Raw genomic sequence first — 70,204 nt, 5'->3', positions numbered from 1 at the left:
CCAAAGGCTGCGTCCAGTAACAAGAGGACCAGGACCACAGGACCCGTCCAGAGTCCAGAGTGTGAGGCAGCTGTGCGGGAGGGGCACACCCAGCCTTGCCAGCATCCAGGAAGAGACACTGCTGCCCAGGGTGGGGACAGCAGGTGCGTGAGAGCTGGGTGGCCAGGGACGGAGGCCAAGAGCAGGTGGGGGTCAGGGGTCTCATGTGGCGGTTGGCACTGCACATTGCGGGACTGGGCATCTCGGGGTCCATAGATCCCCTCAGGTCCAGGGCAGCATTTAAAAAACTGGGTTCCTAGGCTGCCGGAGCAGGATTCTGACGCAGAGGGGCAGGGTGGGGCCCGGGAAGTGTGTGCTTTCCCAGCGGCCCAGGACAACAGGAAGGAGGCCCGCTGTTAAAGGAGGCTGCCTGAGGCCAGGAAGCCGGGAGGCAGCTGCCTTGGGGGGTGCAAGGGCAGGCCCCCTGCTGGGATCCCATGGGGAAAGGGCAGGTCTGGGTGATCAAGGGGCCCAAATGGGCAGCCCTGATGGCTCTGGGGTCCTAGGGTTTGAATGCAGTCCCAGCCCTGCCACTTCCTGGTTATGAACCCCCAACTCCAGGTTCCTCCCAACTGTCCAGGGATGATAACAACAGGATCCATGCCCAGGAAGTTATGGAGCGTCACTGGGTTAGAGCACACAAAGTGCCTGGCCCTTGCCCTGCACGTACTAAGGACTCAACAAACAGCAGCAAGTCTTTATGTCTTGGAGGTGGGGATGGAGAGAACCACCTAGAAAGCTGCCCATCAAGACTCTGCCAGCCAGAAGCCCAGAGCCCACCAGCGCCACCCTCCCTTGCTCAGACCCTGCACTGTTCCTTCTGGAAAGTTCAGTTTGCCTGGACAGGGCAGCAAGAGGACAGGCCCTGAGGAGCCCCGCAGGTCTCTGCCAGATCCAGCCTTCCGTCCTGGCCCCCTCCCCCGTGGGGAGCCCACTTCAGTGGCAAGTTTTGAGCCCAATAAGCCCTGAGTCCATAAAACAAGAGAGTAATTAGGTGAGTGAGCGATTTCTATTGTTCCAATTTTACTTTTATAGAAAAGATGAAAATAAGTGAGCCGAGGAGGAATTTCCACTTTAGGCAGCACAGGGAGGTCCTGGAGGATCATGGTAGCTTCCTGGGCTACAGGAGAGGCGTGGCCCCTGGCCAGCCCCGTTCCAGACCACAGGAGAGGGTCCCAGGCCTTCCACCAGAAATGCTCCCTGTCCCCTACTGGGAGGTTGGGGCAGGAATCCCTGCCAGCCAGCTCCCTGGGGCCATCCCTCTCCAGTGCAAAGCTGCCCTCTGAAGGGTCAGTCCACCCACCAGGGAGGAGCAGGGGTGTAAGGCCTGGACAGCAGGGCCTGGGCCAAGAATCGCTCATTCACCCACGGATTCATTCATTCATTCACCTGGTACATCCGTCACTGTCACTCCATCAGGGGAACAATAAGCCTGTCAGAGAAATGGGCATGTGCTCTGGGTGTCTTCAGCAAGGGGACCTGACTCACAAGGGGTCCCTGAGCCAGCCATGCCCAAGCTGCCTTGTAAAGGGTGGGTGAGTGCCAACGAGAAGCTGTGCCTCAGTGTCCCCTCTGCAGAGGGCCCAATAAACGACAGTTACTAATACTTCGTGGGCAGGCATGTGCGTATCTAAGGGGTTGTGTGGCTGGTGGCAACAGCAGTGGGGAGAGGGTCTGTCTGATCCTGGGGTGGAGGCTAACAGCTCACAGGAGGCATATGAATAAACTTCTGAGGGGTGACAGAGTTTTAAGGGACAGAGAAGAGCGAGGAGTGGAACAGATATTCAAGTGGAGAAAACAGCATAAGCAAGGATAGGAGCTGGTGTGGGTCTGTTCGGATCTCATCTCAGAGCTCTGTTAAGCTAAAGCATGGGGTCCAGCTGGGTCATTCTGTACAAAACCCAAGGCCAAGGTCAAGGTTAAGGCAGGTTAAAAGGTTTGGAAGGTCTCAGAAAAGGAAGACTCACAAACTGTGTGCCTGCCCCATCCCACGGCAGGCTGTTGGGGGTGGCCACTCGTCCCCAGCTCTCGGGCCCATCCACGCCTCCCTTGCAAGCCCCTCACCTACAGTATCTCCTGGTAGCTCCCCTGAGTCTTTCTGGCCAATGGTACCTGGTGTCTTCTCTCCATGTTTAACCATCATTATTAAGCACCTACTGAATGTCTAGGTGCTGAAGCTGGATGTACCACCTCCCATTAGGAAACTCTTGTTAAGCCACACAGGGAAGATGTACAGCATGGGAATCAGTCAGCACTAACTGGGGGGATTTTATCTTCTCAGAGAACATACCATTGCCTGCTGCTGGGGCAACAATTCAGAAAAGGCCACAGGGCCACAGTCAGAAGGGAAGGGAACAGGGACATGAACAGGCCTCTGCCAAGGGCAAAGCAGGAGGCTCACTCTGAAGGTGGAGAAGCACATGCCAGCGGAAAACACAGTACCCTGTTCAACTGGCAATAGAGTGCACCATCCCCATTTTACAGACAAGGAAACTGAGGAACAGAGATGCAGAGTCACACAGTAAGAAGTGGTGTGAGCAGGATTTGAACCAGGACATTGGATCTGGAATCTACTCTTGGCAACTCCCCCTGACCCAGGCAGCCAGCACCACCCTGGGCAGACAGAGGGTGCCTGGAGGATCTACCACCAACTGGACGCCAATGTCCTGAGAATGGCCTGTTGTCTTCTCCACCCAGCACAGGACTCCCTGCCTGAAGGCACTGTGCTTCTTAGCCCAAATGTCAGAAGAAACTTCTAGAAGGGAGCGCTAGTCCTTGTGGAAATCGGGGTACATCATGCAGGATGTGGAACAAAGAGGCATTGGCCTTGAGAAACAGAGCGGTATACTCCAAACATCCGGCTGTGAGACCGCAGAGGTGTAGCTCTGCAGACCACCCTGCCGCTGCCCCCCATCTCCTCCCAGGGTTACCTGAGGGCTGGACACTGAGCTCCCCGCTCTCAGCTGCCTCCCATTCCCATCCAGCCCACCTGCCTGCGCTAGAGTGGCTCTGGCCTGGCCTGACAGCTGACCTCAGATGTCCTCATTGGACAGGTAATAACACCAATGTGGTGGCCAGCAATTTCCCAAACTTCTCAGGTGCCAGGCGTCTCACGCCCATCATCTTACTCAACTCTCCAAAATCCTGTGAAATCCCATTTGACAGAGGTGGAAACGAAGACTCAGAAAGCCGACTCCCTTGAGGTGGACCAGCAACTACAGAAGAGATGGCCAGTGTCCACCAGCAGCCCTGCCCACATCAGCACCTCAGGGCCGCTGAGCCAGTCTGTTCCCGGTCAGCGTCATCTCAGCTCCTTGCTGTCCTCAGGAACCCGTGCCAAATGAAGCAAGGCCTGCCACCTTGACTCCACCTGGTCCTCCTGCCCTTCTGCCCTCCCCCTGCCTCACCTGCCTTCTCATCACTTCTGTGGTAGCAAAGGGACCTGTCATGCCCCACCTCCACAGTGCAGCCCAGGCACTCAGGCCTCTGAGCCTCCTCCATGTCACTGCCTCTGCCCAGATGCCTCCTGCCCTTCTCCCTCCACAAGCCCTTTCACATTCCTATCCTCTCCTGGAAGTTCTTACCTCCTTGGGCTGGGAGCCCCTCTTTCAAACTTTCCCAGGACCTGAGCCTATCTCCTTAGCTCAGGGTAGCCTTAACAGCCCCACATTCCTGCCGGGTGGGAAGGCATTGCCTTGCTGTCCCCGTCATCCTCGTGTGTGACCCACTGTCTGGACCTTTAACTGCACCCCTTCCAGGTGACACACCAGGACTCCCCCATCAAGTCATAGCTGTACTGGTGTCTGTCTCAGGAATAAAGGGGGGACCACAGAGGAATCCCCTGGGGAGGCAGCGCTCTTGGGGTACTCTTTCTGGGGTGCCTTTCAGGGTTGGAGTCATCTGACCTCAGGCCACCAAGGATGGCTGAGCTACCCATCTCTCCTTGTTGCACCCCAGCTCAGGCACCCCTCCCGACAAACACAACCAGGCTCGCTCCCCTCCCCACCCCCGGTTCCAGAACTCACTATTTGCAGATATTTATAGCGCCCTCCCCCAGCCACGATCCCTCCTCCGCCCTGGGCAGTGCAGTGCAAAGAGCGGGAGCACCCCTCCCCCTCTGGAAAGGATGGGGCTGTTTGCCCCTTGCCTCTGCCTGGTCCCCACTGGCCGCTATGGCCCCAGCCCCCGCACCCGCCCAGCACCCTGCGCGCGCCTGGGCCTCGGCCGCCGCAGCCCCGGGTCGGGGGGTAGAGAAGGCAGGCGCCGAGGCCTCCCACCCAGAGCCCCGCGCCGCGCCGGAGTGGGGGGGCCGCGGCGCACAAAGCAGGGCTCAAGCTCGGCGCCTCGGGACGCCCCCCGCCCAGCCGGGGAGGGGGTGGCCGCGACGTAGCCCTGCCCTGCGGCCCCGGAGAGCTCCGCGGAGCAGCCGCGTTGGGGGAGGGGGCGCGGGCGAGGAGCTTCGGTGCATCCCGCCCCCACCTCGGCCGCGGCCCCCGGCTCCCGCGCTCCGGCCCCCGCCCCGAAGGCCGCGCTCCCGGAGGGGCGGCGGGAGCGGAGCCGGGGCGCCGCGCGGCGCGGGAGGCGAGGGCCGGGGGCGCAGGGCTGCGGGGCTTCGGCGAGGGTCCCCGGACTCCAGGGTCAACTCACCCATCGCCCGCTGGGTCTCAGCAGCGGCGGCAGCAGCGGCGGCGGCGGCTCCGCGGCCCCCGGGGCCCCCGGCGGGGAGATGCTGGCGTCCGCCGCAGCCTCTCGCCCCATCCCGGGCTCCGGCGGCGGCGGCTGCGGCGGGCGCCCGGCATCGCAGGCGGCGCGGCCCCGGCCGGGCCCCGATCCCCGCCCCCCACCCCACCTCCACCCCGTCCCGCGGGCCCGGCGCAGCCGCTCGCTGCACCCCGGGGCGGCGGCGGGGGCGCAGCGGGCGGACCGGCGCGGGGGGCGCGGCGCGAGGCCGAGCGCTGCGCACGGAGGTGCCTCTCCCGCTGGCCCGGGCGGCCCCGGCCCCCGCCCCGCCCCGCGCAGCCCCCTCCCCGCCCGGCCGCCCGCGCTCCCGCCGGGCTCCCTCCGGGCTCTGCTCGCCGCGCCGGGCCGGGCCGCGCCGGGGGCGCCTGGGACCGCAGATCGTGCCGCGCTCCGCGCCTCCCGCGTGTGCTCGGATCAAGTGTGTGAGTGTGCGCGCGCCCTGCCTGTGACCGTGCGTGCGCCGGCCCACGGCCCGGGCGTCCTGTGCGGTTGTGTGTGTGCGGTGGGAGGCGGGGCCGGGCAGAGTGCGTGTGAGGGTGCGCTTGGGGCTGCGCGGCGGGTTCCGAGTGTGCGTGGACGTGTGTGTCTGCGTTCTGCGGTGCACTCGGGTCTGAGTCACGGCGTGTGCTCGTCCGGTTCTTGTGTGTGTGTGTGTGTGGATGTGCAGACCCGCGTACCGTTCTTTCCTGGACCGTGATTTCGCGCACATGCGGTGAGGGGAGGACTCTGGGGCCGGGGCTGAGGATTGTGCAGGGCCCTAAGGACTGTGATTAAGCGCACACGCACCTGTAACTCTGTGCAGAGGCTGGGCCTGTGGTGTGTGTGTCGTGTGGGGCCTGCCATCTCCTTGTCTACTCAGCTCTGTCTGGTTGGGTGTGGTAGCCGTGTACCAGGGCCCCTGTCCCTCAACCCTCTACACCCACCAGTATGCCCAAAGCCGGCCTTTGCTGCTCTCACTTGTGTGACTTCTTGGAGAGACCTTCCTGCAGGGGCACTGGGCCTGTCAGGCCTTGCTCCCCTATGCGGCCTCTGTTCTTGCTCCTTGTGGTTTCTGGACGCCCAGGCTTTTGCACCCTGACTCCACACACCTCTCTCAGCTCCTAGAAGGGACCTCTGTGTGATTCCTGCCCTTCCAGTGGTTTATGTTTGGTTCAGGGTTCTGCAGGGCATCCACTTACACTCTTGCACTGCCTGATGGGTACCTACCAGGCGCCTTCAGCACAGGTGTGTTGCAAAGGATGGGGGGACGCCTTTGAGGATGTGTCACAGCAGAAGTCCTGGAGAACCTTGGTGCTCTCTCAGGACAGGCTTCCTGCTCCAGGTGCTCCCTTGTCCATTTTCCTTTGTCTTTGCCAAGCAGCCAGTGACCCTTCTCCAGCATTCTTCTGAGCAAGTCACTCTTCTCCCTGACCCTTCCATGGCTCCCACTTACCCTCAGTTTAAGTTCAGTGCCTAGTGAGGCACAAGGAGGTCCTGGTGCCATGGTCCTGCCACTTTCTCTCATCTCACCCCTCTCCCCCCACACAGACACTGCTGTCCTCTCCTGCAGGTTCCCTCTGAGCCAAGGGTGGGCAAACTTTTCTGGAAGGGCCAGATTGTAAATATCTTGGGCTTTGCTGGCCATACGATCTCTGTCGCAACTGTTCCACTCGGCCATTGGACATAAAATCAACCATAGACCATGTGAGAAGGAAGGAGCAGGGCTGTCTTCCAATAAGACTTTATTTATGGACATTAAGACGAATTTCGCATCATGTTCGTGGGTCTAGAAGCATTATTCTTTTCGTTTGTCCCCCCAACCAGTTGGGGATATAAAAGGCATTCCTGGTCCCCACTGCTTCTCTGAGTGCTTCTCTGAGCCCATGATAACGTCCCCACTTCCCTGCCTGGGGTATCCGTCACTTCACGCAGATCCAGTCTGTTTCCCCTGCCCCTGTGTCAGCCTTCTGTCCCCTACCTGTGTCTGCAGGGGACTCTGTGTGTCCCTCCACCACCCATCCAACCCTCACTACTGCTCACAGGTGCTCACGGGCAGCCTCTGCCCCAGATCCCTGCTCCTTGCCCGGATCTCTGCCCCTCCCACACTGGCGTCCCCTGGGAAAGGGGCACTGTTGCTAATCTGACATTTCCATGGGCCACGTTCTGGTCATCAAAGAAGCCTGGAGGCTGGTCCCCCAAGACCCACCTGGGCACAGAAGCACTGAAACTGGGGCTCACCCCCAGACAGGGGGGTCTCATTCTTTACTCCCTTTGTCAGTGTGCTCGGGGTGGGTGTCCCTAGTGCTCATCTGTCACTTAGCACGTACTCTTTCTTCCCAGGACAAACTCTGCTCTCCCAGGACTCTGTGCCCTGAGGGCTGGAGCAAAACTTGAGCTAAAAAAATGTGCCTTTTTGTCCTTTATTATATTTGTTGTTTGTTGTGGTGCTGGGGATGGAACCCAGTGTCTCCTGCTTGCTGGGCAACCATTCTACCACTGAGCTACCTCTGCAGCCCCTCCCTGCCCTTTAATTAAAAAAAAAAAAAAATGAGTTCAGGTGAATAGATTATAGCTACACACAAAATTATGAAAATTACCATAAGGGGATATAGCTCAGTTGGAAGACTGCTTGCCTTGCATACACAAGGCCCTGGGTTCAATCCCCAGCACCACTACCACCAAAAAGAGAAAAAAACAAAAAACTTGGGCTGGGGTGATGGCTCAGCCATAGAGCACTTGCCTAGCATGTGCGAGGTACTGGGTTCGCTGCTCAGCACCACATAAAACGTGAATAAATAAAATAAAGGTATTGTGTCCAACTACAACTAAAAACAAATATTAAAAAATATTACCAAAGCATCCAGCGGAAAAAAGGAAGGCCACGCCCCTGTCCCTACCGCTCCCCTATTGACCTGTGTAAGTATCTAACCCTCAAGACATTGTCCCCCTTCCCCACTATGGGGGCTTGAGCCCAGGGGCTCTCTAGCATTAAGCCTGAGCTGCAGCCCCTGTCCTTTTATTTTTTTATTTTGAGACAGTGTCTCTCTAAGTTACCTAGGCTGGCCTCAAACTTATGATCCTCCTTCCTCAGCCTTCCAAGTTGCTGGGATGACAGCAGTGTGTCTTTATGTCTGGCAAGACATTGTTCTTGGTGCAAACAAGGACGCTCAAGAACCAATCCACCACACTTACAGCTGACTCCCTTTTAGGTTTTCAATTAAATTAATTCATTAATCAATTAATTAATTTGGTTATTTGCAGGCTAGAATGGAGCCCAGGGCCTCGTGCATGCAAAGCAAGTGCTCTGGATAACTGAGCTAAGTCTGTTTTGGTTTTTAAACAAGATGCAAAACAGACAATACCAGCATGTCCCTGACCTCTAGCCTCTGCTCATAAAATGCAGAGAGGCACCGCCACCCACTAGCAGTTGTGTGGCTGGCTGAGTGTGGAACTGCCCTGCCCTGCCCAGAGCTGGCCCCTTCAGGAGGGTTCTGGGGCCTGCTGCCTACTCTCCATCCCCCCTCCCCCACTGGGGTCTTTGTTTTCCCGACCTTTCCAGATTCCCAAGCTTCTTGGGAGGCCTCAGGGAGGAAGTGGGAGCCAGCCCTGTGTAGCCATACCAAAGTCCACCTCCACAGTCCGCCGTCTCCCGTCTCCCCAGTGCAGTTCTGCCAGCCCTTCAGAGATGACAAGAGACTGGCTCAGTCACACACAGCCAGCCCCTGGCAGAGCCTGGCACACCAGGCTCCACCCTCCCCCCTCCCAGCTCCTGCCCTGAGGCTCCCCTCGGGAGAGCTGGCCACAGGGGAAAATGAATCCTAGTTCCTTCCTCCCCCCCCCGCCCCCCCCCTCAGCCTCTGCCCTCCAGCGTTTATAGAGGCTGCACATAGTAGGTGCAGCAGCTGAGTGAAGGGTGTGGAGACCTGGTTCTGACCCAGCTCCACTGGGTGCTGCAGCCTCCATTTCTTCTGGAGGATGGGAAGATCGCTGGCTGCAATCAGTGACACAGTCCTCTCCGGTCCCTAGTGAGGACAGGAAGGCAGGGCTGGGCAGATGGTCCTCCCGCCACGCACCCCTGGGGACTGGCTGGCTGACAGAGTCCGTGGGAGCCAGAGAGGCAGAGTACAAGATTAGCCAGCCCCAGGGTGTCACCTTACAGCCCTGCTGTCCCCTTTCACCTGGGGCTGGTTGGGCTCTGGGAACAATTGCGAGGTCTGTTATCCCTTCAGCAGCAGCTGCCTGGCCTGGGGACCTGCATTCCCTGGTCCTCCCTGGTCATCACACTCTCCGTGGGGGTCTACTGACCCATGCCTTGCCCACCAGCAGCAGGAGCCCTCTGGGGGCAGGGAGCATGTGGTGGGTGGGCAGCAGCTGGCTCCAATGGAGTCCACCCTCCCTGCCCGCCTTGGTTGCGTTGTCTGCCCCCATGGGCATGGAGGGGGCTGCCCCATGGCATCTGGGGCCCGAGGCACAGAGAACAGGGGGCGGGGCAGCACTGGGCAGCACCTCAGGCATCCAGTACATACTGGGTCCCTCTCTTCCCTGTTAACTGTCGGGTGAAGTCATCCAGCTTCCTCCCCTCCCCCAACCTCCAACCCTAACCCCCACCCCCCTTGTCACACAGCCACAGCCCTCGGGAGTGACCGCTTCTGCAGCTAGTTTTTCTCTTCTCTGCACCTGACATATGTAAGTCCCACCCAGAAGGCTTTTCTGAAAAATGTCCTTCAGACGGCCCCCTCTCTGGAGGGCCCTGAGGGACTTCTGGCTTCCAGAGGCCTCGCTCCCATCATCTCACGGCCTTTGCCACTTTTGGGCAAAAGTGTCCCTCCAGCCCTGTCCCTGTTCTCTCCACCCAGCCCAGGCCCCGAGCCAGCCTGCCGGCCCAGTTCAAAGGCCACCTCCCAGGCTCCTTCAGAATTTCATCTTGGCCCACCACAGGCCGCCTGGGACCTTCTTGGGACCCGAGCACCTTCTGTCTGGAATCCTGGCCTCTTGCCTGGCTTGCTGTTGGCTCCCAGGACACGAGGATGAGAAGGGCTCCTGCTGGCTCCTAGTTGAAGCTGGGGGTCAGAGGACACTCAGGCAGGGACCCCTGGTGCTCCAAATTGGGTGTCTGGCCAAGTCCTGCTGACCAGTCCCTCTCCACCTGTGTGACGGTGGGCGAGTCCCTTCCTCTCAAAAGCCTCAGTTTCACCATCAAGCAGGAGCCGGGGACTGGACACGATCCGCTAGCTGGGGTCCAAGGTGTCCCGCAGGCATCTCTTAAAATCCCCAGGAGCGTGGCACAAGTATCTGTGAGCATGTGTGACTGTGTGTGATCCCGGGCTGGGTTTATGTGTGTGCGCGTGTAAGGGTGTGCGTGCGCATGTGGACATGGGTGAGCTTGTGAACACTGGTGTGTTGCACGCCCATCCGTGTGTGTGGACACAGGCCTGCCCAGCGCATGCTCCCTGGGGAGGCTCCATGCTGTTTTCTGATTTTCCAAGGGATCAGGACCAAGGCGAGGAATCCTGGGCTCCTCCCAGAGCCTCTCTCCCCACCTCCACACCCTCAGTGGCCCCCGGGCAGCAGGGTGATCCTGGATCCAGCTCCTTGCCTTCCCTCCTTCAAACCTGCCACAGCTCCCACCCTGCCCAGAATGAGGCCAGCGTCCTTCTGCTCAGGGCCTCCTGCTCTGGATGGTGCCGCCCTGGGCCCCTAAGGCTCGGCCACAGCAGCTGGCTTCCTGGGTCCCCTGTAGCTGCTTCCTCGGACGGCTCTCCCCAGGTGCCCACAGCTCCTCGCTGCAGCCTCCCTCACATCCTGGCCTCTCCACCCCCACCGAACGCAGCCTCCCTGGTCCCTTTTCCCACTTTCCTTCTCTTCCAGGCAGGTCTCACTTTCCAACTGCCAGGCAGCTCACTGTAGTTCCCCGTCGGCCTGCCCCCTTCTAGAACATCCCATAGGAGGGCAGGGACCTTTGCTGCTGACCCCTCACCGAGCTCAGCCTGGCACCCAGTAGGCGCTTGGTAGATACTGCTGCACAGTAAGGTGCGTCAGAACCCCCCTCCCTGGCTCTGGTGTGATTTGGGGTGCACACCCCTCAGCTGGAAGTGTCTAGTACCGGGGCACAGGCTGGTAGGAGCCCAGAGAGAGGAGCGCCAGCCCTCCAGGCAAGGGGACACCTTTGCATTGGAAAGTCCCCAGAGTGTGGCCAGGGTGGCTGCGCGTCACCTGAGTGTGACCTGGGATGCTGTAGCCTTTTGTATACAGGACACACCCAGGTGCTGTCCTCTTAGCTGGGTCCTGGCAACAGCTCCCGGAAGACTCAGGCACCTGCTGTGTCTCCGACACCCCACTGTGACCACAGCCCTGGCTCTCTGTCTTTCCCATGGTGCCCAAATGTTCCACTTGTGGGGCCACCAGGGGAGGGAGCTAGGACTGGGACCTGGGTCTGGGACTCCAGAGTGATTTTCTCTCTTCTTCCAGTTCCACCCACCTGCGGGGTCAGCGGTCTCTCTGGCCACCAGGGCCAGGCCCCGCCCAGCTACCCACCCAGAAGTGGCCTCTCCCACAGTGGCCGACCCCACAGAGAGGAAGATGAGCATGGGGGGTGTTCACTGGTTTAATGGGTGCCTTGCAGAGGCCAGGCCCTGGACTCCCGGCTATCTTGGGGGTGAATATGAATTGAACTTGTCCCTACCCCCAGGAGAGCCTGGACCAGGGCAGGGAGGAGCCAGCAGAGGGGAGGAGGGATGGTCTGCCTTCGGGACTCTTAGGGTTCAAACATGAGGTGTCCCCCAAAAGCCCTTGTGCAAGACAATGCAAGAAGGCTTAGGGGTGAGGTGATTGGGTCGTGAGAGCCTTAACCTAATCACTTGGTGGGAACTGTGGGCAGGTGGCCGGGCCGGAGGAGGTAGGTTGCTGGGGACGTGCCTTTGGGCTATAGATACTTTCTGTTCTTGGTGAGCAGAGCTCCTTCTCTCTGCTTCTCGGTCCCTTGTCCGGAGCCGATTTCCTCCACCACCCTCTCCTCCATGATGTCCTGCGTCACCTCAGGCCCTGAGGAATGGAGTCAGCCATCTAGGCACTGAGACCTCTGAAACTGTGAGCCCCCAAATGAACTTTTCTCCTCTAAAACTGTTCTTGTCGGGTCTTTTGGTCACAGCAGTGAAAAAGCTGACTAACACAGGGACCAAGGAGTGGGCCAGCATCTCCCCCAGGCCCTTAGGATTGGGCAGCGTCTGGCTGAGGAACAGCGCCAAGTGCCTTCAGGGGAGGGGTTGGTCACCGCAGGCATGGGACGAGGGAGGTCTTTCAGGCTTGGACCCTTGTGAGCTCCAGTGATGCCCAGGTGCTGCAGCCTGCATGCAGTCCCCAAGCAGAAGCAAGTAACTAGACACTCCCAAGGTCCCCTGAGCAAGGAACAAAAACTACTGTCCACACTGGCCCAGGCACGTGGCCTGCAGAACGAGGCTGGATGCCCCCGGGGAACGGCCAAGTCACACCAGTGGCCCCAACTGGTTTCTTCTTGCCTGGGGACCCTTCCAGAGGAGAAGTGGACACCCACACACCAGGTGGGGCACTCCCCGCCACCTCCCCTGACAGTATTCCGCGGGGTCATGGCAGGGGGGGCAGGGCTGGGAACCGCGAGGACAGTGGCATGAGCGCCCCAGAGCCCCTTCCTCCGGGTTCCTCTTCCAGCCGCACCCCACGCCAGCTTGGGCGAAGGTGGTTTGTGACACAGAGATGGGGCCACAAGCCAGCGCCGACTCACAGCCTGTCCACCTAATGCAGCTGCAGTTCCTGGGCTGCTTCAGGTTCCAAGGCCCGGACACTGGGCCACACACTCCCGTGGACAGGAAGGCGGATGCGGGCCAGGCCTGGAAGGAACCTTGGGAGCATCTGGTGTAAATTATCTTTTCTGAGCCTGAGAACGACAGGCCCAGAGGTGGCCTGCGCGGGTCAGCGGTCTCTCTGGTCCAGCTGATGATGGGAAACTCAGAGGAGCTGCGGAGCTGCTGCAGGACCCCGGGCAAGGGTCTGGTGTCCAGCCGGAGCCAGGCCTGTGGGTGGAACTGGAAGAGAGACACTCACCCCTGGAATCTGACCTGCAGCAGGAGAAGGCGACTTGCCTGCTGGGGGCCTGAGCTAGAAGCAGGGGCTCTGCTGTGACCTCGTCCTGCCTCCTGCAGGCAGCAGAACTGCCAGGCTCTCAGGGCTCAAGGCCATCTCCTCCCCCACCCCGTGCCACTCTGTCAGCTCCTGTTGATGGGGCAGCTCTGGCTGCCTAGAACCTGCCATGGGACCAGGTCCTCCTCAGGAACCCGGCAGCTCTCTCACCACTTCCCTGTCCAGGGTCTAGGTGCCCTGGCGGGGAGGCTGAGGCAGGAGGACTGCCAGTTTAAGGCCAGCCTGGGCAACTTAGGGAGACCCTGTCCCAAAATAAAATAAAAACATCTCGGGGTACAGTTCAGTGGTAGAGGGCCCCTGGGTTCGACCCCTAGTACTGTAAAAATGAAAGCTTTCAAATTCAAATATGTTTGGGCCCATCTTTCAACCTCTCTGTGCCTCGGTTTCCTCATCTGTGGAAGGGGACCTGGAGCAGCTGTGGCAGGGACGGAACGGGTGCACACGCATCCAGTGCCGCGACTGCCACTACTCTGTGGGCATTGCCCAGAGACGGGCTGCTCAGGGTCCCCTCCTTCAGGGGATTTAGGGTCATGAAGTCTAGTTGGGAAGCTCTTTGGCAGCTCCTGAGTTGGAGCACCCCATTCCACCAGTGAGGAAATGGGGTTCAGGGAGGTCGGCCTGTTCAGGGCCACAGGAAGCCGCTAGGAGAGGACCCCAGCACACTGACCAGCTCAGCAGGGCTATGGCTCTGCAGAAGGGACACCCGCCTCTGGCACCTTCCCTCGGAGGACAGAGCCCACGCCTACCTCCCGGAGGCCTGAGCCGGGTGCGGAGAGAGCAGGGGTGGGCTCCGGGAGCTGGGGCCAGGCCCCTTGATCTGCCGAGAGTCACCTGGACACTGAGCAGCTTGTTTGGGAATTCCTCGGAGGAGCTGGGAGCGTCCGAGTTCCTAAAGCCAGTCCTCAAGCCTTGTGTCCCCAGTGACTGTCAACCCAGGCAGGGGAGGGGAACCCTGGGCCCCGGAAAGGCAGGGTGTGTGGCAGAGGCGACACAGCAGGTCACGTTGGGGACCCTGTGAGCAGGAAGCTTCCTACCCCAGGGCCTGACTCTCCCCAGGCCTGAGCCCTACCAGGTGCCATGTGTCCCCCAGGCTGGCCTCGGTCATCTTCCCTGGCCTGGTAGAGCAGGGCCAAGGGCTCAGTGACCACTGTGGGGACCCGGCAAGCCGGCTCTGGGGCCCACCTGTGGCAAGGGCACCCTGCCCCGGCCACCCCGCGCTGGAGCTGTTTGACTTCTGCTGGCTCCTTGCCCATCCTGCCAGGCGCCTGCGGCAGCGGCCAACATGGCTCCCGGGATGGAGTCAAACTGGGTGCCGGAGGGCCAGGAGCCCCCGTGCGCCACAGGTAAGGACGTCGAGCCGCGCAGCGGCCCCCGGGAAACCACCAAATGTAAGAGTTGGCATGGGACCCGGCAAGTCCCCACCTACACCAAAAGAAAGGAAAGCAGGGCGCCATGTTCACGGCTGCGCCACTCAAACTCCATCCTCAAAGATGGAGGCAAGCGGAGTCGTATGTCCACGCGGTGGGACACTGGTCTTAAAAAGAAGGGCGTCTGTCACTGCCAGGGTCGGGTGAGCCCGGGGTGGTGCCAAGAAGAATGAGCCAATCAGAAAAGGGCGAAGCCGCAGGCCTCCACCGCAGTGAGGCCCCGAACAACTCCACAGACAGACAGGACAGACAGCAGGACAGCAGCCAGAGGCCCCTGGGGGTGTGGGGCAGGGGCTGGGGTTCGATGGGCGCAGAGTCTGAGTTTTTAAAGATGAAAACGTTCTAGAAGCGGCTGGTGGTGAGGGCGGCCCCCAACACCACTGGGGCTTGCACCTGGGAGCCGCATGGACAGGGAGGAGAGCGGAGCGGCCCCGGAGGGTCCAGGATGGTGACAGTGTATGGTAGTGATCAGAGCCACAGAGAGGCGCTGACCACAGCTGGCTGCTCTTCCCACACCGCCAAGACACCAGCCAGGGGTGGGGGGCAGAGCGGCCACCCGGGCCCAAATCCCGAATTCCCCAACTGTGACCTCAGGCAAGTTACCTGACCTCTCTGTGCCTATCTCCTCCTGCCTGTAAAGCCAGGTGCATCCTGGGTAGGGTGGCCACTGAGACTTCCTGGGACTTTCTAAGGGTGGAGGAGGAAGAAGGACACTCCACCCACCCCACCCTCCCCAGAGACCATCAACATCATTAACGTCATTATCCTTGGACTTTTTCTCAGAACCTGTAACAGGGTGTGGCCAGGGAGGGGCAGGGGAGGAAGGTTCTCGGGTCACGGAGGCCCAAGGCAGGGAGGGGCAGGCCTGAGAGGACAGGCAGGGCCCACTGAGTGACCCCCAACAGGAGGAGCAGGCCCGGCCTCATTCCTCGCTGGGGCCTGGCGGTTCACCCTTGGGCGGGAAGCAGGGTGACAGTGGCGGAGAAAGACAAAGGTCCTGAGGCCTGGGGAGAAAGGGCCTGGCCAGGCCAGCTGACCACCCAGCACCCGCGGGCCCCGCCTCAGCATTCGCGGGCACACCCACCCTCCACCCTGTCTCCCAGGAGCCCCTTGGCAGCCCTCTGTGTCCCCACTCTGCCTCCGAGGTGGGCACCCACGGGTGGAAGAGTCTGCCAAGGTGGCGCTGCCAGTCCCCCCTCGCGGACACAGCCTGCGGCTCTCACAGTCCCCCTCCCCTGGAATCTGTGCTGGCCTGTGACTCGCCTTGGCCAATAGGGGAAGTGACCTGGAAATTTCCAGGCCTGGGCCTCAGGAGACCTTGCAGTGTCCCTGTCCTCCTGTGTGGAAGCCGGAGGTCGCAGAAGGGAATCTGATGGCCCTGGTGCTGGGGAGAGAGGCCATGGAGGAAGCAGCAGCTCTGGAGACCCCCAGGGACAGGGGCCCAGCTGTCCCGCCCGGCGTGCTGCAGAGACATGACCTGACAGAGCAGGTCCCAGTCCCGCTTCTGCCAGCTAGGAGGGCTAAGGGCAGGCGCCGTTTCACTACTGCTAGGGGTGGGCACTGGGCTCCCTGGAGGGTCCCCACCCCACGGGAGGGTGGTCTCTTCCTGTCACTGCTCTGCCCAACCATGGTGGCTGCCAGGCAGATGGAGCTGGGGGAAGAGGGTCTTTCTCTCCCATCTGGGTCTTCTAAGGTAAAAAGGTCCCAGGACAGAAGCAGGCAGACCCCTTCCCAGCTGGCCCCCAGGGAGATATGGACATCACCATACGACAGGCCGCCGCTGAGTGACATCCGCCCTGCGCCACGCCTGAGCCTCCTCCAGCCCGAGGCTGAGGGACAAGTGACTTCCCCACAGTCACAGAATTTGGGCAGAGCTGGGCCCCCAGCCCAGGCCTGGCAGGTCTGGTGGCCCTGTGCCTGTCCTCCTTCTACCTGACCTTAGTCCTCTCCTGCTCTAGGGGAGGGGAAGACGAGCAGGGCCACCTGCCAAGGTTAACTGGAGAGTGGCATAGTGTCCACCCCGTGTCTCTTCCCCTCCCCCTCAGCCCTGCTGCCCATGCTTGTCACTCTCTGGCAAGGTGACCAAGAGCTCGGCTCAAGGAGCCACGTGCTTGTTGTGGGGAGGGGTGACACCTTCCCCCGTCAGCAACATTCCTGAGAACCCTCAGGAGCCCAGTGTCCCCAGAGCCCAGAGAAGTGGGCGCCACGCCCTGGGCCACACAGCAAAAGGATGGCCGCCGGCCATCTCTCCCCTCGGCCAAGTCCTGCTCCCACCCCTCACGTCAGGCTCTCCAGTTTGAGGAACTGCCAGAAATTCGGGGTGCTCAGCCCACCCAGAAGGGTTGTGGGACTAAATTTCTACAGAGGGGCTCAGCGGGGCCCGGGGACGTGTCTGCTTGGCTAGCAATCGCGTCCTTTGTAAGTCAGTGGTAGGTTCATCTGAGGCCCGTGGGGACTGGAGGTCACTAAGACCCCTGGAAACCGCCACGGTTCTGCGTGGTCTGCCCTCCGCAGGGCCTGCTTCCCACTGCCTGCTCCATCCCCCGCGCCTGGGCACGGTTCTCCCCCCAGAGCCCACCCTAGACCCTCCTGCTCGGCCTGGACGCTGCCCACTGCTCGCCAGCCCCCTTATCTTGGTCACCTCTGCAGCAGACAAGACCCAAGAAAAACCCTGTCATCTGTAGCAGGGTTCAGGGCAGCCAGGTCCTGGGGCTGACCCCTGGGGGCCCACGCAGCCAGAGGCCCTCCAGCCTCTGCCCCTGGTGATACATCCTGAAGGGTGACAGAACAGGCCTTCCCCAGAGATGTCATTTTAAGAATTATTTGGGGCTAAAGGCCCTTAAACAGAAGGTGCAAGACTCTCTGAGTCTCTCCTTTTTCCTCCTGAAAACAGATGAAATTCCATGTCAAAGATGTCCTCTGTGCACCACCAGGAAGGACCATGCTTACCTTCCAGGCAGGAAGTTGGGATCAAGAGGTTTCTTTTGCTTCCATTGCTGGGGATGGAACTCAGGGCCTTTGCACATGCTAGGCAAGCACTCAAGCCCGAGCCATAACTCCAGTCCTTTTTGTTTTTTAACTTGAGACAAGGGCTCACCAAGTTGCCCCCGGCTGTCCTCCTACCTCGTCTGTCTCATGAGTTGCTGGGAAGGCACCACAGCTCTGTGTGTGTGTGTGTGTGTGTGTGTGTTGCTGGTGATGGAACTCAGTGCCTCACGGATGCTCAGCTAGTGCGGTACCACTGGGCCACTGGACCCCATCCCACATCCCCCCACCCCAGACTGAGAGGTCTCTGCGGACCCCGTTGAATAATTCTAATCCTTCCTTTGCCTCCCCACCCGTTTCCTGACTTCCCTCCTGAGGGCTCCTGTATGTGCTAAAATTTATATTAAATAAATGTGCTTTTCTCTTCTCTGTCTTACATCAGTTTAATTTTCATGTCCTATCCAAAGTCCCTAGGAAGATAGAGATAAATTTTTGTGTCCCCTGTGACCTTTGCTGGCAGGCTGTAATGGGGCAGAGGGGCTCTGCCTCTCTTTAAGACACAGCAAACAGGCCCAAGGGGGGTCCTACCCGTCTAAGTCACACAGCAGGACAGGGCTGAGCCTGGGACCTGGCTCTGGTCTGATCTCAGCAGCTTGCGGAAATGGCGTCTCCTTCCCTGGGGCTGAAGGGAGAGCGGAGGTGGCCACTGCTCCTCTGCCACCAACTTTTAACCCTTGATTCCAGGAGAAGAGGGTGTGCGGATCTCCTCCCGTGACCTGCTCCCCCACTCCTTGGGGGGGCCACCTCCCCGTCACAGGTGGCAGGGAAGCCTGGACCCAGCAGGTGCCTGGTGCCAGCCCTGAGCCAGGCATCGGGCCCCACTTGGCTTGAGCAGGGGTCTCTGCCCGGGGAACCTGGCTCGCTTCTGCCTTGCGGGTCCCTCCACACTCCCAGGTCTGCTGGTGCCTGGGACCTGGGGACAGGAGGAGGCACTGATGGTCACATGGCAGTCCCTGAAACTGCAGGAAGGGACATCTGGTACTAGACTCGTGGCCCGTGGGCCATCGCATTGGTGCTTGGGGACAGGAGGGGGGCTGTTTATAAATGGGGTCCCTCCAGCCTCCCAGAAGGGTTGAGGATCCTGTGACCCCCGCAGCGTTTCTGCTCTCCACACCCCCCGGAGACCGACCTGCTCCAGATCAGGCAGCCACCCCATCCTCTGTGGGGACTGAGTCGGCGGAGGCCTAGCCCAGGCAACTGGGCTGTGTGCAGACCTGACAGCTGACAGAGGCTGAGGGGTCACACCGGGCAGGGCTGGCGTTCCCGAGGGCACAGTGGTGTCCCGAGTGCCCTTCCTCCCCCGCCTGTCTTCCCCTGCTGCCCTGGCCGCTGGCTGGGTGTGATACGGGCACCATTTCCTCTTGTGCTGGCTTTCTCTCCCCGGGCACATACTAGGTGCTCAATGCGTATTTGCCAAAGGAGTGAGTCAGCGTCCACTGGCCGTTCCTGGAGATGCCGGTCAGATGGACAAGACTGGCAGAGGGGAGGCCCATGGGGGGCGCTGGGTAGCGAGAGGTGTGGCTAAGGGGCTTGGGCCAGGGGTGCAGGCTAGAATGGAGGAGAGGCCAACAGGTCCAGGCACTCTGTGGGAGGCTGGGGCAGGAAGGGGTGGGGCACTGACTCTAGGGGCTCTGAGGGGCTAGGCTGCCCCTTGGCTACCCATCCCTGCAAACCTGCAAACCGGGCCCAGAGTCTGGGTTCCAGGTGTGACATCTGGGGGCAGAGCCAGGTGCCCTCAACCCTCCCTGCACTGGGGCTGCGGCCCCCCTGGATATGCCATTCCACCTTCATCTCTTGCCCCCGCAAGGCCGGGATGCAGGCCTCCTCCAGGAAGCCTTCCCTGATTCCCCTGCCCTGGGACGAGCTCCCCTCCCCCTGCTCCTCCACTCACCCCCTCCCTCACTGGCTTCACTCAGGAAACAGTTCTGAGACTGGCCCTGGATGCAACCCCTGGGGACACAGATGACCTGGCTTCAAAGGAAGATGCCAGAAGCCAAGCCACAGCATGACTCACCACCCAGTGATGCTTTCTTCTCACGGAGCCTGGGGCGGTCCTCAGTCATTTTTATTATGGTGTTTCCTAAATCTGTGCAGACGCTGAGCCAGGTATAAACAGCTGTGTGCAGCTGGCCTCCGACGCTAAGCAAATTTACAAAGGAATATGGAGGAGGCATCGGAACCGATCCAAATCCAGATTGGCAGCAGGAAGAGGCTTCCCCGCCCTCCCGACAGGCCGGAGTTCAGGAGGGCTTGGGTCTCCAGGGCCAGGTGGCCTTAGCCACCACGGCCCCGCTTCTCCCTGTCCCCTCCTGTGTCCAGCCACTCTGTGAGCCGTGGGCTGACATAGTGCCTGCAGTACAGGGCCATTCCGGGCACCTCAGCTGGGCACTAAGTCTTCCCCGTCTTTTCTGATTGACCTCTAGTGACTACAAGGCCCTAATGCCCTGGTCAACTCAAACCCTAACACACTGAGCAGGAGGACAGTTTTAACTGTGGTGGCCAAGCTTGGCGCACACCTGTAATCCCAGCAACTGGGGAGGCTGAGGCAGGAGGAAAAGGCTGAGACCGGAGGATGGCAAGTTCAAAGCCAACCTCAGCAAAAACCCAGGCGCCGGCTAGGGATGTGGCTCAAGCGGTAGCTCGCGCCTGGCATGCGTGCAGCCCAGTTTCGATCCTCAGCGCTGATAGGCCCAACCTGATCTTTTCTTAAAATTGGGCATCTCGCCACAAAACCATGAAAAGATAATTTCGACTTTACTAGAAATTACTGCAAATTCTGAACCTGCTTGGAATGCCTGCCCATGCCTTGAACTCACCGTGACATGCCTGGCTCTCTGACCAGATAGCAGCCCTCTCTGAAACTTAGTGACACCTCATAAATATTGGCCTTCCCTGGCCAGACCACGACCCTCTCTGAGGCTCTAATGGTCCTCATAAATTCTGATGTTGGGGCCAGCAAAAAAAAATGTAAACTACCATTAGTGTGATGCTTGTCAGAGTTCTGTTATCTGTAACCCCCCTTTGTGTAACGTTCTGGGCTATAAAGCTGGGCTGCAGGAAAGGTGGGGGTGCTGTCTGGTTCCCACCATTTTGGGAGGGAGAGGCAGCCCGGCCGGTCGAAATAATAAGCTTGCTTTAATTTGATTTTAATTGGAGTCAGTGGTCTTTTCTTGCGTCCTGGTCTAACAGCACCACATACAAACAAGGATGTTGTGTTCCCTGAAAACTAAAAAATAAATATTAAAAATCTCTCTCTCTCTCTCTCTCTTAAAAAAAAGAAAGCCCAGGCGCTAAGCAACTCAGCGAGATCCTGTCTCTAAATAAAATACAAAATATGGCTGGAGATGTGGCTCAGTGAAAAAGGGACTCTGGGATCAATCTCCAGTGTTGAATAAACACATATATAAACAAAAAGATTGTGGAGAAATATACACAGCGCGAGTACCACGTTGGCCACTTTTGAGGGTATGGCCTGGGGGCGTGAGAGCACAGCCTGGGGGCATTGAGCGTGTTCCACTGGTCACCCCTGCCCCTCTAGAGATCCATGTCCTCCTCTCCCCGAGCACTTTGGGTCTATGAACTTGGCCCTTGGTCTTCACACGTGGAGAGCCAGGTGCTATTTGCCCTTTCGGGACTGGTGCGTTTCGCTTGGCAGGGTCTCAGGTTCACCCAGGTTGTGGCCCCTGCCGGATGCCCACCCTCTTTCTCTGAATGACAGTCTACGGTCTGGACAGACGCATCTGGCTTGTCCATCCCCCATGGCGCCCATTCCCACCTTCCGCCACGGTGAGCAATCCCGGCAAGCCTCACCGCGAGCATCCGCTTGAGTCTTCGCTTTCAAATCTTTGAGATGTGTACCCCAAAGAAGAATTGTGGGGTCCAGAGGGAAGTCGGTTTTTTATTTAGGACATTTTTCAGGTGCTTATTTACATGATCTTAAACGGGGTTATAGTCAACATGTTTTTAATTTATAGACTCAAAAATCCACCAAGTTAAAAAATCCTCACACTCTTCAGATTATGTCCAGACTCTGTTGGAAACAGTCTGGAGCTGTACCATCCGCTGGGGTGACCTGGAACCCCGTGGCCAAGCAGCCCCAGAGGGTGGCCGGCCTCGTGGGAATGTTCTGTAGGAGCAGAAGGCGGCCAGATTCTGCCGACGTGGCAAACAGAGAGCGTGGGTCCTGGCTGCTTCCATCCTGCCCCCGCCCCAGGCAAACACTGCAGTGTTCCCCATCCCTATGGGTTTGCCTCTTCTGGACGTTTCCTTTCAGGGGAATCACAGAACACGTGGCCTTCTGTGTCTGGCTTCTGTCACTGAGCAGGATGCTTTCGTTTTGTTTTGTTGGTACAGGGGATTGAACCTGGGGGTTTTCTACCACCACTTTTTATTTTATTTTTTATTTTTATTTTTTAAAGAAAGAGAGAGAGAGAGAGAGAGAGAGAGAGAGAGAGAGAGAGAGAGAGAATTTTTTAATATTTATTTTTTAGTTATTGGCGGACACAACATCTTTCTTTGTATGCAGTGCTGAGGATTGAACCCGGGCCGCACGCATGCCAGGCGAGTGCACTACCGCTTGAGCCACATCCCCAGCCCCCCTTTTTATTTTTGAGACAGTCTTGCTAAGTTGCTGAGGCTGGCCTAGGACTTGTGATCCTCCTGCCTCGCTGAGATTACAGGTGTGTGCCACGATACTGGGCAGTGAGCATGAGGTTTCTAAGGTTTGTTCACACTGTAAGGCGTGAAAACGTTCATTCCTTTGCACAGCTGAATAATATTCCACTGTATGGACATACTGCAATGTGTTTACCCCTTGATCTTTTGATGAATGTGTGGATTGTTTCCTCCTTTTGGCTATTATGGGTAACGCTGCTGTGAACTGTCTTGTATAGTTTATGTATGGATATGTGTTTTCATTTCTTAGGAGTAGAATTGAGGCTCATACAGCAATGGCTGGTTCCTTCTATCTTTTTAACATTTACCTTATTTATCAAAGTTCTAAGTTGCCAAAGTCAACTGGCTCCTAACAATGCGAGGACAGACACTTGACTTCAGTGAGGTGAGGTGTGGGAGCACTTGTTGGGCATCTCTCATGTCCTTCCTGGAGGGTGTAGGCCTGGCTGCCCACTGGTGACTCAGCTGCTACCCTGAACACTTGGGATATAGCTTTTCATTGTCCCTAAGTCAGTTGCCTCTTTTTATGGGGCATGGGAGTACCAGGGATTAAACTCAGGGGCATTCAGCCTCTGATCCATATCCCCAGCCCTAATTTTTTTTTCTTTTTCTTTTTGTGGTGCTGGGGATCGAACCCAGGGCCTTGTGCCTGCGAGGCAAGCCCTCTACCCACTGAGCTGTATCCCCAGCCCCTCCTTTGTATTTTAGTTAGAGACAGGGTCTCACTGAGTTGCTTTTGCTCATTGTTGCTAAGGTTGGCTTTGAACTCATGATCCTCCTGCCTCGGCCCTTCTGAGCTGCTGGGATTACAGGTGTGTGCCTCGGCACCTGGCCAGTTGCCTTTTTTTTTTAATACATTTTTAGTTGTAGAGGGACACAATACCTTTATTTTTTTTTATTTGGATTTTTTTTTTTATTTAAAGGCTTTAAAAAAATGTTTTTATATGTTGATGGACCTTTATTTATATGCGGTGCTGAGAATTGAACCCAGGGCCTCACACATGGTAGGCAAGCTCTCCACCACTGAGCCCCAGGCCCAGCCCCTATTTTTTTTTTTTTCTGAGAGAGAGAGAGAGAGAGAGAGAGAGAGAGAGTTTTTAATATTTATTTTTTTAGTTTTCGGCAGACACAACATCTTTGTTTGTATGTAGTGCTGGGGATTGAACCTGGGCCGCACGCATGCCAGGCCAGCGCACTACCGCTTGAGCCACATCCCTAGCCCCTGGTTTGTTTTTGTTGTTGTTGTTCTTGTGCTGCTGGGGATGGGACCCAGGCCCCAAGCATGCTGGCGGATGCTCTGCCTCCGATCCACAGCCGCCCAGGCAGCTGCCTCTTTAATCTACTTCCCAGCTTCAGAAATCATGTGGATGGCCAGGCACACGCCTATGATACCAGTGACTCAGGAGGCTGAGGCAGGAGGATTACAAGTTTAAGGTCAGACTCAGCAATTTAGCAAGACCTTGTCTCAAAATAAATAAGTCAGTAAATAAATAAAAAGGGTTGGGGATGTGGATCAGTGGTGAAGCGCCCTGCATTCAATACCAGGTACAAAAAAAAAAAATTAAAAAAAAAAGAAGGGGGGTGTTCTCTACTGCTCAGCTCACCCCACCCTCCATTCAATTCTTAAAGTTTTTTGTTTTGACTTGTTTGTGGTTGCTGTTTTGTTTCCAGTTCTGGGGAGGAGCCAGGGCCTTCAGGCATGCTGGGCAAGTGCTCTACCACTGAGCAGCCCTCCTTGTGGGTTTAACCAGGAGGGAAGGAAAGAAGGAAGAGAGGGAGGGAGAGCGCTCTTCCTCTTCTGTCATTTTATTTATTTATTTATTTGTGGTGCTGGGGATTGAACCCAGGGCCTTATGTATGGGAGGCAAGCACTGTACCAGCTGAGCTATAGCCCCAGCCCTCTCTTCTGTCATTTTAATGAGAGAGAAATTCCTGTGTTCCGCCTGCCAACTTAGCAGCCTGGTCAGGACAAGACCAGCCTCCAGTCCAGGAAGCCCGTCCGCCAGCATGCCCAGCCCTGGTGCAGCGCCCACCTGGTCTGGGAAGCTTCCCAGACCCTGTCAGCTGGAGGCCTCCCCTGGCCTGTCCTCAGTGCCCATTCTGCTGGGCCTCCAGTGGCTTCCTTCACCCAGTCCTCCTTTCTCTGCGCCCTCCAACTGCAGCCCCCCCCGTCTTGTGCTTTGTGTGCAGAACAGCGGGGCGGGCACCTGTGGAGGACATAGCCTGCAAACCCTGGGAGGTCTCAAAGGACCCCTGTGGGCACCTCCCTTGCCTCCCTCTCCAGTCTCTTTTGGCCTGTTTTTTTTTTTTTTTTTTTTTTTTAAAGAGAGAGAGAGAGAGAGAGAGAGAGAGAGAGAGAGAGAGAGAGAGAGAGAATTATTTTTTAGTTATCGGTGGACACAACATCTTTGTTTGTATGTGGTGCTGTGGTGCTGAGGATCGAATCGGGCCGCACGCATGCCAGGCGAGCGCGCTACCGCTTGAGCCACATCCCCAGCCCCTTGGCCTGTTCTTAAAACTTTTCCAGACCCCAGTGGTCTCAGGTTCAAGAAGGCTGGGACTGAGGCCTCCCCCAGGCCACCCCACTGAGGACTTAGGCCCTGCAGGTCCGTGTGACAGAGCTGTCTTCCTGACTGGGTGCAGGGGGCACAGAGCCTTGGGTCTCTATGCTTTTAGGGGCCTATGAGAATGTTTCACTTTCTTTGAGTCAGAAAAAAACCCCAAAACTTTTAGTTCAAAGAAGAGTTTTAGTTGGATGCAGTGGCACACACCCTCAATCCCAGCAACTGTGGAGGCTGAGGAGGAGGATTGCAAGTTGGAGGCCTGGGTAACTTGGAGAGAGTAAAAATTAAAAGGGTTGAGGAAGTAGCTCAGGGGCAGAACACCCCTGGATTCAATCCCCAGGACCAATATATATATGAATGATACCAACACAGTCAGAAAATACAATTTTAAGTATTTTTTTTTTTTTTGCAGAAGAGGCCCATGGAAGCCCAAGTGCACCCATGCCCATGCCCAGGGCCACCCACCATCTTGAGCTCCCGGACTCTGCAGTAGAGTGGTCCCTTCCGCAGAACAGTAGTAGCCCTTTCAGTCCCACTCAATGCCCAGATGCTGCCCTGTGCAGGGTGCTGGGACCTACAGATGAACCACATGTGGGTCTCAGCAGGAGCCTCAGGGTCACACTGTGGACTGAGTCCAGGAACTGTCCCGGATGCCCTGGGCCTTTGGGATTCAAGGAAGGCCTGGGAGCAGGGATGCCCTGGGGAAGGAAGTGTCATCGAACTGTGGCCTGCAGGTGAGTAGCTCTGTCAGGGAGTGTCAGCAAAGGCACAGCTGCCCAGTGTCCAGGCCAGTCCCAGGCCTGAAGGGTGGTCCAGCTGGCTTGAGTGAGGTCTGGGGCCTGCTGCTTGGCCAGTTATCTTTCTCTGCCAGTGGACTCCAGCCGCCCCTGCCCCCAAGGTCACAGAACTGCTGGTGTACATGTCGCTCTCTGGGCTCAGTCCAAGGGAACTGAGCTCTTGGCCAGGACTGGACAAGACTGGCGATGGCAATCCCTTCCCACACTCCACTGCCTGGCCCCCCCACCTGCCCAGACCCACACCCCCTGCTAAGCTCACACCCCCATCTGAGGCCCTACTTAAAGCACTGTGAGCACCCAGGGGACAGGGCCACATGAAACAGTCTGTTTCTAATTAGGATCTCCTGGGCCCCTCAGCCAGACCACATGGGTCTTCAAACCTGTATGATTAACATGATGTTTTTTTTTTTTCTGATGCACTGATTTACTTTGATAATGAGTAATTTGAAATATCGTTTTTGAAAAAAAAAAAGTGATGCTATTTTTGTATTAAAATTAACATGGGACCTGACATACAAAAATGATAGGTGTGTGAGCTAATAAACATTAGTTAGCTTGACTTAGTATTCCTATATGTATACATGTATCAAAATATTAAGGTACACAAACACATATAACTTTTGTCAATTACATAAATGAAATAATTCCTATCCCTACTTTAAACCAAAAAAAATTTTAACACAGGGAACTGGGAACGTGGTGGCATATGCCTGTAATCCCAGTGGCTTGGAAGGCTGAGACAGGAGGATCGCTAGTTCAAAGCCATCCTCAGCAAAAGCAAGGCCCTAAGCAACTCAGTGAGACCTGTCTCTAAATAAAATACAAAACAGGGCTGGGGATGTGGGTCAGTGGTTGAGTGCCCCTGAGTCCAATCCCTGGTACCAAAAAAAAAAAAAAAGAAAAAAATTAACACGGGAGGGATGGAGAGGGGTTCTGAGGACAGTAAAGATGGTGGAATGAAATGGACATCATTACCCTAAGTACAGGTATGATTGCATGAATAGTGCATCTCTACACCGTGTACAGAGAACTGAAATGGTGCGCTCCATTTGTGTGCAATAGAAATGCACTCTGCTGCATTAAAAAAAAAAAGGTAAATAAATAGGCAAAAAAATTTACTTTGTTTTTCTATTCTTATTAAATATCCTTTTTACATAAAAAAATAAAATTAACACAGGGTTAGTATGAATTTAATTACAGAATCCACGTATTCAGAATGAACGACAAGGGCTGGGGACGTAGCTCTAGGGGAATGCTTGCCTAGGGGTCCAATTCCCAGCACCCCCACACATATAACAAAATGAGGACACATCTAACTTCTTTTTTTTTTTTTTTTTTTTTTAAGAGAGAGAATTTTAATATTATTGACTCCCAAACCCTGGGGCCTGGGGTGAAGACCTTCCTGTAGCCACACACTGGAGCCCTGCTCTGTGACTCACCACCTGTCGTGGTCGCCCTGGGGCTGGGGAGGACCAGCGGCAAAGCAGGTACTGGAGGTAGAGGCTGGGGCCACAGAGGTGCCTGAGCTCAGAAATGGGCCCTGGGATGGCTCTGCGAGGCCACAGTGCAGGACCTTCATCCTGGTGCACATGGAAACCAGCCATGGCGCTGAAGGCCCGCCTCTGCCCTACCCTGGCCCCTTGGTGACCTGAGAACAAGTCAAGAGGGCTGCATCTGGCAACGGCCACAGTCCAGGGTCCTCCGACACCTGTGGGGTCTCCAAAGGCAGTTATGGGGTCCAGGCGCTGGGGTCAACACTGCTCAAGGCTGGCTGCCAGGCGCTCTGTCCTCATGAAGCCACCTAGTCTCACAGAAATGTCCAGCACTGGTCTGCTCTGGGCTGGTGTCACCTTTGAGTGGGGACAGAGTGTGCTTGCGCTGAGCCCACCAGGAGTGGCAGTGACAGGAGTTCTCCCAGGTTTCAGGAGGTCCCAGAGGAAGCATCAAAGACTCCTGGGGGGGAGTAGGGGACCTGGCCGCGGCCTCTGCGGCTAAGGAGGCAAGAACCACAGCCACCACCCAGCCCCTGGGTCCCAGCAGCCACAGGGGCATCAAGCCTGTTGTCCCCCGCCCCCCAGGTTTGGCATGTGCCTGTGGGTGATGTTCCTCTAGGGACTTGTCCTGGACCAGGCTCCACGCGGGCAGGAGGGCAGAGGTAGGGAGGGGACCGCCTGGGGTCACTGGACAATCTCAACAAGCAGGTCCTATCTTCACAGAGGGGAGACCAAGGCTCAGTGCGAGCCCCTGGCCCAGGTCACAGGACTAGTCCTCCCCCCACTCACTCGTCCACTGAGTCCCTCAGCAATTGTGAGAGGGCCCACTAGGGGCCTTAGGGCTGGACCCAGTGGAGTAAAGGTCACAAGGTCGCTGTCCCCACAAAATGGATAACAGTGGACAAGGGAGATGACACAAATAAAGGAGCAAGTGACATTCGTGAGTTTCTAGGAAAACTGAGCAGAGTGGGCGGGTGGCCTCCCACAGGAGGAAATGAGAAGGGGGCGGCATGCAGAGAGCACCTGTGCCTTCCCTTGTGACTCAGGGCAGCCAGAGTCCCTGCTCCTTTCCCCTCCCACAGCCACCCATGGAGGTGCCCCATCAGCAGGGGTGTCTTGGGAACCTGCGCTGCAGCCTGGTGGACGGCCAGCTCAGGACAGTCAGAGGCCGGGGCCAGGCCTGGAAGCCACAGCAACCAGTGGTGGCCCAGGTGCTGTGGGCCTCCCTCAGTCCCCTCTTCCCTCAGCTGGGCTGTGCAGTGGCTCTGGGGGCCTTGCTCTCTGGCTGGTCCAGTCCAGTGCCCCAGTGGAGCCCCAGGCTGCTGTCAAGGGATGGGGCTGGCAGTGGGCTTCCCGGCTCTCACCTGCCTCAGGGAACGAGGGTCTCCCCCTGGAGCTGTGGGAGGGGTCAGCCCTAAGACCCTGGGCCCAGGGCCAGCTGCCTGCCACCTGTTGGACACCTGGAGAAGAGGCCCACCAGTGACCTGCCACGGCACACCTCTGCCTGGTCGTCGGACTTCTCCCAGTCCTGACCTCTGGCTCTTCCCTCAGTCCCACGCTCTCACCTCACCATCAGCCAAGGGGACCCGGGCCTCCAGTGGTGTCCCTTCATTTGCCCTCAAGAGGGCTCACACAGAGCTAAATGACACCAAAGCAAGGGACGGAGACAAGGCCAATAGGGCGTGCCCAGGGCCTTCGGGTTGGATGTGGCCTGTTTCCTCCTCTGAAAACGGAATGGAGACGGAGACCGTGTGAAGCGGTGCAGCCCAGGCCTGCAGCCTAAGTCTCCTGCACCTGTGGCTCACCAGAGAGCAGTGCTCTCACCACCTCCCCGAGGGTGGCTGGAGGGACACCATGGCTGCAGGAGTGTGCAGGGCCCCGTGGTCATCAGACACCAGGGCACGGCTGGATGCTGAGGGAGGAAGAGACCCTGAAAGACCTGACAGCGAGGCAGGTGTGCAGGACTCTCTAACCACACCCACAGCTCTGGACCAAAGCAGCACCCAGCCTGCCAGGCCTGCACTTCCAGAGTCTGTCCCAGGGAGCAGAAAGAGGCCCACTGCTGGCCTGGTGCTTACAGAATATCCTTAACCAAACAAAGCCAAGTAGAGCAAACCAGCCAGAGGGCGAGGCCCCTCCCCTGGTGACCTGAGCCCTGGGCAGTCACGGCACCACCCACACACAGAGGCCCTGGGCTTCCACTCTCAGGGAGTGAGGAGAGCACCACAGGGGAGCCCCTGGCATGGCTGGGGCCCTGCCACCTGGCAATGGTGTGGCTATGAGCGCCTGGCAGGCAGCGCCTGTGCTCCCCTGGGGACGATGGGCACAGATGTAATCAGGATCCCTGGCTCCACCCCATCCTTGCCCTTACCGGCCTGGCTAGCTTGGTCCTTAGCATCCTGGGCAGGACAGGAGGCAGCCACCTCCCAGAGAGAGAGTCATGTGGGACAGACGTGCCAGCACGAACACTGCACCATGTGACACCACCGCGTGTGACTTTACTGCGTTAGAAACAGGACTCTATTGCGAGAGACCAAACAGCAACAGAGACATTCCCGGGAGAATTTCCTTTGTTCCAGAGCCTTTGTGACGGTTTAACCTGCTCCCCACAGGAGAGTGATGGGTGGCTTCATAGGGGCGGGCAGCTGCCTTTCCTCTGCTTCCCCAGGAGACCCGGCCTGTCCCTGGCACTGCACTGGCCTCAGCTCTGCTGCAGAAATGGACTTTGGGATCATGGAGTGGGCAGAGGACCCTGGGGCCAGCCTCCACACTGCAGAGAACAAGCACACTGGGGCTGTTCACTGGTGGCAGGTCCCTGGCCAGAGGGACATCATGGGTTGTAGACAGGCCTGAGCTCCAGCTCTGCCATCCATGGTGTGACACTGGCAAGGAGCAAGTCTCTGTTTCCTCCTCTGAAAATGGGAATGGCAACCCTGCCTGGCAGCCCTGGCGGTGTCCCTCCAGTGGAGACAGACCGTGTGAAGCGGTGCAGCCCAGGCCTGGCCAGCCCAGTCCTTCCCTTTCAAGGCCTTGAGGCACTTCTTCCCTCTTGGAACCAGTTTTTGCTCTTTTCTCTTTTGACCACGCCCCTCAGCCTGACCCACAGGCAGTGTGTCAACCAGAGTCCTCCAGAATGTCCCCAGCGTAAAGGCCGCGCACCTCACCTGTTCCTAACATGGCCTCCCTAAGCACAATAGGGAGGATGCAGGGTGGAACTGGCTCACTGACTTGGGCCTCCCCTGCCTCTTCACAGCTCAGTGGGGCTCAGCCTCACCTCACCTCTCCCACACCCTCTTGGGAAGGCCCAGCTGCCCAGTGCACGCCCCTCTGGCAGCTCCAGGGCTTCTCTTAGGCCAGTTCGCTTGGGGCCTCTCCGTCTGACCTGGTCCCTGTGGCCATGGGAGCACGAGGCTGAAAAGCTGGAGAGGGGAAACCACCTCCTGGGAGTGGAGGGGCGCTCGCAGTGGCCCAGGTTATTTTACAGGAGATGGTGGCACTCGGGGCCCACAGGACAGCCTCTTCCCATGCTGCTGCAGGGCTGAAGGAATCTCCGGTGGCCTGCAGGCCAGCTGCAGCTTCCACACTTGGGCCCTTGCTCTGAGGAACAGCAATGTCCTGGCTGAGGCTGCGGTGGAGATTGGCTTCCAGCCTCCAGCGAGGTGACAAGGCGTGGACAAGCAGCACAGTATGCACCCGCAGCTCTACAGCCCAAGAGCCACGGGGCAGAGGCCAGTGCAGGCCGAGGACAGGGGTGCCCCTGCTCCTGGGCACTGGCAGTCAGGAAAGGCTGAACCAGGGCTGGCTCCTGCCCTCACTCGAGGTCCACTGGGCTGCACTCGCTGGCCAGGCTACGGCGCTGTCATCACGCTCTGCTCGCCATGGTCCACGCTCCAAAGGCGATAAAATTCAGCAAAGTCCACGTAGGGCTCAACGCGGCCATCCTCGCCGGGCGGGAGAGAGTGGGCAGGCCGGGAGCGGAAGAGGCCGCCGTCGGAGCTGGAGCTGCTGCTCTGGGTGTGCGTGTTGGTGGACTGCAGGGTCAGCGTCGGGCTCTGGCTGCAGGGACAAGAGGGGAGAACCACTCTGGGATGGCTGGGTCAAAGGGGCCTTGGCCCCTGGCCTGGGGACAGAGCATTCCCTGACTCACCAGGCCCTTGGGCCACAGGAATCTCTGGTAAAGATGGCCGCAGAAGGACAGATAAAATGTCAGACATGTTTCTTAAGGACTGGCCGCATGTGGCTGTTTAAATCAACACAGGCTGAACAGAACACCCGGTTCCAGTGCAAAAGCAGCCACTCCTGGTGAGTGGCTCCTGTGGGACAGGCAGACACACACACCCCTGCCAGCCTCCCAGTCTGCCTGGCCACGCCTCCACCCCACCCCACCCTCAGCCCACTGAGCACAGGCAGCCAGTCCCTTCCAGACACCTGCCTCCACTCCCCTCCCCCTGCTCCCTTCCTGGCTACACAGGGACAGGTGCCCATGCTCTCCAAGGCCCTGGACACCTTCTGTTACAGAACTATCTGTTAGCCGCTGACCTGTCAATGCCCAGGACACCCAGCTCAGGCACAGGGTCAGCCCTGGTGGGACCCAACCAACTCTCGGAGCTGGGGAGGGACGAGGCCGCACAGCCCAGGAGGCCAGAGGCAGACGATGCTGAGTGTCCTGTCTTATCCGGGACAGTTCACGGCCATCAGGCTCTGTCTTGTGGACACAGCTGGCGGCTTCCTGGGGCAGCCCCACAGGGGTGAAGGATGGGCCACCCTGACCCTGTGCTGGAGGTGGAGCTTGGCTGCCTGGCAGGCTCCCACCCGCAGGGGTGCTGGGGCAGCCACAGCAAGGACAGCAAGGACAGCAGGGGAAGGAAGGACCCCTGCAGAGTGGAGGAAAACAGGCCACTCCCTCCTTTCAGCCACTTGTAATTGGCCACATCCTGTCAGCCACCCTGGGCTGGGCTGGGTGTGGCATCTCTATTATTCTGGGCTGGAATGTGGAAACCAGATCTGTCTCCCCGGCTTCCTGGGGTGGGGTGTGTGTGGGTGGTGGACACCAGGCCTGCCAGGCAGCTCTGCACGGAGGTGCCCCCTGCATCCCACCCAGGCTGTGGCCGGATTCCATGCATCCCTCTTAATCTAGACAGTCCCCTCAGAAGCTGGACTCTGGGTATCACAGTTGAGAGCAGCAGCTGTGCCAGGCCAGGCCACAGGGAGCCACCTACGCCACAGGGAGAAGAATGAGAGCATGTCCCAGTGAACAAAAGCCAGAACACAGGCCCCAGCAGGCAGAGCAGCAGGCTGGCACCTTCAGCAGCCCGCTCCCTGGCAGTCCCCCTGCAGCACCCCCGCAGGTCCAGCTTCATCCAGCTGCGGGACCAACAGTGCCACCTCTTCCTGCCCTGGGCTCTAAGGAGATCTCCCTCAGCCAGGGCCCCAGGGCACTTACTTGGTGAGCGTGGGAGTGGCTTCGTCCAGGGTGGAAGCACTGTGGGCCCCGTTGACCATCTGGCCCTGGGAGGGCATGACGAGGGAGAGGGTCACGCTAGTCTTGCTGGTGCTCTGGGCACTCGAGTAGGGCACGGACACGGGGTACACGCGGCCCCCTGCAGCTGTAGGGGGAAGAGAACATTGGGCACCTGGGGGCTGAAACCCTTCAAGCCCTGGCACAGCCCTTGCCCCTTGGGGCAGCCCAGGAGTGTCCCTTGGCAGAGACTCTTTCAGAGAGGCTGGAACCTCCCTCTACCAGGGAAGTCACTGGTGCTCAATGGAATCAAGGGCCCGGCTTCCTGTGGATGATCCAAGGATGGTCTGCTCCTAGTGGATCTCCACCCAATACAAACATGGCTGCAGGAACAGTGAGCCTGAGAAACTCCAGCAAGCCCAGGGGCGCAAAGGAAACTCCAAAGTTTCCTTGTTTAAAAAAGAAAAGGAAGTTGGCCCTGAGGAGCCCAGTGATGCTAAGCTGTCCTCGGGAGGGACACCCCAAGGACCGACTGCCTCTGCGCTTATGATTTAAGAATCAAAAGGAAAAAGGAAGAAAGTAACATGTCTTCCCTGTCCAATGAGGCCAGGGACAGAGCCAGATGCTGCGGCCTGACCATCCGTCCAGTACCTAATCTTACCCAGGTCCCTTTGCTCTGAAACTGTTTCCTCTTCCTGTCCTTATGGTTGCTCACAAGGACTAAAGCAAGCAATGCAGGTCAGGATCTGGCCTCACGGGCCCTCAGCCAGGGGTGCTATCACCTTCATGTGCCTCTGTGACCCTGCAAACCACCTGTTCACCCCTTAGGTCTGCAGGAGGACAGGGCAGGTGGTGCTTCCCTCATTTCACAGACAGAAGGAATAAAGGAGCAACCAGGTGTAACAGCGCCCGCCTGTAATCCCAGCAGCTTAGGAGGCTGAGGTAGGAGGATTACGAGTTCAAAGCCGGCCTTAGCATCAAGACCCTAATCAACTCAGTGAGACCCTGCCTTTAATAAAATATAAAAAATAGCTGAGGGGACTGGGGTTGTGGCTCAGTGGTAACGCGCTTGCCTAACATGTGTGAGGCACTGGGTTCGATTCTCAGCACCACATACAAATAAATAAAATAAAGGTTCATCAACAACTAAAAAATATTTTTAAAAAAAGAGCTGAGGATGTGGCTCTTGGTTAAGCATCCCAGGTTCAATCCCTGGTACCAAAAAATAAAAACAAAACAACAAGGGGCGGCTCAGAGGCTGGAGGTCAGGGGTCTGGGTTAGAACTGCAACCCAAACCTCCTAGCTCCACCTGCACTCCAGGTGCGAGGCCAAGGCTCAGCGGCTCTGCACCCACCTATAGCCCCTCTATAAGGTACACATACCTGGGGTCTGGGTTGGTGTGGGCTGGCTCATTTCACCCAGCGGGTAGCCAAAGTTCCTCACCAGCAGGGTCATGTCCTCGTGCCGTGGGCAGAACTTGGCACGCTCCCCACCACTGGCGAAGGTGTCACCATGGATGCGCTTCACCCGGTCCACCACAGCCTGGGCCACTGCGTCCAGGGAGGTCTGCTTGGCGAACTCAGTGTCAATCATTGCAGCAATCTCCTGGGGACAGGGCAATGAACCTGGTGAGGAATGAGGGGTGGCCAAGGGACTGGGGGTGGTCACTTCAGAGCCTTCTTTGAGAGACTTAGGTTTTACCAGACCAGCAGGTGAAGGAAGTACCCCATTAGCCAAGCCTATAATCTGAGCTTGTCAAGGCATTCAGGATAATCCTTCGGGAATTTTCTCATTAGAAAAGGCAAAAGATTTATATGATCCAAAGAGAAACCAGAGTATTAAGAACTTTCTCATTAGAAAAAGTGTGTGACCTTGTGACCTCTCTGATTGTTTAAATGGGTAACATCCACCTTGCCGGTCATTATAAGAGTTACATAACAGGGACGTGAGAGCACTCTGCATACTACCACGGGGCCCAATGTAGATGCACATCAGTAAGGACTTCCTTCCTGGAAAGACTTCATGTAGGCTGTGATGCACCAGATCAGGCATTTTATTAGCAATTAGGGATGCAAAACAAAGACACTGTTCTTGCCTTCAGATAAATCCCCTGTCCAGCATAATCTAGAACCCAGTAGAAGCCACTGGAAAATTCTATTGATAGACAAAAAAATGAAAGAAAACCACACTGATGAAAACATCAAAAATGGATCTAATCCCATTTTACTCAGGAGGCTGAGGCAGGAGGGTTGTAAATTCAAGGCCAGTTTTAGTAAGGCCCTCAAAATAAACAATAAAAAGGGCTGAGGATATGGCTCAGTGGTAGAGCTAGTACTAGTTCAGGCTCCAGTACCAAAAAAATAAAAAATTAGAAGCACAAAATCCTCTCCATGAGGGCTGGCTACAGCCTGCTCCCCCATTACTGGGGATTGAGCCCAAGGGTGCTCTATCACGGAGCTCTGTACACAGTCATTATTATTTTTTGAAACACGGTCTCACAAAGTTGCTGAGGCTGGTCTTGAAGTGTAATCCTCCTGCCTCAGCCTCCTGAGTAGCTGGATAACAGGCATCACTACTGCACCCAGTCTTTGGCTCCAGCTTCTTGGAGGCAGGAAGGGAGGGCAACTAAGGGCAATGACCTGGACCTGGACCTGGACCTGAGGAACCCAGCTCCACTGCCATCAGCGTTGTCACCTCAGGGAAGATCCTGAACTAAGTAAGTCACCGGCCCCTCTTGTTAGGAGGCTGCTGGGATGAATAATAAGATAAAATGGTGGGAAAACCTTGAGCACAGGGATCAGGGATAGTCAGGCACTTAAGACTTCTTCCTTTTAGTGAAAAAGGATGAGGCAGAAAAGGAGCCTCCCATCACACCCACTGCTGATGGAGGAAGACACCGAACACAACCAAGGCTAGGCGAGGGCAGCCTCCTCCTGAACCCCTGCCTGCAAGTCCCACTTCCTGCCACGGTGCAGAAGAAATAAGCCACTCCATGTTCCCACGCCTGACCTCACCACGGTCCCTCCAAGGGAGATGTCACCCTCCCCATCCACTACAGGAGGGAGGACACTCTGGTGTTCTGACCAGGAACTGAAGGCCCAGAGAACCCCTCCTGGAAAGGGGAACAAGCCTGACCCACTGCCGTCCTGGGCCCAGGCCTCTGTCCAGCACCCCAGAGCAAGGCTGCCAGGGGGAACTCACTGCCCTCTTGCCCTCTGCCCTCAGGCCTGAGGGCCCTGGGCGCTGATACTGCTGCTCACCCAGGAGCAGCGCTTTGGGAGGGACAGGTGTTTTCAGAGCTATGGGCTTTTCTTTTTGGTGGTGCTGAGGATGGAACCCAGGGCCCCAGCATGCTAGGCAAGTGCTGTACCACATCTCCAGCCCAAGCTCTGGGCTGTCCCTTCCCTCAACTCTGCACCCAGAGAAGATGTCTGGTGATGGCATCTGGGGATCAGTGCTCTGGGCTGCCAGGGAAGCATCCACCCTGCAGGCCCGCCAGTCATGCCTGGTGGTTGCCAGCTCTGTCCCAACCAGCTCACCTGGTTGGCTTGGCCAGGCCCGTGGGCGGCCTCCAGGGCCTTGTACAGCCCCTCAGACATCAGGACCAGGAAGCCGGTCACCCCGTCCAGAGGCTGTGCACCATGGATTTCTGGCTCTGCGATGATGGGTTTGGACTTGGCAGCACTATGGGGAGAGAGTGGAGGGAGGACTTTGTGTGGAAAGGTCTCTAGATGAATGTTGAGTCTACTGAGGGGAAGAATCTACACCCAGAGTTTAAAATAAAACGCATGAGTTGGTGAGAGGGAAAGAAAGAGAGGCAAGAGAAAGTCAGCTGCTAGAATAAAGCTCAGAGGGCAAGAAAAACTGGCAGGCTGTGGGGTCAAGACAGCAAAGGCCCAGTGCTGGCTTCTGGTCCTGCTCCATCCTCCTACCCACAAGAGCTCAGCACTGGCAGGCTGTAGGGCAGAGCAGCAAGAGGTAGCATGTGCACACTTGTGCGTTCTCTTTTATATCAGTGATTGACCCCACGGGCACTTAACCACGAGCCACATCCCCACCCTTTTGAGATAGTTTCACTAAATTGCTTAGGGCCTTGCTAAGTTGCTGAGACTGGCTTTGAACTTGTGATCCTCATGTCTCAGACTCCTGAGCCACTAGAATTACAGACAGGCACCACCGTGCTGGCTAGGAATGGCTGTCTCTTAAAGCCTGCGCCTCTTGCTATTACTGGGGCTCCAGCAAAACAGATTCCCATGCTGACTAAGGGCATGGGGACCATTTCTGATGTGCGGGTCATTAGATGGGAATCCCAGCAACCTCCACTGCAGGTGTGCGGGGCGGAGGGATGCACATTCTTTATGAAAACAGGGGGTTGGTGTAAACTTAGCTCTAATCTCACTGAGCTGCATACATTAAATATACACAGCTTTTGTGTGTCAACCGGACCTCAATAAAGGGTGAGATCAGAACGCCAGGAAGGTATGTCCAAACTTGTGGCAGCCTGCTTCTCAGTTGCCACAAAACACAAACTTATGCAGAGGCACATGTATGCACATGTGCACAGACATCTGTGGGCAGGACACACGAGAAACTAGAAGGCTCTGGGTGGGGGTCCTGGCTGGCTTTCACCACACACATCCTAAGGCCTGTTCAAAGGGCTTTAACCACAGACCTACTTTCCTTTCTTCTTTTTGTAGTACTGGGTTTTTTTTTGTTTTTTTCTAATATTTATTTTTTAGCTATAAGTGGACATAATATCTTTATTTTATTTTAATGTGTCGCTGAGGATCGAACCTAGTACCTCACGCATGCTAGGCGAGCGGTCTACCTCTGGGCCACAATTCCAGCCCAGGATTTTTTTTTTTAGTATATATTTTTTTAGTTGCACATGGACACTATACCTTTACTTTATTTACTTTTATGTGGTGCTAAGGATTGAACCCAGTGCCTCACATGTGCTAGGCAAGTGGGCAAGTGATCTCCACTGAGCCACAACCCCAGCCCTGTGGTACTGGGATTTTGAGACAGGGTCTCACTGTTTTTGTTTTTTTGTTTTTTTTGGGGGGGAGGGTACCAAGGATTGAACTCAGGGGCACTCAACCACTGAGCTACATCCCCAGCCCTTTTTTGTATTTTATTTAGAGACAGGGTATCACTGAGTTGCTTAGTGCCTTGCTATTGCTGAGGCTGGCTTTGAACTCGCAATCCTCTTGTTTCAGCCTCCTGGGTGGCTGGCATGTGACACCATGACCAGCTTTGCTAAGTTTCTGAGCCTGACCCGGAACTTGCAATCCTTCTGCCTCAGCATCCCAAGTAGCAGGGGGCCACCATACCCAGGGCTTTGTGCATGCGAGGTAAGCACTCTACCGACTGAGCTACAGCCCCAGCCCACCAGAGACCTAACTTTCAAATAAAGCAAAGATAACCCCACAAACTAGGGACAAAGGTTCTAAACTTGCTTTCCTAAACCTTGGGTGGACAAGGAGTTGAAACTAAGCCACGAGGCCTGCCTGCAGCTGGGGTCTCTGGCAGGATCCCCGCAGCCCTGGCTGTGACTGGTGCCCTACAAGTGCACAGGCGTGTCTGCCCAGCCTATTTCCCGTGAAGGTCAGCCGGCAGGTGAGGACACATGCTCCAAGTTCAGACTGCCTGGGATCCAGGCCAGCCGCAACCATCACTAGCCCTGAGACTGGCGGCCACCTCAGTTTCCTCCTAGGAACATGCCTGTGGGGTGGTGACAGCATGCACATCACTGCTGAGTGGGGGGTCCATGTCTGAGGAGTTGTGCAGGGTGGACTCAAGGGCTCGCCTTCACTACTACTGCTAATTTGTTGCCATGAGGACCTGGGTGACACCCAGAAGGGAACTGTCCCTGGAGGGAAATGGACAACTAATCTCAACTCTGGCCTGGCCTGTCACAGGCAGCATCCACCAGCCATCCACCTCTATCCATGCCAGGTACCTCATGCCAGGTACATCCATGCCAGGTGCTTCATGCCCCAGGCTCTGGGGCACTACTGCTGCCCTGGGCTTTGGCCCAGCGCCCTACTATGACATCTTGCCAGTCTGGCTTCACAGACCCCAACTCTGCTGGGCTCGGGTCCCACCCTACACCAACCTCTCTGAGAGGAAGACAGAATACCCTTGTGCTCTGAACTAGTTCAACTGAACCTACCCCTGCAGCCTGAAATCTGCTTCTGCCCCAGACCCTCGAGTCTTACAAAGAACTGGGGGTAGCTGGGCTGGCCACCTACCTGAGCAGGTCAATGTCAGTGTAGCCATACTTGACTTTATAATCCCCAATGCGCCTGGTACTCTCCTGCCCACAGATGATCCCCACTTGCTTGATCTTTCCTGCGTCCAAACCTACCAGAGGGAGAACAGTGCACATGAAAAACCAAGAAAAGGGGACAGAGACAGATCCACGAAGACGAGGAGTGAGGACCCACCAAGAAGGAAGTGAAGACGTCAGGGCACGGCGAGCAACCTAAGGTCCCTTGCTGTCCTCAGCCTCACTCCCACGAGAATGCCCAGGCCCTCTTCCACACACTGCGGCCCCGCCCACCACAGCCCTGTCTGCCTTGGGAGCAGCAAGCTGCCCTCAGGGCCTCCATGTCTGTCATGTCTGCCAGGAGCTCAGGGAAAGAAGGAAAGTTAGGCAGCGGCTGGAATCTCAGGGTTCCTTGGCTTTTCTCAGTTTCTGTCAATAACAGTGAGTACTACTGTGTGCCACGTACGTTAGGGAGCATTTTCATGTATTATCAACTCTTTTAACCCTCACAACACCCTGGGGTAGGTGTTACTACCATTCTCATTACAAAGATGAGGAAACTGAGGCAGAGAAAGCTTGAATATGTCCCCAAATCACCTCTTAGTAAGCAGCAGAGCTGAACAAAGCCCTAGGCAGGCTAGTCCCAGGGTCTCGTGGCTCTTCCACTATGCACCTGTCTGCCTGCCACCAAAGGAGGACAGGGGAGTCCAAGAGCCAGTCTCCTCTCCCATTTATCCCTCAGCCTGGCACCCCCTCTCACCCAGCTGCGAGAGGCGGAAGAGCTCATCCTCATTCTCTGTGGTGTGGTCCACGTTTAGTTGGGTCACCTGCAACCCGTCCACCGTAGATTTGCATAGAAGTGCCCGGTTCGTACCTGCAGTAGAATTTGAACAGTGACCAGAGACTTAGCGGAGGAGGAGAGGAACCCACAGCCCAGAGGGATTTAGGCCTCGGGCCCTGGAAAGGCCTTTCCTCCTGCCCTTCACTGCCCACAGCTGGCATCTCATACATGCCTGCATCTGCCCACCTCCAGGTGGGACGTGACACATGGTGGCAGTGAGAGGAAACAGGGGATGGCCTTGAGACACTCTGCGTCCAAAGCATCCACGTGTGTGGACCCTGAAGCCAACCTTCCTCCCCCGGCCTGGATGGGTGAGCAGCTCACCTACATTGGCGACGTAGAGTTTGTTGTTGAGAAGGACGGCCACCACGGCCATGGCTCCTCCTGAAATCTCCCTCTCCAGCGCCTTGAGCCTCTCAAGGATCTTCTGATACTGAGGAGGCAACTGGTGCTGAGGGACGCCCTGCAACCCACCACCAGAGGGTCAGGGCAGGGCTGGGCCTCGAGGGCCAGCTGACCAACCCCTCCTACCCTCGGGAGCAAGGATGTGAGCCCTGGAGGAGGAGGCACCACCAGGAGGGAGGCCTGGGCTGAACCCCAGGGAGTGGCAGTGACCCAGCTCAGTGGTGGCCCCACAGGTGCTGGTGGGTGACAAGAGGGATAAGTGATGAGGCTGAGGACTGATTTAGGCCTTGGGCCCTGGAGAGGCCTCTCCTCCTGCCCTTCACTGCCCACAGCAGGCCAGGGAGGCCCCTTGAGGACAACACCTGGCACCCCCCAGCCTCTCCATCAGGATCTGCTCCCTTAGCTCCTGCTGCTCGGGCCCAGCATGCGAGCGACACAGTGGAGGTATCTAGCCCTGACCTCCCCGGGTGCGTGGAAAGAGTACCTCTGGCAGCTGGGACTGGAGGCTGGCCTTCTCAGCCAGGGTGTCGTCGATAGACTCCAGGAAGCTCCTCTCCACCACATCAAAGGCCTGTGGGGACAGAGAGGGGGCAGAGCCTGGCTCAAACACCATTGCATCAGACACCAAAAATGTCCCTACTGATGACGCTGTTGTCATGTGACAGGGGCTTTGTACACAGCAGTCCTGTCTCACAAACTGCAAGGCACCCAATGCTTCCTGCAAATCACCTCTGAAAAAAAGAACTTAGGCCCAAGGGACAGGCACACTGCATGGGAGCCATCGTAGAAGGGACAGCAAGACAGGCTCAGGGAGGCAGGACCAGAGCATAGACCTAGAATCAGACTGGAAGGGTGTAAACTCCAGCTCTGCCACCTTGGGCTCCTCAGCTGCAGAACGGGACCCCCCCAAGGTTCTGGAGTGAGATGAGCTTCCCCAGTCCTCGGCACAGACCCGGCCCAGAGGAGGGCTGGGCACAACCTCTGCAGGAGCAGGGTGCCTTTCCCAGGGCTTCTGCAAATCCTCCTGCTCCCTGGACACTGGTGACACTGACACCTTCCCTGGGGTGTGGGGCCTGCTGAGAACCACTGGCCCAGAAGCCCTGAGGCCCAGGAGGACAGGAGAAGGCTGGGCTGCTCTCCTGGATCAGGAGGACAGCCTCACCTCAGGCAAGGGCCTCCAGCTATGCTTTGAAAGGAGCCCCCAGAAGGGCTTCCCACACAGCAGCAGCAGAAAGGCAGACTCCCCCCAGGGGCTGGGACCCACCAGCCTCCCCATCAGGAACTGTTCCCTTAACTCCTGCTGCTCTGGCCTTAGCACCACATAAAATAAATAAATAAAATACAACTAAAAATACATTAAAAGAAAAAAGAAAGGCAGACTCCCAGCAAGCCTGGGGAGGCCAGGCCCCTGAACACCCACCCAGGACTCTCCGCAGTCAGAGGCGAGCACCTGACCACATCCAAGGAAAGGAGTCGCTCTAAAGCACCCACCAGGCCTGGCTGCGCCCACCCACACTTCAGCCCGAGCCCACAACCCTGGCTCCCCTTCTCCAGCCGAGTTGCCTCCTCGGCCAGCCAGTCACAGGAGGGATGGCTCCTCCCTGCCTGGCCCTGCCCCTCCCTGCGCTGGGAAGGGCTTCCGGGGCTGACCCTGGGTGGGATGTAGAAGCCAGGAGTCTTCAGAACAGTCCTGTCACATTTCACAGTTGTGGAACCCAAGTTCTGGGGGACGGGGAGGACACACAGTGGGCGAGGGTACCACAGCAGCCTGCACCCCATACCTGCAGCAGCACCCGCCGCACGTCAGCCTCGGTGTGTTCTGCGTTGAGCTGGCCGAGCAGAAGCTCTGCGGACAGCCGCTGGGCAACAAAATTGGTCACCCGGTTGCCATCGTAGCCATTGAAGACCCCATAGAGGAAGCAGTTGTTTTCACTCCTGGTGGAGGCAAGGCACAGGAGGCCTGAGACCAGGGCCTCACAGGCAGCGGGGGAGAGGGAAAGGAACTGGGGAGACTACGGTAGATCAGCTGCAGCTTCAGGTACCCACCAGGGTCCCCCCACTTTGGCTATCATGTCACTGTAGCTGTGCCCTCTTGGGATGCCCTCCCCCAGCTGTATCAGGCCTTGAATTTCACATGGAAGGGACCACAACAGAGGCCACTCCTGTAGGCCACATCTCATCGGCAAATCCCACGAGACAGTGGCAAGACTGGCGCCTTTTCTTGCTTACAAACCAACTTCCTCTGCCAAAAGCAAGGCCAGCATGCACACCTGAACTTGAGCCAGCTGTCCTCCGGAGGGTGGCTCTCAGTGCCCTTGCCATCAGCAGAGTAAATGCGGTTGGAGGCTGATCCCACTCCAGAGAGGTGGCAGAGTGGCAGGTCATCTGTCCAACTCGGTTGCTGCTCCTAGAAAAGGGGGCCAGGAAGCCATGAAGTCACCTTCCCAGGGCAGACTCCATCTCACTTTCTTTCTTTTTTATTTTTTTGGGGGGGGGGGTACCAAAGATTGAACCTAGGGGCGTTCAACCACTGAGCCACACCTCCAGCCTCTTTTAGTTTTTATTTTGAGACAGGGTCTCCCTAAGTTGCTGAGGTTGGCTTTGAACTTGCAATCCTCCCCGCTCAGCCTCCCAAGCGGCTGGGATCACAGGTGTGCACCACCTGCTTCCCTTTACCTTCTTTCCCAACAAAATCCTAGCAGGCCCAGCAGAGCCTGGATCCCACCTTCAACACGCACAGAGGGCTCCACTTTTTTCTGGAGAACAGTGATGCTTCTGTGAACAGACACCTGAGGGGGCTTTGCTAGTCCGCAAACTGGTTCCCCAGGAAACCTGACAAAGACAGAGGCATTCCCAAGCACAAGGCTCGGGAGGTCTCCCAGGGAGCTGTGCAGCAAACGCCCCGCAGGAAGCTCCCCACAACCCCACTCCTCCCTGCAGAGCTTCTGACTGTGTGCACAGGAGTCCCCCGGCACCGGCTACACCTGCAGGTCTCAACGTCCAACCTGGGCACAGCCCTGGACATCTGCCTGGTAAACAGCTCCCCACACGGGACTCTCACTCAGGTGGCTGGGGCCTGAACTTGAGAAACTCCCAGTCACAAGCTGGCCGCAGACCCTCTCCCTGACACTGGGGTCTCTGCTGCTGGCATCCTCCCCTCTGCCCCTCCAGCTTGTCCTCCTGGGCCAACACCTACAGCCCACAGCCCTGCGCACACCCTTCTCCCTCCACGCAGAGCACCCCGCGTCTTCTTGCCCAGCAATCCTCCACGTCCTCTGGACTCTGGCTCAGGAGCCTTGCTCTGGGGGACTCATTCTACACGCCATTCCACCCTCCGCCTGTCCGCATCTGACTCCCACCCTACTCCACACACCATCACTGTGTGACACATGCGTGCTCACACAGGTGTCCAGGCCCTGATCTGTGATGAACTTCCTATATCTCTATGGGGTATGCTCTGAGTAGCTGTATCTTGATAAGCCCAGAGACAACCCAAAACAAGGCCCAGGTGTGATTCCTACTTCTTGGCCTGGCCTCTCACCTGAGCACCACCTCTGGTTCACACAGGTCCTGCCACTGTGTTGAACTAGAGCAAACTGAACAACTGAACAGGGCCTCTGCCACCCGGCCACATCCGCAGCCCTTTTTATTGTTTGAGACAAAGTCTTGCTAGTTTGCTGAGGATCTCACTACGTTGCCCAAACTGGTCTCAACTTGCAATCCCCCTGTCTTGGCCTCCTGAATAGCTGATATTAAAGGCATGTGCCACCACAGCAGGCTCTACGTCTTGCTTTTGTGACTATTTTCATCTTTTGTTTATTTACATACTTAGAGGGAATTGCTTTATTACCTTTTCCCCCTATTTTAAATGCTTTTATGCTACATTTATCTATTTCAGCGTTTTAGTTCTATATTTAGTACACAGGAGCAATTTTGGAAGGGTGTGGGAGTCTATTTTATTCTTAAGTTAACATGTAGTAAAGTTAACACAGAGAGAGATCACTGCAACAGCTGGGCACAGTGGTGCATGCCCCTGATTCCAGCAACTTGGCAGACCAAGGCAGGAAGATCCCAAGTACAAGGCCAGCTGGCTCTACAGTGAGACCCCTGTCTCAAAAAAATAAAAAAGGGTTGAAGTAGTGGTAGAATACCTGTCTATTATGTGTGTCCCCAGTACAAGGAAAAAACAAAACAAAATAAAGCGTGTAAGTGAAATCATGCAGTGTACATTCATGCTCTCTTCTGTACTAGGGATTGATGCCAGGGATGCCCTATCACTGAGCCACCTCCCAGCCCCTCTTCCTTTTTATTTTTTGAGACAGTATTTCACTACCACTGAGTTGCATTCCCAGAGGAGGGCCCCACCTTTCTTTTTATTTTGAGATAAGGTCTCACTAAGCTGCCAAGGCTGGCCTTGGACTTGCCATCCTCCATCCTCAGCCTCCTGGGTGGCTGGGATTATGGGAGTGCATCCCAGTGCCCTCTGAGGCTGGCTTCTTTCATCCACACCATGCCCGAGACCCCTCTGTGTGCTCCTATGCACACCCACAGTTGCTCCTCATGCTGCAGACCATTCTCTGAGCAGCAGATGTTTACTTACTCATCCACCAGAGGGCACAGGGCTGATTCCAGGGTTTAGTGATCATTAACAGTGCTGCTATAAACATTCACTTTGGTTCTCTGGGGTAAATACCCAGGGGTGGGACTGCTGGGTCATATGGTGAATGTGTGTTTATCAGACTCTGCCAGGCGGTCCTCCCGAGTGCCTGTACTGGCTGCACTTCCCCCTCCCCGCTGTGTGGTTTCAATTGTTTTGGACTTCCAGGAGGCTGCAGGCGCTCCTCCTGCTTTAATTCAAACTTCCCTCAAGGTCAGTGATGTTGAGTTTCATGTGCTTATTTGCCACCTGTCTCTCTGCTCAAGCATCTGAGTCTTAAGCCCCCTTTTAATGGAGTTTCCTTAACTATTGAGTTTTTTGAGTTCTTACAGCCTCAGCAATAGCAAGGTGCTAAGCAACTCAGTGAGATTCTGTCTCGAAGTAAAATACAAAATAGGGCTGAGGATTTGGCTCAGTGACTGAGCCCCTGAGTTCAATCCTCGGTACCAAAAATAAATAAATACATAAATTCCCAGTCTGCAGCCATTCACTCCACTCCCTCAGCCGTGTCTTCTGCAGAGCAGGCTTTAGTTGGAAGGTATTCATCTCACCAATTTTTTTCCTTTCATGGTTCACACTTCTGGAGTCCTAAGAACTTTTTGCTCAGGCTCGGGTCAAAAAGATCTTCTGTTTTCTTCTGAAAGTTTTTAGTTTTACATCTTACAGATCTGTTATCTATTTTGAATTAATTTGTGCAGAAACTAGGAGCTTGAGGTCCATTTTTTTCCTGCAGGTGATATCCAATTGTCCCAACACCATCTGTTGAAAAGATTAGCCTTCCTCCACTGAATTACTTTGTATGTCTGTCAAAGTTGACTGGCCACATTGTATGGGTCTATTTCCGGACTCCACTATTTTACTAATCTATATGTCTCTCTGCCAGTATCACAGTTTATTACCTTAGCTTTATTACTGTGGCTTTATGGTTTAAGTCTTAAAATCACACAATGTGATTCTTTTAATTTTATCCTTTAAAAAAAAATTTATTTTTTAGATGTAGTTGGACACAATACCTTTATTTTGTTTGTTTGTTTGTTTGTTTATTTATTTATTTATTTATTAGCGAGCGAGAGAGAGAGAGAGAGAGAGAGAGAGAATTTTTTTAATATTTACTTTTTTAGTTTTCGGTGGATAAAACATCTTTATTTTTATTTTTAACATGGTGCTGAGGATGGAACCCAGGGCCTCGTTCATACTAGGCAAGTGCTCTACTGCTGAGCCACAACCCCAGCCCTAACTTTATTCTTTTGGTTGTTCAAGTCCTTTGCCTTTCCATATAAATTTTATTTTAAAAATCTTGTTAGGAATTTTTTATTTTTTGGGTTACTGGGGAATGAACTCAGGAGCATTGGACCACTGAGCCACAACCCCAGCCCTAACTTTATTCTTTTGGTTGTTCGAGTCCTTTGCCTTTCCATATAAATTTTATTTTAAAAATATTGTTAGGAATTTTTTATTTTTTGGGTTACTGGGAAATGAACTCAGGAGCATTGGACCACTGAGCCACATCCCCAGCCCTATTTTGAATATTATTTAGAGCCAGGGTCTCACTGAGTTTTCGCTGAGGCTTGTTTTGAACCTGCGATCCTCCTGCGCCACTAGGATTACAGGTGTGCGGCCCCCGCCTGGTCTTGTTTGGAATTTGATTACACCTGTTTTAAACCCATGGGTCAATATGGGGAGAACCAGAATCTTCACTGGCTGGTTCTTTTAAATCCATCAACATGGCATGTCTCCATACTTATTATGTCATCTTTTTTTTTGTACTGAGGATTGAACTCAGGGGCACTCAACCACTGAGGCACACCCTCAACATGTTTTTTTGTATTTTATTTATAGAAAGGGTCTCATTAAGTTTCTTAGGGCCTCAATAAGTTGCTGAGGCCGGCTTTGAACTCATGACCCTCCTGCCTTAGCCTCCCAAGCCACTAGGATTACAAGCATGCGCCACCATGCCCAGCTTGACCTGTCTCATTTTAAAGCAAAATAAATGTTTCTCTTTACATAAATGGAAAATTAGGTCTTGGGAACCCACCTGTGATATTATGTGATTATAGTACATTCAACTAATATATTCATTCAACAAACATCTGCTGAGCATTTGCAACAGGCTGGCAGGACGATCCCAAGTCCAAGGGCTTCTGGCATCTTAGCAAAACCTTGTCTCAAAATAGAAAATAAGGGCTGGAGTGTAGCTCAGTGGTAGATCACCCTGGATTCAATCCTCAGTATTGAAAGAGAAAAACAAAGGGTTGATTGAGCTCATCCTGTGAGATGAACAATACAAATGCATCGCCCACGATGCAAAGCCACGATTCATGGATACTGCAGTTTGTGCCTCTTCTGCCGTATTCTAACTCCCACAAGGGGCAGGAACAGGCATCCAGGGCTGGAATCTTTCTAACAATCCATACCTTCCAGCAAAAAGTAAACATTACCCAATTTATGGGCCAACTCGATATTAGAGATACACTATTAAAAAAACTAGTGAAGTTGTCTTGCCAAGAAGGAAACTATTCAAATAGGCAACTGCAGGGCTCGCCACACTGGTATCATGGCACAAGGACAATTCACCTGGAAGCACTTCATGGGGGTGCCCAGGACGATGCTGGCAGGGGCAGGAAGTTGTACTGACAATTTGTCATATTTGGCTGATGTGGGAATAACATATTCTCCCAAACTAGAAAACCTATGTGTGTGACAATGATCAACCTACTCAGCAAGCACCTTGTTTCTGAGGAAGTCTGCTGAACAGTGAGTCAGACTAATGTCTAGCTACTTCCTTCTTTCTTTCCTTTGTTTGGTACTAGGGATTAAATCCAGGGGTGCTGAGCTACATCCCTAACCCTTCGTATGAACTGGGTTTGTTCAACTTGATAAAAATAATCAAGAAAACAGAAATTGATTGAGACTTTCTTTTGGGGGGATGGGGAAGAGGTACTTGGGATTGAACCCAGGTGTACTGTACCACTGAGCTGCATCCCTAGTCTATTTATTTATTTATTTATTTATTGTGGTGCTGGGAATTGAACCCAGGGCCTTGTGCATGTGAGGCAAGCACTCTGCCAACTGAGCTATACCCCCAGCCTCATTTTATTTTTTTTATTTTGAGATAGGGTCTAAGTTGTAGAGTCTGGCCTCTAACTTGCAAACCTTCTGCCTTAGCTTCCTGAGTAGCTGGGATTACATGCATGAGCGACCACATCCAGTGATCAATACTTTTTAAATATACTATAAATGTATACTTTAGTCAGTCCCAATGCCAGCATCTTACTTAGTAGGAAAGACAACATAAGAGACTTTCCCATTATGACTAGGAACCCATTATGATCAGAAACCCAGCAAGAATGCCTGTTCTCCCCGTTACTTAACATTCCACTGGAGGAGTCAACCCAGGCACCTAGACCAGAGAAAAGATAGGAGCATAAGAATTGAAGGGGGGGAGGGACTATTTGCAGTCGATATGATAGCATACCTGGAAATCCTAAAGAATTAATTAAAATTAACTCAATAAAAGAAATTAAGTGGCAGGATAGAAAGTCAACACACAAAAACCAACAGCCTTCATATATTAAATGAAAGATGGGCAGCTAGCTGGCTTCTCAAAGTTCCTACCTGCTGTTAACTAAACCAGCAACATCTTCCCGTAAGTCCTGATGTGTCAGTGTCCCCCAACCACACTCCTGCAGAAAACTTTTAAATCTAGATTTATATAGGTCGATTCTGTCTTCATGCTCTCATCCCAGGAGGCTGGCGCAGTACTGAACACTGCCCTCTCACACCAACAAGCACACTGAAACAACTATAGATATACATGTCTCTTGCCGAGCAAAGTCCTACTTACTTTACATTGGCATTCTTTAAGCTTTAAATACCTAGCTAGTTTGTCTCGGTTTGCTATTAAAATAAAGAAGAAAAAAATTACCCAGAACATATTTAAAAGCATCTGTCTCGGTCTTATCTGGCTGGTGCCAGGGATCAGGGTTTCCCAAACCTCAATCATCCCTACATCTTCTTCAATAAATTTTACACTTTTCATTTTATCTTTAAATTACCACATTTTTTCTCAAAAAAAAAAAAAAAAAATTGGAAGGGGGTTCCCAGGGATATTTGGCCACCAAACCATATCCCCCAGCCCTGTTTCATTTTTTATTTAGAGACAGGGTCTCACTGAGTTGCTTAGCACCTCGCCACTGCTGAGGCTGGCTTTGAACTCATGATCCTCCTGCCTCAGCCTCCCAAATTGCACACGTTTCTACACCCAAATGATTTCATTTTTGAATGTAAACTTTCCCCGTATTATAAGTGGAAAACCAGAAGTACTTGGCATATCTATTAGATTAAAAAGTCAAGACAAAACAAGGCTATTCATTCTAGCTGGACCCACTGCTTGCAACAGAATGAGCGGCAGTACCACTCTGTTTTGTTTGGGGTTTTTCATGCTGGGCATTGAACCCAGGGTCCCAAATGTGCTAGGCAAGCATTCTATCATGGAACTATGTCCACAGACCTTTTTTTATTTTGAGACAGGGTTTTGCTATGTTGCCCAGGCTGACCTTGAACCTGTGATCCTCCTACCTCCTGAGTAGCTGGGACTACTGGTAGGTCACCACACCTAGCCTATTTTATGTTTTTAAAAAGGGAGATTAGCAAATATCAGAAAAGCATTAGGAATGTGGTAAGACCAAGTCAAGTCTTTCCCTGGAGAACATCAGAAATCTGAAAACCGAAAGGCAAGCAGCTTTCTCTGCTTTTAAGATCAGTTTTATTCCCTGTCCCTCCAGCACACTCTGAACTGGCTCATGGAGGCCCAGACTCAGGGCATGGGGCTCAAACCCTGGAGCCCCTGCCCTGAAACTCTCTCCCTGTGGCCTCACCTTGGCCCTCTGTGTACATTCAGCCTGTGGCATCTGGCCATTGTCACACTAGAGACTGGTGGGGGTTTTTTTTGGTTTTTTGTTTTCTTTTTTTGGTACTGAGGAATGAACTCGGGAGCACTCAACCATTGAGCCACACCCCCAGACTTATTTTTGTATTTTTATTTAGAGACAAGGTCTCACCGAGTTAGTTGCTTAGCGCCTCACTAAAAGGCTGAGGCTGGCTTTGAACTCACAATCCTGGCTCTGCCTCCTGAGCCACTGAAATCACAGGTGTGCACCACCGTGCCCAGGCAGAGCCTGGTACTGCTAATTAGCTCCCTTAGTCCGCTGACTTAACTACCTGCACTTTCTGTTTTATGATGTCTGCAGAGGGTATATTACAAGCTAATTAGCTTTTTTTTTTCCTAAGTAGTACCGAAAAATACTGATGTGTCCTTACCATAATGGTGTCTCAGGTTCACTAACAAAAGGGCAATTTCTTGTGTCATTTGGGCCCTCCTTTGGTGGCAGCCCTGCCTGGAAGGTGGTCCTCAGAGCATCTCAGACACTGACTCAGTAACAGGTGGCCCAGAATTCCAGGAAGTCCCACCAACAGGGGACTTCGCAGCGTGGAGGCCGAGCTTCGCGCTTTCCCATCTCATCTCTGGCAGGAGTCACCCACACAAGGCACCCAGGGCCCTCCACCAGCAAGCCTGACAAGGCTTGTCCTCCGCTTTGGAACAGCTTCAAGAAAGGTCACGTTTGCTATTCTCAAGCCACCCACCCGCCCTGCCATCCCTGAGGCATGCTTTCTCCCACATCCCCAAATGCCAGGCGGTGAGCTCAGGGCACCAGCCTCAGGAAGCTGAGAAGGGGGCGACTCTTGCTGGCACCCTCAGCACAGAACTGTTCGCACACGACAGTGAGCACAAGGGCATTCCCTCCTCCGCCGCTCAAAGGAACTGCACGTGAAATTTACAAAAAAATATGGCAAAAAGAGAAGGCAGCTCAAAAGGGTCTCACACCGACCTGACTTTGTGTCCAGAAGCCCTATTTGGCATGAAGAGCTTCTGCAGAGACCCATTTAACCTGCCAGGGGCTTCCGAACACCTGAGCAGGTCTGTTTGAGCATAAGCTCTACACACGCACATGTGTCGGTGTCACACTGAGAGCAAACACCCACGCTCATCTCCAATCCCTGGGTTGCACACGTGGACAAAGCACAATTCCAAGCTCAGGGCTCAGCCTCCACGTCAGATTATGGTGTGAAAGGCCAAGTGTTTCTGTGCTGAGAGCACCCGGATGTCTGAGGCAAAAAGACACTCACGGGGGGACTAAAGGCCTCCGGGAAGGTGGCTCAGCTACAGGGACAGCAGTTTCTCCTCTCCAGAAAGCCTCCAGCCATCTCTATCCTGCTGAATGACCCACTTCTCCAAGGTCAACTCCCTCCTAGCCTCCAATGCCCCAAGGGTTTCCACCAAAGGCCCCCTGAGCTTCCATTTCAGATCCCCTAACACACACCTGTAGGGGTACTTATGGGGACCAGGGCAGCAGATGGACTGCATGACTGCATGACTGACTGCCGCTGAACAGCTACAGGTGACAGCCTAATGATGTTTTTAAAAGACGTTTTTACTTTCATAGGTATATACTTATTTTAATAGAAAAAAATGCATGACTAGTACCTGTGATTTCATAGATGTAATTGCTTACAACACGCATGTCTAAGTTTAAAAAATTGATTTCAACCTCATTATCTTGTATTAACTTTTATTTTTTTGGAGACAGGGTCTCACTGTGTTGCCCAGGCTGGCCTCAAACTCCTGAGCTCAAGTGACTTCCAGTCTCAGTTTCCAGAGAGGCACACACCACAGTGCCTGGCCGACTGTTTTTTCTCTCCGGACTGGGGACCCAACCCTGGGCCTCAGGCTTGCTAGGCAAGCGCACCACCACTAAGCTACATCCTCAGCCACTGTTTTAAAATTTTATTTTGAGACAAGGTTTTGCTAAGTTGTCCAGGCTGGTCTCAAATTTGCAATCTATGGCCTCACCTTCCCAAGCAGCTGCAGTTACAGGCGGACCCCATGATTTTCTTTTTATACTTACACGACCGTCCTCAAATACTTGTCCTCCCTGGCCACAAACCATAAAAGGCACCAATGTTGTTCAAAACTAACTTTGAAGCCCTTCTTGGCTTTTCTTCCTCTGCCATGCCCCCAACATCAGTAAAACACACCAGCTTTTCTGCCAAAATACTGCTGGACTCTGAGACTTCCAACCATTCCTGCTACCAGCTGGCCAAGCCACTGTCCTATCGCACCTAGATTATTCTAGTAGCCACTTGGCAGGTACCAGGTTTCCATTCTTGCCACTAAAAAGAGGTTTTTTTCTCTGATCATAAATCACACCACATCAGGCCCCTACCATCCAGAAGCTTCACATCATGCTTAGGATGGAATCCAAAGGCTACTCCAGCACCCACAGACCTGAAAGGGCCCAGCTTCCTTGGATGATACTGACCCAATGTGATCCTTTGCAGCCACACTGGCCTTCTTGGGAGTCCTGAAAAGGGCAAGCCTTTGTACCCCTAACTCCCTTCCCATGTCCCCCACTTCATCTCATCAAAAATTGACATGTCATCCCCTGCCAAAAATGGCCCTCTACCCTTGTGTGTGCCTCACAACACACCTGCAGTTGGATCAGAGATACTGTGCCGTCGCGATCATCCATGTGGGCTCAGGGCTCACTGCCTATCTCCACACATAAGCTTCATCACCTGTACCTGCAGGCACCTATCACATGGTGAGTGCTCTGTGACACTGGAGGGGACGAAAGGAAGACGTTCATCAGCAGGATCAAAGCTGGAAGTTCATGGCTAGAGAGTGACTGTGCCAGGCTAGGGGAATAATGTGAGTTCATTTAACACCAGCAATATTCCCAGGAACCTTCTTGGTTTGGAGAAACTGAGGCTCAGGGACAAGTGACTTGCCCAAGCCCATGTGGGATTTCCACTCTGTTTTATCAGGCTGAAAGGGCTGGGGTTTTTGAGGGAGGTTGGTTTTTTGTTTTTTTGGTACCAGGGATTGAACCCAGGGCGCTCAACCACCAAGCCCCAGCCCTTTTTAATATTTTATTTAGAGACAGGGTCTCACTGAATTGCTTAAGGCCTCACCAAGTTGCTGAGGCTGGCTTTGAACTTGAGATTCTCCTGCCTCAGCCTCTCAAGTTGCTGGGATTACAGGGGTGCACCACTGTGCATGGCTGAGGGCTGGATTCTTTAGAACATATCAAGCTTTCTCTGAAAGTCTTTCTTCAAAAAGATGTGTTAAAGTATCAATCCACCTAGGGAGGAATGGCGAAACTCTTCAGGATGATGATCCATCCGCTCTGCCAACATCAGGGAATAGCCTGGCAAGCTCCAAATCAGCAAACCCCCACCCTTGCCTGCAATCCCACTGCCCCAGTCACTTGAGACGGCTGCACTACTCAACACAGACTTGTACCCATTCTAGCCTGGGAAAGGCTTTCCAGACATCTGATGCATACATATTTAAACACATGTCCCCTGGAATGTCCCTCCATTCCCCTGCCTGGCAAGCTCCAATGTCCTTTAAAGCCTCTGCAGTTCTCTGCTATCTGCTCAGGGCTCCTAGCTGACCCAGGTCTACATTCCCAAGAGTGCCTTACCCACCGTGCCAGTGGTATAAGCTCCTTCACAAAGTTGAACTGCAAACACAGTAAGAGTGGACACCAGGCCTCACTCATCTTCACACCTGCAGGGCCAGCAGCCACAGAGCAGGTGGCTAAGCACAGGTGTCTGAGACGCTCTCAGCAGACTTGGGTCAGAGGCCAGGTCAGCAAGGCCTACACTCTGGACTAGACCCTCACACCCCCTGTAAGTAGGAACGTCCTGGTTATTATGAGGCCAGGAGGGACCTTGTATAGACAACCCTGCCAGCCAGCCCCTTGCCTTACATCAAGATGCTATGTTTTTAACGCTATTCTTATTTATTTATTTATTGGTATCAGAGGTTAAACCCAGGGGTGTTTCAACACTGAGCCATATCCCCAACCCTTTTTAAAAATTATCTTGAAACAATGTCTCACAAAGTTGCTGAGGCTGGCTTTGAACTTGTGATCCTCCTGCCTCAGCCTCCTGAACCGCTGGGATTACAGGCATGTGCCACCATGCCCCACAACACAATTCTTTCTTTAAAAAAGCCCACCACCATCCAGAGAAGCATATTCTAGAGCTCATAAAGCTGAACTTCTATCTAACTCAGGTCCCTTGGGCCCAATTACACCTAGGAAGGAGGGAAGCTGGCAGCCACCCTGCTCTGCATGATCCAGGTGACCATTTGCTCCTCAGCAAAATAGCTCAGTCTGCCCTATTTACCACTTCTTCCCAGTCCTTCTTTCTTAAGGGTTCAATCAAGGTAGTGTTTCCTGCATGCTTTCTATAATGAGGACATTTATCCAGGGGCCCTGCCCTCCAGGAGTTTACAGAGCAGAGGGCCAGAACTCTCTGCTTCCAGGCTACACAAAGTCCGCGTTAGCATGCAGCAGTGATGGCCACCCCTCACGCACCAGCTCCAAGGCTTCAAGACCCTCCCAGACTCCACCAGTGGAACTCCACATCATGTACAACCACAAGAATGGGACGTAAGGGAAAGGTTTAACACTGGGCCTGGCTTTACTCATATTTCACCGATATTGATTGAGCACCCAGCATACAGGGGTGGTAGGAGGAGACACATTGGTAAGCAAGAGATCACAGCCTTTGTCTTAGAGGAGTCCACTTTCTAGTTCAGGGGACAGAAAAGTCCACAGGCAATTCCCACAGAGCGCCATAACAGGGGAGGACTCAGGGGACAGGCACCCTGCCCTGGAAGGTCAAGAGTAGGCCACAGTGCCAACCTGCGTGTGCACCTGCCTGTCAGGAGATGCAGGGGCTAGAAAGCCCTGAGGGCGACTGGGGGAGTGGGCGCATCCTGGGCCCCACTATCTCGGAGGCCAAAAGCACAGTGAGTTACAGGGGGACCAAAACCCAGGTCCCACCGCTTGTCATGGCTTCAGTACAACCCCGAGATTACGGGGCTTTAACTTAAGGGGAGAAAAACTGCCGGATTTTGATCCTGTCTCTGCCACTTACCAGCTGCGTGGCCGGGGGCCGATGACGGCCACTCTGTGCCTCAGTTTCCTCATCTGTAAACAGGAATCACTATGGTACCTATCTCCTGAGGCTGTCATGAAAATTAAACTCACAGACGTAAGGCCATTGGCACATCACGTCTCACGCAAGCGGAGGCGGCTATTGCTATTACTGCACGCACGCTCGGTCCCGCAGCTGCTCGCCACTACGCGGGCTCCGGGGCGCCCCAGACCCCTTCCGGCCCGCGGACGCTCTCGGCGGGAGAGACCCCGGCGGCCTGGCCCGCGGCGCGCATGCGCAGGCCTCGCTGGGCCGCGGGTCTCGCGCGCGCTGCACGCGCCGTCGGCCTCGAGAGGGAGGCTAGGGCGGCGGACACACTCCGCCACCGACAGGAGCGGCGCCTGCACCGACAGCCCTCCCGGGCTCCCAACCCCCAAACTTGGAGCGGGTCGGATCCTCACACTCTGCAGCAGACTCCTCCTCTGCGCCGCCATCTTGGAAGGACCCCCGCGGTGCGCCCTCCTCTGGGCGGAGCAACGAGTAGGGTGGCTAGAGCGGCTTAAGGAGCCGCGGAGGACTGCGCCGCCGGGCGCGTGAGCACAGCGCCACCCAGGACGGGAGGCGGGATGGGACGCGCGGACCATGTGCGCAGGCGCGCTCTGCCACCCCCCCCACCCCACCCCCCAGTGAGAGGAAAGGAATATGCAGAGTATCTTATTTAACACTCCATATGAGATTGTTCCTAGCCCGCCTCTCTTTTTTCTTCTTTTGGTTCCTGGAATTGAACCCAAGGCACTTAACCACTGAGCCACATCCCCACCCCTCTTTTTTTCTATTTTATTTAGAGACAAGGACTCGCTTGAGTTTTTTAGGGCCTCTCTAAGTTGCTGAGGCTGGCTTTGAACTTGCGATCCTCCTGCCTCGGCCACCCAAGCCGCTGGGATTGCAGGCGTGCGCCACTGCGCGGCTCCTCACCGGCCTTTAAGTGCTGACTTTCTCCAGGATGCCTTTCCGAGGGGGTTCCTAAGGCTCTGGCTTAGGGCTCTGAATCAGGGGGACAGGGGAGTGAATTATTCACTCAGTGAACTCAGGCTCTTGGACTGGGCCTGGCCCTATAGTGAATTTCACAACCAGCAGAACAGGCCTTCCATAAGCTAAAATTTTAATTTGCAAGGACAGAATTTACATACCAAAAACATTGCAAAGGTTTGAATGATTGAAAGAAGTTCAAGTGTAGAGGCACTGGAGTGTGGTATTGCTGGCGACAGGGACACAGGCCAGGTGCAGGGAACTGGTGCAGAGGAACCAGGGAAAAGAGTGAGTTCAGGAAGCATGCAGGCCACAGAGGGCCACCAAGGCCAGGCAGAGGAGCTTGGAGGGGCATGGGCCCCCCCGCTGAAGCTTAGCTATCCCTCTTGAAGGCAAAGGCAAGCTGTCAAACCCTGAGGAAGCCATTACCGTCCCCTTGGTAGAAAGAGTCCTTTGATATGTTCAGGGGGATTGGAGTGGGGACAGGAAGACCAATTAAGGGACTCTTCTAGGTTAACAGTTGTGTCGGCTGATGGCCGTGGGTGAATTTTATTTAGGAAATGATTTGATCCTGGATTGGTTGTGGGTGGTTGCTGAGGTTTGAATGTGTCCTCCCAAAATTCATATATTGGAAACTTAAACCCCAAATTCATGTGTTAATGGTAATTGGAGGTGAGGCCTTAGGGACTTAATTAGGATTAGTAGGGGGTAGATCATAGGGGGTGCCTCACGATGTCATTAATGGCTTTTTGAGAGGAAGAGAGACTCATTCGCACACTTGCCTGCAGCGCCCTCCACCATGTTGTGATGCAGTGCGGGGAGGGGGTGGGGCGGGGGGCCTTGCCAGCAGCTGCTCCAGGCTCTGGGACTTCCCAGCCTCTGGAACTATGATCCAAATAAACTTCTATTCTTCATAAATTTCCCAGTCTCAGGTATTTTGTTACAGCAACAGAAAATGGACTTAGATAGTGATTACAGGAAGAGAGGTGTCAAAGATTCTCCCCGATTTCAAGTAAGAACAGGTGGGCTTGTGGGGAGAGTGAAGGGAATGGCTGTGAGTTCTTTTTGAACATGTGGAGTTTGAGACAAGAAGAGAATTCAAGTCGGTAGTTAGAGGGTGCTATACAGCAGGAAACCCCAATTCAGTGAGTCACCCCATAGATAGCTGTAAGGTCAGGCAGCGCAACCAAACAAGGCTTTATTGAGATTTCACTCCCAGGAGAGTCTCTCCAGACCAACGGGGCAGATCCGGGGAGAAGCACGCAGGGTTCCACGGGACTGGAATTTTTATTGGGCTTGGGACAGGAAAAGGGGGCTTTTTAGAGTCCCTTGTCCTACTGGGGTTGGTCGGGGGAGCTGGCTATGATCCAGGATTGGCCAGGAGACCCCGCTGGTTGACGGGCGGTTCTGTTGGGCCTGACTGGTGGCTCTTGCGCGCACAGGTTGCTTGGTGCTTGGTCCCTCAGCCACCTCAACCGGCCTAACGATAGGCGTCAGAGTTTGAACCCAGGACTCGGGCTCCAGGTCTTTCCTGGGAGTCCTGTGAGGTGAGCAGACTCTCCAGTCTCTTCCATGCTCAGCCTCCAGGTAACTACCGTAATTTCCCAAAGAGCCACTTAGTTTCCTGTTGCCACCTGTGGACAGCGAGTTGCCCCTGCCCAGAGTGCCCTTCCCCCACACCCAGAGACCACCCGCGGAGCTTCTGCTCTTAGCTACTGAAATTCCTCCTTAAAAAGTTTTCTTGATTCCCACCCAGTATGAGCCCCTCTGTCACTTTCTTTTTTCTTTTTTTTTGGTGCTGGGGATTGAACCGAGAGCCCTGTGCATGCCAGGCCAGCACTCCACCAACTGAGCGATATCCCCAGCCCAACCCCTCCTCACCTTTAATCATTTAGTGTAAATGTTCACAGTGAGCTTCCCGAGGGCAGGAGCTCCAGAGACTAGGCCCTGGGTTTCTCCACAGCCTCCAGGGAAGCTGCTTGGCAAATGTCCACAGCACCGAATTGATTAAAGAACAAAAAAGTAGGGTGTGATGGCACACACCCATAACCAGTGGCTCCCTAGGCTGAGGCGGGAGGGTCATGAGTTCAAAACCAGGTCAGCAATTTAGCAAGGCCCTATCCCGAGGGGGCAAATTGCGACATATGCAGTTGAGGGGAGAAATAAAGAATGTCCACGTGCTTCTGCCCCTTTCAATGCTTTATTCACTCAAATTACTCGATACAATTTCACTCTATAGGTTCTTAATCAAGAAAACAGCAATCCTAATGCTGGGCACTGCAATAGACATGATCAATCCACAGCAAACAATTCTAGATTAATTCTAGGCACTGCAGACACACTTAATCATGACAGGCTGGTGACAGACATTCCCTCTGCCTGCTGAGTTCAGAAGTCTCAAGCCTTAGGCTTTACGTCCTGCAGGTGCCCACTCGCTCAGACCGCGGTGACCAGGTCCGCAACAAGGCAGGCTTTTCCTGGTGTGGAGTGGACGACCGGCTGAGGAGGGGTCGGAGGGAGAAGTTGCGGCTGTCACCAGGGTAGAGTTTGGAGTTGTGAGGATCACACAGAGGACCAGGAAGGATGACAAGTGATGGGATGTCAGGTCCTCGTCAGGCTCTTCCGCTCCAGTGCACCCTTGTTTCCGCTGGCTGAGTCCCTGCTCATCAGCTCTATTATTTATACTAAATTTTGGGGCTTTTGACCCCCCTTTCAGTCCTTATCAGCTACCACTAGATTTCTCAGTGACATTCTCTCTGGGGTCAGAGACATCTGATCTGGTGGTTCCAACCCTGACCTTCTGGCCTTTCCCTCTTACCAGGGAGGACAGCCTGCCGGGGGCTTCACTCTGTTTATCAGGGTGAGGGGAAGTGACTGGTCTGAGGCCTCACTGGAGGGCTCCGTGGCTGTGCCTGGTGAGACTGCAGATTAAACTGGAGTTTTTAAGATGGAGTTGCTCAGGCTCAGGCCTCAGGCCCTCCTCACAGGCCTAAGCAACTCGGCATGACCCTGTCTCTAAATAAAATATAAAAAGGGCTGGGGATGTGGCTCAATGATCAAGTGCCCTGGGTTCAATCCCTGGTCCATGTCCCCCCAGTAAAATAATGAAGAAGAGGACCCTGATCCCAGCACGGCCCTTGGAGGATATACATTAAGTCAGCACCTTCTGTTTGCAGGGACTGAGCTCTGAAGGACTGCGGGAAGGATACACCGACGTCTGCTGTGGACGGGCCTCCTTCCCCTCTGGGGACAGCGTGCCTGGAAGCCAAACTAAACGGATCCTCTTCTCCCAGGAGAACGGTGCGCGTCCTGTTGGAGTCTGCAGTGCGTTAAGACTGTCTCCTGCTGGAGGGACAGAGGCACCGCAGCCACTGGCTTTGGTAACCATTTAAACAGCCAGAGTGAGCTCTGGGCCACATCAAGCTGTCCCGGTGGGCGGGCTGGCTGGGGTGGACCAGGGTCCCCATGTGCCGTGGATCACACATCTGTGATGACTGCACTGTGACCTTCCAGGCCCAGACACCATCAGCTTTGGGTGCAACAGCCACCTTCTGGGAACCGAGAAGGGAAGGTTCCAGACCTCCTCTTAAGTCACAAGGAGGGCCCCTCACCCCCCGCAGCGCCACCCAGCCAGCAGATGCCAGTCGCCCCTTCGCCCTCTCATACGGTGTTGCAGCCACCTGCTTTGCAGACAGTTCCTTGAAAAGATGACACACGTGGGAGAAGGTCGTGAAGGGACAATAAGATTCTCCCCTCGCCCACCTCCGCCCCCTTCCTTCCCCTTGCTCTGACCCGGATCCCAGGCAGATGCTTTGATGGGAGGGAGAGAGCAGCAGCCGAGCCCTTGGCCTTCTCACTCCTTCCCTATGGCCAGCATGGTGTCCTCGGCCCAGCGGCCTTGGCATCTTCATGGCTGCATCAGTTGGAGATGGTCGGTCAGAAAACTTCTCTGCAGTCGCTGCGCACCGAGACTCACTCGTGCACTTAAGAGCTATTTATTGAACTTCTTAGAGGCACCGGGAAATGCCGCGGGAAGGGGAGGATTTGTTTTTATAACGCAAAGGAAAAAAGGAGACCCGTGGGGTGAAATCTAGATCTCTGTGGGATCCAGGGTGCGGGGCAAGTGAGGTTTCCTGCTGCCCTCTCTCTTTTTTTAAAAGGTATATTTGAAATGTCTCTTAATAAAAAATTCAAAATTCAGAATACGCTCCACTGTCATGTCTATCTAAAAAGAACAGATAAAAAATTAAGAATAGAGGATGGGGTAGGAGACCTAAGCCGGGGGGCCACCACCTCTGACTCAGGAAATCAGGGGCGGCTTCCTGGACAAGGTGACATCTGAGCTGAGGCCTGCAGAGTGCCTAGGCGGGGAGGGACTGGCCAGGGCAGGGAGCTGGTGGAAATGGCGCAGCCGCAGGGACACCTGGATGCAGAGGCCCGGCTGGCTTGAGTGTGGTGAGTCCACAGGGAGCCGCGGCCAGCTTGGCAGGGCCGGAGCAGCCACACTGCGAACCATGGTAGAGTCCAGCGTCCCCCCGCGTGCCGGGCAGCAGGGGACGCAGGACCTGAGGACACTCCCTCTAGCTGCGGGGCAGGACCGGTTGTGGGGCTGTGGGTGAGAGACTGTCGCGCCTCTGGGGCACCCCTTTCAGACAGTGTCCCCAGGTCTGGTCCCTGGGTATCTCTGTGCACCCTGATTTTCAGACCAGCTTGTCCCTCCTGGCACAGGCCCTCCAGGAAGCAGGGGTCGGTTCTACTCCTCTCTGCCACCCCAGTGTCTCGCACACAGCAGTCACCAAATAAATGCTTGGTGAATGAGCATATACTGAGCGCTCACCAAGCAGCACATTCATTACTTCCTGTGCCAGGGCTGACGGGTGTGTGACTGTCATCCCTGCTCTCCGGGTCCTCCAGAAGGTGAGCGCCAAGATCAGGTATTCTGGGGAGACCCCTGTGGAGGAAAGGAGCGGAGCCAGAGAAGAAGGGAGTTCCCCAGACTGCTGGCTAACAATGTGCACAATCACCATTTATAGCTCTGCGAATTGAGGCCCAGAGAGGTAAGGCCACTTGTCCAAAGTCACACTGCTGGGAAGGAGCGAAGCCCCTTTGTTTTCGAGGCTGTGTTTGTGATCCAACCTGACAACAGCATTGTTTTGGTGGAACTGGAAGAATGGACCCTCGGACACTTTGACCTCAGGCTTCCAGTTACAGTCCAAACCCAAGCCAATACCTTCCTCTTCTTGGGCCCCCAGTAGGTGGCATTTGTCACAGCAGCCATAGGCAGTTCAGACAGTGTGACATCCTTAGGAGCAGTCACATGCAAAGAAGTCTGAGGTCTCGGGCTGAGAAGCAGCTCTGGGCTGCAGGAGGAGCCGGGCAGGCCTTGGCCGTGGATCCAGGTGGGCCTGCTCTGCCTGGGCACAGGTGCACATGGAGTCCAGGGCTGCAGGAGCGTTTCCAAAGGTGTCCGAGCGGCATCGGTGACAGGATCACAGCCAGGAGACTGAGGCCCAAGGGATGGGAGTGACCAGCTTGAGGGTGGCATGGCCATCAGTGAACCCCAGATGGGCCCACGTCCTGTCTCCCCAGCCAGCCCCCTGGAGAGGGCCGACCCGTGGCCAGCTGCACCCCTGGCCAACCTGGGCAAACACACGGGCAATCCCTGGCCCTCCGAAGGCTTGTGGCCGGCCAGCCTGGGACGAGGGCTGCTGAGGCCCATCTCCTGCACTTACCCTCAGCTCTGTCCACTGAGGCCCTGGCTTCTGAGCCGTCCTTTCCAAGGCCCCGGGGAGGCTGCCAGTGCCCATCTGCCAGGCAGGCTGCTCTTCCGTCTGGAGGCTCTTGGAAACTGGCCTGTCCTTCAGCCGCCTCGGACCCCTCCCTCAGCCACCCGCCCACCCCAACCACCTGCCCACTGGCCCCAAAGGAAGGGGAGTTTGCTGGAAGATGGTCAAGTGAGAACCCAAAGGTGTCTTTCCGGAGCATCCAGAGGACTGTGGGCAAAGGAGAGCCAGGGTTTGCCTCCCAGCCGGTGGCACCCACTTCGCCATCTCTGCAGCAGATGGGCCCCCAGCAGGTGTCAGGCCACGGCAGGGAGGCTGCGTGCAGAGCGTGGACTGAGACACTGCTCTCGGGAGACCTGGTTTGGGGCTCAAGTCAGCCACTACTCACTTTGTGACCTCAGACAGATTGCTTCACTTCTCTGGGCCTCCTTTGTCTCAACAGTTAAATGGAGGTAATTTTACCCCCTCTGCAAGATGCCTGGGAGATGGAGCAGGCATGGGGCAGGGGCCAGTGCAGCCGGCACTCAGCAGACTCCACCAATGGCTCTGTTGTTGCTATGCAAGGCGCTGGGGGTTGAGCGGTAAGGTGGTGCCCCTGTCCTTGAGGAGCAAACAGGTGAAGACAATGTGACTCAGCCATTACTGACCCACATGGGGGGGGGAGTCACAGAAGAGGGGGGAGTCACAGAAGAGGGCTGTACAGGCTGGTGGTGGGAAGAGGATGGAGAGGAGAAAACCCCAGAAGGCTTCCTGGTGGAGGGGTCAGCCCCAGGCAGCTCAGCTAACTTCACTAAGAATCTGGTCAATTGTTTCTCCCTCCCTCCCTTCCTTCCTTTTGCATTTCTGGGGATTGAATGGGCCTTGCTACCCAAGTTCTCTACCACTGAGTTACACCCCAGCCCTTTTTTTAAACAATGAGTGAGACAGGTCTTGCCAATTTGCTCAGGCCGGACTCAAACTCGCAATCCCCCAGCCTCAGGCTTCCAAATACCTGGGTGGTCAGGTGTGGATCCCTGCCTGGCTAAGCTGCTTCTCTTCCTTTCCTTTCTTCCCACCCAACCCCAGGAACTAGGGATTAAGCCCAGGGGGACTTTGCCACTGAGCTACATCCCCAGCCCCTTTTATTTTGAGACAGGGTGGTGCTAAGTTGCCCAGGCTGGCCTCAAAAAATAACTTTGAGACAAAACCCTATGATGACCAAAGCTGATCAGTGCTTACAGGAGTAGGGCTAGTAAAGGAGCCCAGGGAATATTCTGGGATGTTCTGGGCCTCATTGTGCCCCTGGTGACTTGGCTGTGTTTGTCGGACCTCCTGGCACTTCACACTTGGAAACGGGGAGTTTTATTGTGTGTGAATTGTGTCTGATGGGGCTGGGCTGGGGCTGGGCTGGGGCTGGGGCTGGGGCTGGGGCTGGGGCTCGGCGGAGAGCGCTTGCCTCACAAGTGTGAGACCCTGCGTTCCAATCTCAGCACCACATAAAAATAAATCAGCAGTCACCCATAATCCCCACTGCATTGTTAATGACTTGGTAAATGACTTAGAGAAGTAATATGTGTACTCCATACTTACCTTTACAAAAATGTGGTATCACTGTACATACTATTTTCTGATCTGATTTTGTGTGTGTGTGTGTGTGTGTGTGTGTGTGTACCAGGGATTGAACCCAGGGACTTAACCACTGAGCCACATCCTCAACCCTTTTTAATTTTTATTTTTTTGAAACAGCGTCTCACTTGGGAGCTCAGGACCTCACTGCATGGCTGAGGCTGGCCTCCAACTTGCAATCCTCCTGCCTCAGGCTCCTAAGCTGCTGGAGTTACAGGTGTGCAACACTGTGCCCAGTTAATTTTCAAATCTATTTTGATATTATCATGTGAACATTTTCACCTCGCTATTATCCTGCAATGAAGTTTTATTTCCCACATGGTGGCCCACCTGCAGATACCACCTGCCTGAGTGCCCCCCACCCCCATGTGATGGCCTGTCACTTCCTGCTTCTCAGGCTCCCACAGGGTGCCTTGCACATCCTACAGCACAACTCAGCATTCCCTGTGTGGCCCCAAGTGGACCTGGTGTGAGGGCCCCCCAGCAGACTGTCTCCCTTCAGGGGAGGCAGAGCAGCCCCTGCCCCAGCACCTCCACCTGAAGCTGAGCCCCCGGGCCAAGCCAGCCCGGGTGAGCTGGCCAGGGGACCCACAGACGCAGGATGAGTCCTGGAGGGTTTGCTCTGCAGCAAAAGCTGCCCCATGCAGTGAGGGAACCCGGCCTTCAGCCTTCTTGCGGAGAGCACTATCTGGGCTGGGAGGGAAGCAGGGAGGGCCAGGAAGCACTGAGGGTGCCGCACATCATGAGCCTCAGGGAGACATCGCTGCACACCCTCCATGGCTAAATCCCAACACCGGCTACACCAAGTGCTGACGAGGGTGCAGAGCAACAGAAACTCCCATTCTTTGCTGGTGGGAATGCAAACTGTGCAGCCATCCTGGAAGACGGTTGGTGGATCTTCACAGAGATGAATATTCTCTTACCATAAGAAGCAGCTCCTTAGTATTTACCAGAGAAGAAAAGAAATGTGTTATCAGACCATGAAAGGACATGGAGGGACATCACAGTATATTGCTAAGTAGGAGAAGCCAGTCCGTGGAGGCACATTACTGTATGATTCCAACATTCTGGAAAAGGCAAAACTGGGGAGATGGCACAGAAAGCAATGGCTTCGGCCAGGCACTGTGGGTGGAAGCCCAGTGACTCGGGAGGCTGAGGCAGGAGGATCGCGAGTTTGAGGCCAGCCTCTGTAAATTAGTGACGCTCCGTCTCAAAATAAGTAAGTAAATAAATAAAGATGTCTGGGGATGTAGCTCAGTGGTAGAGCACCCCTGGGTTCAATCCCCAGTACTGAAGGAAGGAAGGAAAGAAGGAAGGAAGGAAGGAAGGGAGGGCATCCAGGAATGCAGGGAAAGAGAGGGAAGGATAAATAGGTGATACATAGGGGATTTCTAGGGCCATGAAATTATTATTATTCTTTACGTGCTTCATTATTTTCAGAACTAAGAGATTGAACCCAGAGGAATTTTACCCCTGAGCTACAGCCTCGGCTCTTTTCATTTATTGATTCATTTTATTTTGAGGCAGGGTCTTGCTTAGTTGCTGAGGCTGGTGTCAAACTCGTGATCCTCCTGCCTCAGCCTCCTGAGTAGCTGGGATGACAGGCATGCACCACCCTGCCTGGTGCCCTGAGATTATTAAGCCCCTAGGAACGGCTCTGTTGCATAAGCACATGCCCGTTCTTAATGGTTGATGACTGGGGAGTTGACTCTCAGTTTAGAGCTGGGCCTCAGATGAAAACAGCGGCAGTCCATGGGGTCAGGCCTTCGCTGCCCCCACCCCACTCCCCATCCCTGCTTATGTCCCCCAGCAGTTCCTGTTCTCTGCCCCGACTTTGGCTGTGGCTCCTCATCTCAGCCACGGCCTCTCCTCTGGGCTCCTCAGAGACATCACTTCCCACAGTCTGGCCTCGTGGGCTGGCTGGTGGCTCCTGTGGGCTGGGCACCCTTCCTGAATCACAGAAACGTGGCCATGATCAGCTGAGCAGAGGCTTCTCGCAGGTTTGGGGCAGGTGGAAGCGGATCTCAGCCTGGCCCTGGCCGAGGGAGGTCCTGCCTGGGATGGCACCAGCTGCCTCTCCGCTGTCTGTGGTCAGGCTCAGGACGTGTCCCCACAGTGGGAGTGCCACAGGCTGGCACCGCACCCGGGGCCCTGGCCAAGGCTGCTGCAGCTCCTGCTCCTGCAGGGTCCACGGTGGGAATACCGTTCCCCTGGAGAAGGTCCCGACTCCGCTAGAGGGCTGGTCACCTCCCCAGGCCGGGCCAGACGGCCAGGCCAGACGGCCAGGCCAGTGACCGTGCATCTTCCAGCCAGGCGAGCTCTGCCAGCCTGTTCTGTCAGGTCTTGTTGCTGTTGTGGTTTTGTCTTCCGCTGTGAGCAAAAGACCTGGCACAAAAGTTAGAGGAGGAAAGTTTATTTTGGGCTCATGGTTTCAGAGGTCTCAGTCCACAGATGGCCATCTCCGCTGCTTTGGGCCCGAGGCGAGGCAGGACATCTTGGCAGAAGGGTGTGGTGGAGGGAAGCCACTCAGACCAGGACACCAGGAAGCAGAGAGCTCCACTCCCCAGGGACAAAATGTGCACCCCCAGGGACCCGCCCTCCAGCCACGTCCCACCTGTTACACACAGTCAGTGTCTTCAAGTGGATCACGGGCCGCGTGGGCTAAGGCGCTCGGATCCCCAGAGTTTCACCCCTGAACTTTCTTGCTTTGACTCACACGTGAGTTTCAGAGGGACACCTCATATCTAAACGATAACACCAGAGCCCCAGCCTGGCCCAGGGTACCCTGCTGAACTTGGGCAGCCCCCCCACGTCCTCCTGTGGAAGCGGTGGTTACAATGTGAGCGCACACACACACACACACACAAATCACAAGATTTCCTGCATATCGCTGTCAACATTTTTTTATTCTTTAACACACCAGCTCACAGGATTGAATGGAAGACGTGACACCGCAGTCAGAAGTGCCTGGCTTTGGGCAGACTCTTCCCTCCAGCTGCCTGACAAGGCCTTTCAGGAACAAAAGGAGGGTCTTCCCGGAATAAATCCGGGAATGCAAAAACTGCCCACTATCTTACAAATGGCAGTTTGCAGCTTGGCACCTCTAAGATGCCTTCTCCCGTGGCACCCCACCACGCGCTCATTCCACTTGCACTGATGTTTGAAAATTGGCAATTAAGAACGTTACTTTTGGTACTTTTTCGTCTGGGTACTTTGGCTGGGTGCGGTGGTGCACGCCTGTGATCCTAGTGGCTCAGGAGGCTGCGGTAGGAGGACCATAAGTTTAAGGCTAGCCTCAGCAACTTAGTGAGGCCCTAAGCAACTGGTGAGACCCTGTTTCAAAATAAAAAATAAAAAGAGGCTGAGGATATGGCTCAGTAATAAGGGCCCCTGGGTCAATCCCTAGGGGACACCACACACACACACACACACACACACAGGTACTTTGATTTGTTTTAATTTGCATTTCTCTGATTGCTAGAGAAATTGGACATTTTGGGGTACATAATATTGGCCCATGTGTATTTCTTCCTATGTGAGTTGTCTATTTCAATGACAGGCTTATGTTTTTGTTGCTAACATGTTGGGATTATTTCCCCCGTTTTTCATTCTCATTTCATTTATGTTCTGACAGCTAAACATTTACATCTTTACATGGCCAAATCAAATATTTTCCTCTATGACCTCTGTCTTCGGTGTCTCCTGAGGAAAAGACTCCCCACCTTAAATTCATGTCCACATTCATTTATGAGGGCAACCTTGATTCTTGTTTGGGATTTCAACTCGATGGAAGGGATCCAATTTCATTGTTTCCAGATACAGAGCCAAATTCCTATAAAATTTGCTTATTGAATAATCTCTTCTTCCCCCCACTGCTTTGAAATGCTACCTTTATCGGTCTAGTAAATCCTGTACACCTACACCGGTGTCTTGGTACTTAAAATCCCTGCTTCCCAGGGTGTTACGAGATTAAAGAAGTAACCTCATCAGGCCTGAGCAGGGGACCTGGGATCTGCTCCAGGTGTGTGGCCTCCCCTCCCCTCCCTTCCTCCATACGCTGTGCCATTGACCCTGGGGTGCCGGCCACGCTCCTCACCATCAGGCCCCCAGCCACTTTCTGGTCTTTATCACCTCTGTCAATGTGATCTGGCTTAGGAGCTGGGGTGGACTGGGGTGGACTGGGGTGGACTGGGGTGGACTGGGGTGGGGTGGCAGGGAGACTTCACAGGGAGGTGGCCTTTAAGCTGGGTGTGGGAGGGGAGAGGAGTGGGCAGTCCATGCAGGCCCAGGAAACAGCTGACCCGAGTGGGGGTGAGACTGGGCAAGGACAGGAAGTCCAGGGGGAGGGGGGCAGCAGCTCACCCAGAAGGAGCTGCTTGTAGGGCGAGGGGCTTTGTCTTGTAAGGTGAGGGGCTCATGGAGTGGCAGCCACATGGTCATGTCTCCGTGACTTAGGAAGATCACCCTGGGTCAGATGGGAGGCAGGGAGGCCAGCCTTAGGAGGCTCAAGACACCCTAGATAAAGGGTCGCAATGGCCGTGAGGGTGGAAGGAAAGGGACAGTTCACAGGAATATCCTAATGGTCAAAGCTGGCAGCAGCCGGCAGGGGAGGGAGGGGGCGGTGGGAAAACTGCAGGCTCCTGGCTCGGGCAGCAGGACGGATGGTGGGGGCGGGCACTCCAGGGACAGTAGGTTTAGGCCTGGCCAGGGAGGGTAGCGGGGGACAGAGGGTGTGGTGGGAGACACTGAGAAGTTCAGAACGAGGAAACTGAGGCACGCGGTGTGTGCTCTCCAGGCACCTGGAGGCCAGGGGAAGCAGGGCAGAGGGACGGCGGGAGTGGGCGGTTTGGAAAATATTCAGGAAGGTGAGTCAACGAGATCTGGTGGGTGAGGGGAGAACCGGTCTAGGACCATAACTGGGGGTCACTGGGTGTGACACAGGAGAAAGAGGAAGTTTGGTGGGCAGATCTGTTCATTAACCCGTCAGTCTTCAATTAAGCAGCTGTGTGTGTCACAGACTTTAGCACCTGACAGACCAACACCATCCCTGCCCTCGGGGACCTACATTCAGTGAGGACAGATGGACAATTAAAAAAAAAAAATAAGTAGGGCTGGGGCTGGGGCTCAGTGGTAGAGCGCTCGCCTGGCAGGTGTGAGGCATCGATCCTCAGCATCATATATAAATAAATTAAATAAAGTCCATTGATAACTAAAGATACATTTTAAAAAAGAGCAATTTTAAAAAAAATCAATCAGTAAATGTGTGTCAGGTGGTGACAGGTGCTATGTAGGAAAATAAAGAGGAACTGCCTTTAAAAAGGCGTGGCCAAGGGTGGTCCCACTAAAAGGTGTCTTTGAGCACAGACCTGGGGAGAGGGGAAAGGTGCATTCCAGGCCAAGGGAACAGCAAGTGCAAAGGCCCTGAGACAGAAATGTGCTAGGAACACCAGTGGCTGGAACGAGGGAGAGAGGCCAGGCACGAGATGGGAGAAGTAGCAGGCAGATCCTGTGGGGCCTTGGAAATTTTGTGGGGGACAGGGGGGTTACTGGGGATTGAACTCAGAGCACTAGATCACTGAGCCACATCCCCACATCTATTTTGTATTTTATTTAGAGTCAGAGTCTCTCTGAGTTGCTTAGCACCTTACTTTTGCTGAGGCTGGCTTTGAACTTGCCATCTTCCTGCCTCAGCCTCCCAAACTACTGGGCTTGCAGGTATGAGCTACGGCACCTGGCCAACTTCAACTTCCTGAAAGTTTTTGAGCAGAGTTGGGCCATGAGCCAATCTGTTCGTGTGTGAGTGTGTGTGTGTGTGTGTGTGTGTGTGTGTGTGTGAGAGAGAGAGAGAGAGAGAGAGAGAATGAGAGTGTATTTATTTTTTACATTTTTTTACTGGGATTGAGCCCAGGAGCACTTAACCACTGAGCCACATCTCCAGCTCTTTTTCTTTTTTCTTTTGAGATAGAGTCTCACTAAATTTCTAAGGCTGGCCTTGAACTTGCCATCCTCCTGCCTCAGCCTCCTGAATCACTGGGATCATAGGTGTATGCCACCATGCCTGGCTTTGATTTGTATTTTAAATGCTTAATGCTTAAAACTTCCTTGGTCTTTGGATCCCAATTCTGCCACTCTAGATGGATGAGTTTGGAGAACTCCATGCCTTCACCATCTGTAAAGTGGGGATAGTAACAGGACTCCCTTTGTATGGTTATTTGAAGATCAAATAAGATTAACAGAAGGAAAGGTTTCGCTCAGGACAGCATCTGGTGAATTCTGAGCACTACACATGGAAGCAGTTATTACACAATGATAATCAACACGCTGCTTTTGTTGAGGACACACTGGCTAAGGTCAGGGTGGAAACAGGCATCATTTGAGTGGCCCCTGCCATGGGGCAGAGCAATGGAGTGGCCTGGACTAGGGGGACCACAGTGCACGCGAGGTGGTCAGCAGTGGAGCTGGCTGAATGTGCTGACCGGTCAGATGTGAAAAACGAGAAGGGCGCTGAGCACTGCTTCAGGGATTCTGTCCTGAGCTGCCACTTGACGAACAGACCGACGGGAGGCCGAAAGAGAAAGCCCGGGCGCCAGTGTGGAGAGCGTGTCAGCTGGGAGACAGGCCTGGGTATCTCAGGGTAAACGCAGCTGGAGTGGCCTGAGCTGGGCGAGGACACTGGACAGCAGCCAGGACACAGTGGACATGTGGTGCTGGGAGACCAGATGGGCTGGCAGGGAAGGGAATGTGGAGGAGAGGAGGCCCCAGGATAGGCCTGGGTCGCCAGGTGGACACCGAGGGCTCCCCGGGGCTGGGTTCAGCGAGGTGCCTCGTGAAATGCCTGCAGACTTTTGAAGTGCCTTGTGCAGAGGGCTTTCTGTTTTGCCTGAAATCTCTCACACGTCTGAAGTAGCATTTCTAGGACACATAATTGGGACAGGGCTTGGGAAGACACCAGAACACAGGGGAAGCTCAGGGGACAGATGGGGCACCAAAGCAGAAGCCTTTGCCACTCCAGAGACATGCCGCGCTGGGAGGATGTTCACATTAGAGACAGGCTTTCAGGGGGCGCGAGTGACCCAAAACGTGCAGAAGGATTGAAGGAAACGCAGCGGGGGACATACTATGGTTCAAGCCAGGCTCTGCCCCACCCCGGATGACCCTGGCTATGGCACGTGTCCTTTTTTCCTTTTGTCTGTGAAACAGGAGCATCAGGGCG

General features: G+C 54.8%; 1 protein-coding gene across 1 annotated transcript; it reads right to left on the bottom strand.

Annotated features, from left to right (window-relative positions):
• Positions 1 to 26,572: 26,572 nt before the first annotated feature.
• On the bottom strand, positions 26,573 to 55,126 carry Tab1 (TGF-beta activated kinase 1 (MAP3K7) binding protein 1). The gene is made up of 11 exons (XM_076855186.2): positions 55,036 to 55,126; positions 42,177 to 42,313; positions 41,688 to 41,841; positions 40,391 to 40,477; positions 39,826 to 39,964; positions 39,421 to 39,534; positions 38,644 to 38,755; positions 35,929 to 36,073; positions 33,772 to 33,994; positions 32,374 to 32,536; positions 26,573 to 30,986 (listed from the first exon to the last, which is right to left on the bottom strand). Exons 1-11 carry the CDS (start codon positions 55,066 to 55,068, stop codon positions 30,779 to 30,781), a joined length of 1,515 nt encoding a protein of 504 aa, XP_076711301.1. The 5' UTR covers positions 55,069 to 55,126; the 3' UTR covers positions 26,573 to 30,778.
• Between the last annotated feature and the right edge of the window lie 15,078 nt (positions 55,127 to 70,204).

This window comes from Callospermophilus lateralis, chromosome 4 (assembly GCF_048772815.1).
Source record: "Callospermophilus lateralis isolate mCalLat2 chromosome 4, mCalLat2.hap1, whole genome shotgun sequence".
Lineage (NCBI taxonomy): Eukaryota > Metazoa > Chordata > Mammalia > Rodentia > Sciuridae > Callospermophilus > Callospermophilus lateralis.
The sequence above is the reverse complement of the archived record's forward strand: the minus strand, read 5'-3'. Positions and strand labels throughout refer to the sequence as shown.

Coding starts and splice junctions, on each gene's coding strand:
- Tab1 (XM_076855186.2), bottom strand. CDS start 55,068: ATGGCGGCGCAGAGGAGGAGTCTGCTGCAGAGT. Junction 36,074..38,643: donor ACTGACATTGACCTGCTCAG/GTAGGTGGCCAG, acceptor CTCTCCCCATAG/TGCTGCCAAGTCCAAACCCA. Junction 33,995..35,928: donor GGCCTGGCCAAGCCAACCAG/GTGAGCTGGTTG, acceptor CCCTGTCCCCAG/GAGATTGCTGCAATGATTGA.